At 43.2% G+C, this 71,882-nt stretch overlaps 1 protein-coding gene, 1 non-coding gene and 1 pseudogene across 5 annotated transcripts in view; 1 reads left to right on the forward strand and 2 right to left on the reverse strand.

Annotated features, from left to right (window-relative positions):
* Positions 1–4,451: 4,451 nt before the first annotated feature.
* On the forward strand, positions 4,452–59,054 carry LOC144372543 (secernin-1-like; annotated as a pseudogene). The gene is made up of 7 exons (XR_013432522.1): positions 4,452–4,746; positions 5,522–5,632; positions 36,653–36,855; positions 40,369–40,563; positions 43,794–43,959; positions 53,040–53,219; positions 55,022–59,054. The product of XR_013432522.1 is annotated as a secernin-1-like (transcript).
* LOC120892145 (small nucleolar RNA U13) lies at positions 34,669–34,772 on the reverse strand. Its single transcript, XR_005736799.2, has one exon. It is a non-coding gene; the product is annotated as a small nucleolar RNA U13 (small nucleolar RNA).
* A 3,868-nt stretch (positions 59,055–62,922) lies between the features above and the next one.
* The window catches only part of LOC144372544 (uncharacterized), an 18,520-nt gene continuing 9,560 nt past the window's right edge, over positions 62,923–71,882 (reverse strand). The window contains exons 3-6 of one of the 3 annotated variants that reach the window (XR_013432523.1): positions 70,489–70,560; positions 69,176–69,252; positions 68,381–68,515; positions 62,923–65,026 (exon numbers count right to left, since the gene is read on the reverse strand). Coding sequence is in view for 2 of the 3 variants with exons in the window: in XM_078035874.1 (XP_077892000.1) it covers positions 68,446–68,515; positions 69,176–69,252; positions 70,489–70,560 (219 nt within the window). In the remaining variant the exon portion in view is untranslated. Of the gene's footprint in view, positions 65,027–66,689; positions 68,516–69,175; positions 69,253–70,488; positions 70,561–71,882 lie in introns of those variants that run through there. The other 2 variants (XM_078035875.1, XM_078035874.1) reach the window with 2 other exon arrangements.

Here is a 71,882-nt window from a genome sequence, read left to right on the forward strand (position 1 = left end):
AACTTTGTCCAGACTTGTAATTTTGCTTACACCCTTCTGTCAGAATGACCTTCCTTCCTTCCTTCCTTCCTTCCTTCCTTCCTTCCTTCCTTCCTTCCTTCCTTCCTTTCTTTCTTTTATTCTTCCTTTCTTTTTTTCTTTTCAGAAAGGCTTAATCAAAATTAAATTTAAAAAAAGAGAAATTTTAACTCCCCAAAGGAAGGATTATGAATTAGGCAACTGACAGTGCTAAGAAATATGGGAACCTAGAAGAAACTGACCAGTAAAAAATGGACACGTTACACCAGGGGGCCATGTAACGTCCAGCTTAACTCAGACAAGGTGAAAGGAAACATTCAGAGAAACTGAGGACCCTGCATGGGACTCTTGGTGCTGCTGGGTCCTAGGCCCTATCTGAGCCATCACCACAGGGAAATGTGACAGTACCCTGCCATCTTTGTGGGATGGAAAACATGGTCTCCCAGGAGCCTCTGTGACCTTAGGAAAATGTCTCACCCCACAGACGCTGCTTCCAAATTATTTTTGCGTTTTCCATAACATTTTAATAATTTCCAAATGAATCTGATAAACCTTCTTGAGGTCAACAGTGCTAAGGCATGCCTGTTGAGCAAGTTACGGAGACTTGGAAAAAGAAAAGAAGGAGGTATGGTTTTAGAAGAGCAGAGACTGAGGACAAAAAATAATCCTTTTTATTTTCTTGGGAACTTGTCAAGTTAATAATAAATTATGCACAACAAGTGAGTAATTTATCTGATTCACAGAAATCTCATCAGAGAATGCATAGTGGACATAATAAATTATAAATGTCACCTTAACAAATGACATTTACCATTAGATTCAAAGTAGTATAATTATATGCAATTATTGTTATTACTATGTATGACCACATGACATGGGAGTCAGGAAATCAACTTGTTACTAAGTCCGCTTCTGCTAGTCTCAGATACTTCAAATATAGTTCGGAGAATACTCATGAGTGACATTTATCAGTATGAGGCGCCTGAAGACAGGCTGAGGGAGACGGCTGGCATTAATAAACTGCACAGAAACCTGTAGTAGAAGAGGTGGGAAAATAAGTTCTGAGAATCCAGTGAATAGACATACATTAGAGGATTCTATTTTCCATTTTAAAATTCCTTGCTGTATACAAGGGATGGACAAGAATGTGAATTCATGTTATCATGTGTACTACAGATGTAATTTTGGGGTTTGACTGAGTTTTTGCTCTAGCTTAGGGGTCTAAGGAACACAGGTAAAACGTTGTAATCAGCTACTTGATAATCATTGCTAGCAAGTCTTCATCTTGCTTAGCTGGTAATTCTGCAAAATGAATCATATTTGTAGGTTCTTTTAATTTCTTGAAGGAGAAGCTTTTGTCTTTCACATTTTATAAGTAAAGACTATTTTAAGACATGATTTCAAGAACAGCACTGAATAAATCTGGCACCTAATTTTTTTAAAAATGTGAAATTTAAAGAAGGGTTCTTTTAAAAGAGTATTTAAGAGAGCAACACAGCTGGCTATCCCTATCAATACACTTATCAGGCCAATCAAATCTTTTGCATGGTCTAGGTCTCCCTCAAGACCCATCAACATAACTAACATAATGCATGTGTTTGTGTAGATAAGACTCTTATTAATATTAGCATTAAAATCATTTGGGATGAGTTTGATAGACCTTCCTTGTCTTAGTTCCAGCATCTGCCATGTTTAATAGTGTGTGAGAGGACAGAATTTAAATTTGTGGGAAAATATGAAAGATGGCCAGTGAGAAATTTTTTCCTGAACCTTTCCAGATTCAAAGTAACTAGAATACTGTGGGGGGTGCTATCTGAAAATAAGTAAGTACATATGGCTTGATATGGGAGGTGGTACATTTGCACCTCCAAGCAGTCCTGGGCCTGGCCATAATCAGAGAACTTGGGAGGCCACTGATGCTGCTGGGACTCTGTGTGTCAGCCTAGTGCCTAGCGTGCTGTGGACTGCTGCTGCCAGTCTCCACACACATGAGCCCCACCAGGCTGCTACTTCTGAGACCCACTGGTACATGTGGAAAATCTGATGAGGTTTGTCTGGAATATGTGAAATAGAGATAGTTTTGCCTAGAGCGGAGCGTGAAGCAAGTATGCTGAATGCTTTTGTACAATGTGGCCCAGTCGGAAAGCCTGCTGGGAAGGCTCCTGAAAGCACTCTGTTGTGAGTAAACCTATGGACCTACTAGTTAAACTGCAGGACTAACACAAACCTCTACATTTTCATGCATTTCATTCAAAATCATTGGCACTCTAAAATGAGATTATTTACCTTCAGCAGCTTTAAAGTCTTATAATGACTGAAAACTGAGCTTACAAATAAATTGAAATTTATCTCTGCCAAAAAAAAGAAAATCCATGTACTCTATGAAAAGAGCATAAACTTTATAAAAAACCTAATTTTGAAATGTATAATTGTGCTTTGGGATACTTAAACTTGTGGGGAGAATCTTTTGATGGAACTGCTGCTTCTAATTGGAAAAAAACTATATTTGGGGCTGGGGATGTGGCTTAGTGGTAGGATCAGTGCTAACACACAGGAGGACACAGCTTCCATCCCTAGTACTGCAACAACAACAACAAACTATATTTTGTATACAAATGTGCTAAAATTGAGATGTCAATCTGTGCACTCTACAAATTTGCTTAAGATCATCAAAGCAAACAAATTTAAAATATATGTTGAGCTTCCTCTTGTAAAATATATGTTGACGTGTGTAGCTCTAAGTTTTAAAAAGACAATTTCTAGGGAAAGATTTAAGCTGAACATTTTGTTCTTCTTAGTATAAAGAAACCAGAATGGAGAATATATTAAGCAGAGTTTGCTTTGAACATAGTAGATACCTTCCTACAAACAGATAAAATTTTTGATTTAAGATTCTACAGAGAAGCAGTAATTAAAGGTGTCAGTAACTTCAAATTTATACAGTTGTGAAGATAAATTTCAGGAAATCTTATAAAGAAAATAAGAAAAGCCGTATGAAAAAAAAGGCATTTTCTGGAAAATGCCAGTACCTACTATTGGAGAAAATGATGGCTAAGAAACTGATTAAACAATGTAAATAGTAGCAGGAGTAAGAACTCTGCTCATGCTATTTATAGCATGCAGGTAATTAACAAAAAGAAGTAATATAAAATTTTTACTATTAAAGTTTTTCTATTGAGGAAATTTGCTTTCCTCAATTTTTCAGCAATAAAAAATGAAATAAACTTTATTTATTTATTTTTATTCTTTTTTTAAAAAAAATATTTACTTTTAAGGTGTAGGTGGACACAACACAATGCCTTTATTTTTATGTGATGCTGACAATCGAACCCAGGTACCGCCCATGCTAGGCAGCACTCTACCGCTGAGCCACAATCCCAGTCCCTACTATACTAAATGTATAGGTATCCTATACATTTTTTAGCTGAAAATGGACAGGATACCTTTATTTATTTATTTATTTGTATGTGGTGCTGAGGATTGAACCCAGGGCTTTACACATGCGAGGTGAGTGCTCTACCACTCAGCCACAATCCCAGCCCTGAAATAAAATTTATTTAAAGTAAAAAATTAAAATTCTAGATGGGCTGAAGACTATTAACTGCTTAGATGTAGCTGATGTTAGAATAAACTGTATTCCATGCTGGGGGATAGTTATTAGAAAGGCCCACCAAACCAAGTTTCTGGAATTTCCCCGTCAGGTAGAAACTATTTTAATTATCACACTAGCAAGTGGCTTAATGGAAATGAAATGTGATATGCATGTTTCTCATTTAAAATTTTCAGTAAACATATAAAGTGACAACTGTGAAACTGGAGTCAATCAGTGTTGCATGGCAAACTAAGTCATGATTAAAACTGCTCCATTTATTAAAAATAATAAATGCACCACATTTCCCGCTTTTCCCGCTCCGTCGGTTGACACACACCTATTTTCCCAGCAGATCTAGACCTCTGGAGGGCGCAGGGCGAGCCAACAGCTGGCGCCTCCTCCATGCAGCGAGGTGGCAGATGGCGCTGCAGCAGAGCGTCCAGCGCGGCCGGCAGCGTCCCCCCTCTGCCTCCTCGTGGAGTTCTGGGCTAGGAAAGCATCCCTGGACGCCGGGCTGCGAGCTCAGTGGCCTCAGAGGCGCGCATTGAGGGAGGGACGCGGCCTGCAGGACAAAGGCAGGCTAGCGGCCGAGGGAGGTGGGCATGGGCCGCCAGGGAAGCGGGGAAAGGGCTCAAGGGCGGGGCCCGCGCAGCTCAAGGGGACCTGCCCCGGCGAGCGAAGGGAAAAGGCACAGGAGCGGGGCGCTCGCCAACGAGTGAAGAAGGGCTGACGCCGGGGCGTGGCCTGCTCAGGCGGGTGAGGCCGGTCGGACTTGGGAGGCTGGGCCTCGAGGGCGGGCGGGGCCTGGGCTTGCGAAGAAAGGGCGGGCGGGGCCTAGGGGCGGAGCTTTGGCGGCACAGCGGAGCTTGTGGGTCCCAGCTGCCCTAGACAGTCACTGCCCTGATGGCGGCGGTGGCAGCCGCTAGCAGGTGGGGGTGAGGAGCTGAAGGGCCCGGGCTGCTGGGGCAGTCGGAGCTGGCCGTCGCAGGGAGCCAAGAGGAGGATCTGCAGCTGGGAGCGCACCCCAGCCCGGCAGAGGAGGCGGCTGCAGCCCGATCCGGGAGCGCTGCTTGAGGCGGCTTCTTGCGCAGCCAGTGCCTGAGGCGGAGGCGGCGGCTGCGGCGGCGGGGCCCCAGGTACCAAGGGGCGGCGGTGGCAGGGCTGCGGTGCCCAGGGTCTGTGGCGGCGGGAGCGAGGCCCTCCCTTGGTCGGCAGCACGCGGCTGTGGCAGGGCTGGCGGAGACCCCCCACCCCTCCGCGCCACCTCCGCTCTGGGGCGCCCCGCGCCGCGGGCCAGGAGGGTTGGGGGCGCCGCGCTGGACCCCGGCCCTCACGTGGGCTCCGAGGACCCCGCATCCTCCCGCTGACACACCCCAGGGACGGGGCGGGCGGCGGCAGGCGTGCGGTGCCGCGGGACAGCGGTGCGGGGCGCAGTCTCTGCCAGGTGGCCAGCCGCGGTGGCCCGGGCGCCGGACCCGGACCCTTTTGTCTCCCGGCCTAGCTGGACTCGGGCTGCCCCGCCGGCGCCGCTGTCCCGCGCCCGTGCTCTGGAGGAGTTTGCCTCTGCGTGGAGCGGGAGGTGGCGTCAGACCCTGTCCTGCGTGTCGCTCTTGGTGCGGCACAGGGAAGGAGTCACGCTGTAGTGTGTTTGATTCATCATTAGTGGAAGGGATTGTCCCCTTCCCGTTTCTGTTAACCAGTTCCCATCCCGCCGCAACCCTGGGGTTCTTTTCCTAGATTTTGCAAAATACCAACAAAGAAGTCCAGTCGACAGCCCCTGACTGCCAGGCATGGCGAGCTGAGAGCGCTTCCTTGGAGGGGTTGTTCCACCAGAAGGCCTCAGAGCCTTCTGGCCAAAATGAAGGGTGTCACTCCATCAAGTGCTTCAGGTCTCTTTCTCTCCCTTTCTAGGGTGAAAAGATTTCAAAAATCGATATTAAATTATTAAAATCTGGCTGCTTAGGAATTACAACCATAGAAGAAAATAATGCAAAAGGGAAATAGAATGAGTATCTTTGAGGGGTAAGTGTCCCAACTTATTGAAAGTGTCAGAGATGAGATGTATGGATTTTTGAGATTGATGGGTAAACTGTAAATAAGCTTTTAATATATGGCATTTTGCACTAAGATATTTTTGATTGTTTCATTTTATTTACTTATGGAAATTGTGGATTACCTGGACATCTTAAGACCCAGGAACCCATTTATTAAGAATCTGCTGTCTTGAAAAATGCACTTTATGAATGCTTTGGATTAAGAAGGTGTAAACAGTGGTTTGTCATGTCTGCCACATAAGAGATAATCTGAACCAGTTCCCTTGCAATTGCCCAGATGCAAAAAACTGGCAAGAACTAGTACTTGGAGTGGTCATCCTTCAACAGGAAATACAGAGCTACCTATGTACTATATCATTAATTCTTAACCGCAAATATTGAGAGCAAATGCTGTGTGTTTTTAAGAACAGTTCATAAAAAAATTTCATACAATAGTATCAAGAGTAAAATATAGGGAAAAATAGAAAGAAAAACTGAAGAAAAAGTAAATAGCTAAAAAAGTATCTATTACTAAATCAGATGAGCTGTGTTAGGTTGATTTAGGGAGATCCAGCAGTGAGCAGAGTAGGCAGAGTCCTACCTTCATGGAGCTTGAATTCTTATTTCTGTAGAGCAAGAATAGCTGAGGTAAATAAGACACATTAATTTCTGTTGTTGCTTTTTTGTTGTATTTTTAACTAATTTTGGAGTTTGATGATTTTTCCAATTCTGTTGTTAGTGGAACTAAGTTGAAATAATCACGTTTTTGGACTGGCTTCTTCCATTCCTGCCCCTTCCGCTTCTGTTAGGGCCTTATGTGTCTTGTTGCACGGCCCTTGTCTAGAGTTGGCTTAGAGTGGAGCTCCCTTGGTAACCTGGGACTGCAAGACGCCTTCTAGTATCCAGACCTGGGGAGGGGCTGGAGGGTGCCTGGGCTGGGTCTGGTTGGAGCTCCAGGTGAACCTACTCTGGGGCCTTGAACTCTGGGGTCTTTGTGGGAGGTGTCTGGCACAGAGCTGGAACTCCCGACCCTCACCGTGGTCATGTTAGAGCCTGTGTTCATTTCAGGCCAACATCTGCAGGACCAGGAGTGAGTCTTCTGTGTGTGGCATGGCTTCCTGTGTCGCCCTGTGGAGTAGGAAGAAAGAGTGTCTTCAGGGTACCCCATATGAAGCATAGACAGAATGAAACTGTGATGACAATTTCAGATCAGTTGTATAGGTTTTGAGAGTTCAGCAGGAAACTCAAGTCCATGGTGGAAGGCAGCGTGGCTTGGTAGGACAAGATGGCGAACTGGGAGACCACCCTGACACTTGTTGCTGTGTCAAATAAGAGTCCCTCAATGATGGACTGTTCTTTCCCAGTTTTTTATCTGTTTCTGTAGCATTGATGGTTCTTCACTTTTCTCTCTCTCGACTTCTACCTTGAGTTGTCCTCGTACCCCTTCTGTTAGGCATATGTTGTATCTCGTACCACTTCTGTTAGGCATATGCTTCTTTATGACATCATTTCTGATGAAATTTTTATATGGACCCTCGTGCTTTGGGTGGCACTTTACATACCATAATGCCAGCTGTCCTCTGAGGGAGAGCAGCATAAAATGCTGCTGCCCATCTAGACTGTCGCAGCCTAGCTGAAAGAATGCCCAAACTCTTCATAAGAGAAAACAGAAGTAGTTGATGATTTAGGTCAGTTTTAACTGCAGACTAGGCTGGTATGGTGATTAATTTATTAACCTGCTGTCTGCTGTTGAGCATGAATATAGTTTTAAGTGGCCAGATAGCTGTCTCCTGTCTCAACTGGCTTCTGGAGTTTTGGGCACAGTCAACAAAGGGGCTCAGAGCAGGAGGGCTGCTGCCTTCTTGCCCTCACTTGTGGAGTGTTTTCTCCCCAGAATATTCTCCTTCCGTAATCCGTCTTGTACACCTGGTACCATTTCAGATAGCCATCGCTGTCCATGCTCAAATATTGTCAGATGAAAAGATCACTGAAAAGTATTGGGACTGTCCAAATTTAAAATAAACAAATCAGTGTATTTTCAGAAACAGTTTTTTCAGTCTGAGGCCATTTTCCATGGTGGCCCTCTTGCTTTGGACTTGGAGCTGTGTCGGGTGGACTTCAGCGTGGACTTCCATTCATCTCAAGCCTCCCACCCCTCCTCCACCCTTTCTCTCCAGGCTGGGTGGGTTCCTGGGCCTCACAGAGAAGGCCTCCTGCTTTGTTGTGTGCTCTGGGCCACTTGCTGTGCCTGTTGTCCTGGGCCTCGGCCACCTGTGCTTTGGTGGCTCAACATATCAGCCCTTTCTGCATGTTGGTCTGCTCAAAGCCAGCCAAACTCTCCGTTCTCCTCTGCAGTCTTGTACTTTTATTCACTTTGGATAAGTTGTGTTTTTGCTTGTTTGTATAGGCCAGAGAGAATACAGTGGTACACTACAAATTCAATATATTCTCTGCCCAATTCAGGAAGTTTCACACACATATTCTGATTTTTGTGTGTTCCTGAGACAAAAAATAAAAATGTCCATTTTAACAGTATTGGATTCTTACTCCCCTGAAGTGGGTCAGCTGCTGTTTGTATGGGGGAGGGGGCATGTGCTGCATGCTCTGATCTGAGCCAAGCCCCGTCCCTGCTTTATAAGAGACCATTTCATTTATTTCTGTATGACAGCCTGGCTCTTGGAGACATTTTCAAACACACCAGGCTGCTTCTTCCTTCAGATGGGCAGCAGGAAGGCTTGGGTGTGAACAGGGAGTGCTGTCTCCTCCCTTCCTCCCTGTCTCCTGCTCCTCCTGAACCTCATAGAATCTCCCATTTCCAGCCGGAGGCTTAGCCTGTGGCTGTGCTCAGTGCTCCATCTGCCTTGGCCCAGAGGCTGTGTTTTAAAACTTTTTTTTTTCATTATTTGAGTGTTCTTTCTTTGAAAACCTCCTGCTGACTGTATTCCTTGCTGTCACCTCCGCTAGGTTCTCTCAAGAGTACCCCTGAGAGGTTCATTTGATGTTCTTTCTTTGTGTTTCCCCTACATTATTTTCTTTCATGGCTCCAATGTCCACATTAATACAGCAAACAGATCTGCTCCCAGAGCCTCTATCTGTTCTCAGTAGCATCTCTCTGCACGCACCTGCCCTTTTTAACCCTGGAGTGTTCAGACCTGCTTCTTTTCCAGTATTTCTGTTTATTCATTTCTTAAATCCTCGGTACAGGCCATGTGCAAGATGCATGCTAAGTTAAGCATCAAGGCTGAAGTGGTGCGCCAAGTAAGGCACCGAGTTAAGTGGGAGGAGGTACACTGAACAGAACATCAAAACTGGACACACAAGTTATATTTGGTGTGCACCATGAAGGAGGCCATGGCATGGTGGGAGAGCATGTGATGAGATGCTCCTGCAGTGTCTGGAGTGCTGGGAAAGCTGATGCATAGGAAGTTCTCCATAATGGCTCCATTCTCTGTGTCCTTTCTACTCAAAAGTGACGTGAAGATAGCAGTGCTGGCCTCACCTTGCAGGTCGATGAAGAGTCAGAATCTCTGGTTCCTAATGCAGAATCTGCCTTGTAACTGCACCCTAGTGTCCTTGAGATTGAGAAGCACTGCCCTAGGCTGGATTCTAGCATTTTCTTTGACTCTCTCCTATTATATTACTCCTGTCTAAGATATTTCACCTGTTTCTTGGATTAGTTCTTGAATTTCTTTACTAATTTAGAATTTGTATTCACCTGTTCCTGGTCAGTCTGTTGGATTCCTTTGTGCACAGTTGCCCAATGCCTTCTTCAGGTCCTTCCTCTTGCCTGTGGTAAGCTGCATAACCAATGCAGAGTTCTCTGCTTAGCATTGAAAACTCTTCATGACTCAGTTCTGCCTCCTCTCAGGTGCACAGCATGTTTCTATGACTTCAGCAGAGCATATGTAGCACATTCATTCTTTTAAGAAATATTTTCTAAGCATAGCAAACAGTCATTTTTAGTGATATGGACAAGTAAGCGTATTCTTATTTTTCTTAATGTTAAGTAAGAGTATTATATACTTGGTGAAACTATGAAACTTTTTAAAAGTTTATTTAGCCTCTTACTTTGTTGAATGATTTTGCTATTTTTAATTTTATGAAATACAATTGCTTAATTTTATGAATTAAAATAAGTGAATACTTGTTGTCTTTTCTTACAAATTTCTGGTTGGTTGTGATCATTAGTCTCTATTGATCTTATTGATGTCTTCAGATTTCATCATTTTCTTTTAAATTTCAAACCAATTTCTCTATCCTGTTATCCTAATCTCATAAAGATCCTAAATGTCATTGCCTTTCTAGTGCACCATGTCTTGATTTGACCACACTGACCCTGTGTTGGCTGAGTTACTACCTGTGTTCTTTGTCCCTCTGAGTACCCATGGTCTTCATCATATGGAGAAGTGGGTATCTCCTGCCATGTGATTCTGGCTCAGCCCTGAGGTTTACTGTGGTCAGTGGGACATTAGTAAAAATGACCTCTCAAACAGAGGCTTAAAGTGGGATTTGTCCTCCTGTGTTTCTACCATCATTTGCACAAGAATCTACCCAGGATTGGAGATGGTCCAGAGTGAGGACAGAGGTGAGGAGGGACAGACCCGTCTGCACCTATTGTCCAGGATAGAGCAGATCAAAATACACAGACAGAACAAAGGAGAAATCATTGTTATTTTGAGTTTTGGTATTTTGCTGTACCCTTGTAAGAAAATAGCTAAAACACAGACTGAGAACATAATATTCCAAAGGGTAAGTCATTATTTCTTTGTTAAGAATCTGAGCATCGCTGTTGATTGCTAAGCTGTACTCAGCCCTTTCCTGAGCCCAGGGCTCCTTTGTCCTCCTCCTCCTGCCTGCCCTCCATGGTTGCTCCTCGGCCACTGTTTCTTGCCAGAAGGACCACAGTAGTGGCCTCCTCGCCTGCCTTCCTGATGCTGGGTCCCTCTGTCTTCAGACAGTCCAAGCCTCAGATCATGTTGCTGCCCTGCTGAACCCCCCGAGTTTTTCTTGGTCGGCTCCCTGCCTTCCTGATCCTAGGTCCCTCTGTCTTCAGACAGTCCAAGCCTCAGATCATGTTACTGCCCTGCTGAACCCCCCGAGTTTCTCTTGGTCGGCTCCCTGCCCGCCCTTCAGCCTGCTGTCTCCCTCTTGTGCTCCTGCTCTGTGCTCCTCCCACATGGTCCTGTTACCTTGTGAAGGAGGTGAGACCAGCCAAGAGAGGTCTGGCTGGCTGCCAGCCTGTCATGGCTGGAGTGCCCTCTTCAGGCCTGCCTCTGCCCTCTCCCTCTCCACTGAGCTCTGTGGAGTCTCCCTCTCCAGTCAAAACCACATCTCCCTACTTTGTCTTCTTTCTGAATTGTAGTATCTATCATGATCTGGAGTATTTCTGTGTGCATTCTCTTCTGCCTGTTGGAATGAACAGAGTGAATGCCTGTTTTATTCTCCTGTGTTCTTAGGCCTTAGGGACTCAGTAACTATTGCTTGCATTAATGGATAACTACTTATTTTAATTTAAAACATTGTCATTTTGGTCAGTTGGTAAGTTGTATTGCTTTAACCATGTCAGCCTTTTTCATCCATGGTTGTGTGTGTGTGTGCTTGTGTGTTTGTGTGTGTGTGTGTGTGTATGTGTGCAGAAATTTAAATATACATGAAAGATAGTTATAGGTGAAAGGATCTGTTTTAAACCGGAACTTTTGATTATTTTATTTCTATTTTTCAAATGATGTTGACATTCCCTTTTACTGACTCTTTTTTTAAGGACATTGCATCAGATTATGTCATGTGATGGAGTCTCTGAGGTCACCTTTTACCTGTCCATAAAACTATAATTTCATCTGTGGGGTTCCTATTTCTGAAAGATTATCAGTAAAAATACATATTCATTTGGAAAAAGGGGAAAAACTTTTTAGGTCTACTCTCAGTCAGTGTGTGTGTGAAGTTGCTGAGAGAAATAGACGTCACCCAGTGGACCTAGTGGGATTCACAGGGAAAAGTAATGACACCAAAGGAAATATACAGTTGGAGAAAAGGAATTTGTGGGGCAAGTGATAGATTCCCTACCTGAAAGTGTTTCAGTTATATAGTGAAATAAGTAGAAAAGCAAATACACATACACACCCACTTTTTTCCATATTTGCTTCAAATCTATATTTGATTTTGTTTTAAAGAAAACAATCTACACTTTTAGGAACCCTGTGTGTCCCTCCTAAATCCAGCCAGCCCTAGGTGAGCATCCTGTGAATCTGTTCTTCAGCCACGTGGCTTGAGCACAGAGGAGGTGTGCAGATCGGCTGGTAAGGGTTTGTTCTGTAGCCATGCTTTTGAAGCACCTTCATTCTAGTTACCCTTTAAACTCAAAATTTATTGAGGATCCAAAGAGCTGTTTTTTTATGTAGGTTATATCTATCAGCATTAGCTGTATTTGAAACTTAAATTGATAATTTTATATAATGTTTTAATGTAATGAGAATAATAAAACTATACATGCAAACATAAATAAAATTTTGATGAAAGAATACCTATATTATCCAATGAAGAAATAAGTGGGAATGAAAAACCAAAACCAGCACTTTTAAGTGGCTTTTTCATTCTTTGCAAATGGTTTTAAATATTGGACTTAAAGGACAGCTGCATTTCCAGCTCTGCTTCTACATATGTCCTCTGGAAAACCCTACCTTGACCTTGGGAGAGAGTGACTTTTTTGAAATGATCTGAGGCCTAGGGTCCCCCAGGCCTATCCAGCTTACACTTAGCAAACTGCCCTTGTGTGTGGATGGTGCCGCACCCCTGGTGTCACCCTGCTGCACCTTCTGTGTAACACTGCCCTTTAGGTGTGTCCTGTTACATGTGGCTAATGATTCACATTCACTAGTGTATGGGCAGAATTCTGTTCTGTGAGCCATTACATATTCAGTTCTCTGTTGTCTTGTTGTGACTCATTTGGAAATGTGCGCAGCTGTATAACTTCATGAAGCAGTGCTGTGCTGCTGAAAACATTCTCAAGCATCCTTTTGAACCTGTACTAGGAGTAAAGGAGAGAGAGGTGCTGCAGCCTGCTTGCTGGGGGCCAGGTTGCTGGGCCGTGGGGTGTGCATTTTCATCTTCCACTCTGTGTCATGCCTCCAACTGCCCTTGGAACTTCTGTCCATTTATGGGCTTGTAGTAGTGTGTATTGAATTTTCATTTTTCCACTAGGCCACCAGCTTTTGCTTTGTTGTCAGGTTCTGTGTGTTGTGAATTTCTGTTCTGTCTGTGTTGTAATCAGGATAGTAGTGAATGCATCTAGACTCTCTAATGTCTAATAATTATGTTCTTTAGTTCTGTTATGGAATTTTCATTGCTGATTTTTGTAGCTTCCATTTGTTGTTGGAATTCTCCATCTCTCACCCTTTTATATATATATCTGTTTTCTCCAATATTTTAATCACGGTTATTTTAAACTCTGGGTAATTTTTCAGCCTATATTAATTATCTTTTTTTCTATAGATTACTCATCTCTTATTCTTTGCCTTTTCCTATCTAACAGTATTTTATTTGTATGTCAGATGGTGATAGATGATCACCGTGGCAGAGAAGGCTTTCCCCCTCCCTGCTTGGCCAGGCTGGTGAGGAACTGGTGCAGGTGACAGCAAGCTGGGCTAGGGTCCTTGCTGACCTTGGGAAGGCCTCTGCTTCCTGTCTGTGCTTGGCATAGTTGGGCTGGTCAGCTCTGCTCAGCTCTGAGGGCTTGCTAATTCACTTCCCTGGGAGATGTTAATGTGTGGTGCTTTTGGCCTTGATTCCTTACACATCCTGGAGTTTTGTGTTTAAAGCAAGCATTCTGGCTTAGCAGAATTCTTCTCTCACATGCCTCCAGAGGAGCCCTCAAGGTGGCTTTAGACACACCTGGCCTGGTCTCTCAGGCTTCTAAGCACAGCCCACAGTTTAGCAAAGTCCCTTAGGGAAAATGAACCTTGTTTTCAGGACCCATCACACATGCACTCTGCTCCTTAAAAGGGACACACTGACTCCTACAAACCGTGCTGGCTTTGCTCCCTTGGTAGAGTCCCTTAAGGCAGCCCAGTCACAATTCTTAGTCTGCACCTGTAGAATTAGCACGTGTGCCCAAATCAACAAATGACCCCTGAGAAGAAACCAGTAGTCACTTTGTTCCTCACTTTGAAAGAGCTCCTGCTCTGGAGTTCCAGTTCATCTCATTTTCTTGCTTTAGCAATCCCCTCGTGTTGGTAAAAATACAGTTTTCATTTTTCTCTCTCAGTTGCCAGTTGCTACAGGGGAGGTTGGTGTTGGGGCCTACTGTGCTTCACCCTGCAAAAGGCCCTTGACTTTCCTTGTTTTACTGAATGCAGCAACAAGATGAAACCTGCAACAGCAGTCTTTGTGTATTGAAGGCACATTCTGATAAATCACAGAAGATCATTGCTGACACCTTCTTGCTCTGTCCTCGCAAGGTAGCAAAAGGATGAGCCAGCTTCTGAGATCTCCTTTACAAGGGCACTAATATCCCATTCCTGAGGGCTCTGCCCCTCTATGCACTCACTGCATAGAGGCCACCCCTGACACGTTGGAGGCTAGGATTAAATCTGTGAATCTTGGGAGGAATGCAGGCATTTGGACCATAGCTAGATGGTTGTTTATGTTCAAGTTTTAGGTGTGTTTGAAGGAGAAAATGGATTAGCATATACACCAAATATATTTGATTTATGAGACAAATAGCTTACATCCCTGTAACCATCACATCCAAGGAGAAAGCCACTGATTAAAAACAGCTGCCAGTTATATCACTCCTTAGACATACTTTTCAGGGTTCACATATGATTCCCTGTGTTTATTACTTGAGAATTTTGGTTCTTTATCCACTTTTGGAAGTAGGTCAGCTTGAAATAATACACTGCTTTCAAGTAGATCAGTAATTTTGGTTTGCTATTATTGTATTCAAAATTTTCTCTTCTTCCCCCATTTTATTTCACCAGATGCTCACAGTTTTTCAGAAAAAAACTATTTTTCCTTCTTACTGCACTATTTAGGAGACTTAGGAAGGGTTAAACAATTGCATGACAAATCCAAATCTTTGTATATTTAGAGCAGAATGAGAAATCGCTCCTAAAAACTGTGTTTCAGTAACATTCCATGATTATTGCATCAATATTGCTTTGCTCATAGGCCAGGGAAATAACTGGAATTTTAGCATTCAGGGAGTTAAAGATTGAAGTATTCTTCTCACTTTTAGAATCACTGGAAAGCACAGTGCGTGTGAGTGCGTGCAGGAGACTTGAGGAGTTCTGAGTCCCAAGTGCAGTGCAGTGGGAGAGTTGCTTCCTGTTCAGAGTGTGAGTCCCAGAACCTTTATCTGTTCCTTTCCATCTGACTTATCCTCCTGTCTGAGTCCTGTCTGGTTGCTCCTCCTCACATTCCTATACTGCGTTCTCCCAAGTCCATAACAAAGAGATGCCTTTTGTTGAGTCAGTGCATGTTGGTGCTATTTAATAACAAACATGATTGAAGAGTTTATCTCAGAAAACATGCTGGAGACACACATTTGCTAAGGGTGTGTGATCTTCAGTGAATTCTTTCTATCCTTATTTATTTTTCCTTTCACACTCTCAAAGATCAATGAATTTAATGAAATATAACTTTGCCTCCAGTTGAAAGAGTTCTCTGGTCCTATTATTTGAACAAAAATAGTGGACCTAACAGCATTCGAGGATTGGGGAAGTGTTGGGAGCCTATGGCGGTTAGTTGGAGTAAACCTTCAATTGAACAAGTGTTTAAAGAAGTAATGCTGTTTATTTCAAATAGCTGCAAATATTTTTAGTTTTTTTTGTATTGTCCAACTTTTTTAGAATTTTTAAATCATTTACTTTGTGTTGTTAGGGGACAAACCCAGGGCCTCACATGGTAGGCCAGGGCTGTACTGAGCCACATTTTGTTTAAGTTTTAGTTATCAATATCTATTATTTTTAACTTTTTAGTTGGAAATACATGGTTTGGGGAAATGCTCTTGCTGGCATGAAATAGAACTATTATGAATATTAAAAAAACAGACTTTTCTCAGAAGGTGCACTTCCCTCGACATTACAGTGGGCCAGAGCCAGTGACGGTGAGGTGGTGTGTGGAGGGAGCTTTTCCTTTGAGATTTTTATGGTGACACACTGACGTACTCACCAGGAGCATGACAGCTAAGGAACTGTGTGACCCTTGCGGAATTGGAATACTGGGTTGGTACAGGATTGTTTCTTTAGAGCACCTCTGAAGTCTAAAGAAAATATTGAGTCTCCACTATTCCTCTGAAGTGACCACACTAGGTTTTGCCATATTTGAAAAGTACCCTTTTCCTAATGATGACACATTTTTTGTTTTGTTTGTTTTTGTGTAAGTTTAGCAGGTCCCTGTAGAGCAGTTTAGTTTGTTTCTTCCTAGAACTCAAACCAAAAAGTCACACAGTGGGCCATATTCAGTCCTTGGACACAGTGAAGTGGGGGCAGCAGATGGTAGGAAGGGTTGTGGGTACAAGATACAGAGTGTGCCTAAAAAAGTCTAAGTACGTCAGGAATTTAAGAAAGTAACCAATGTAAGGGAAAAATTTTATGGGAGGTCCTATATTAGAGTTCTCCTGAGAAACCACTAACAAATAGATTTATTATAAGGATTTAGCAGACAGTTATGGAGGGTTAGAAGTTCCAGCTTCTGTCATTAGCAGACTACAGACCTGGAAAACCAACAGATACTTCCAGTCTGAATTCAGAGGCCTGAGAATCCACAGAGCTGGTAGTTGAAGTGTTAGTCTGAAAGTCGGCATTTTCTAAACCCAAGAAGGACTGAGTTTTTTTGAGTCTGAAGACAGGAAAGGCTAGTATCCCATCTCAGGCATCAGGTGGCCACATCAGCTCTCTCTTCTAGGCAGGCCTTCAACTCACCGCACAGGAGGGGAGCAGTCTGCTCACTGGTCCACCGATTCAGAACCACCCTCACTGACATGCCAAGAGCAATGTTTGACCAGTGCCTGAGCACCCCCCTGGCCCAACCAGATTAACACATGAAATTAAGTAAAACAGCTCCCTTAGAGCTGAGTGTGAGCCAGCAATGAACTGTTGAATTTACTTTTAAAGATGTGACACTGGAACGAATGAACACTGTTCTGGATATCAACACTAAAATAAACCTACTTGTTCATTAATTCAGTCAGTAAGTATTTATCGATCCTCACTTTTTGCAGGGTCCTTTGCTAACTGCTAAAAATCTAATGGTCATTGTTATGTAGGTGGCTCCTCCTTCCCCAGTTCCTTGTTCCTTAGTTAATTACAGTTGTGATGGACCTTGATGGCTGTTCTAGCAGTACAGATGTTGACATCCTTTCCTGGTAGCTTTAGAGAAGTATGTCGCAAAGACCTGCCTGGTAAGTGACACCTGGGTTGAGCTCCAGGGAGTGGAGAAGAGGGGTGAACACTGTAGCAGGGAGCAGACAACTGGGCAGGTTCTACATGTCAAGGGCTCTGTGCCCAGAGCCAGGAGCTCTCCAAGGAGGTGAGTGTGCTCACCAAGAGCTGATGGCTGGTCCTGTCCTAGAAGATAGAGATGCAGGGTTTTAACTCAGTGTGTTAGTAGGAGCAGATGGCACCTTCCGTGGAAATGAGCTGGTCTAAGAGCATTGGAACCTCCAGGTACCAACTGGAAAGAAGACATCCCATTAACAAGTTTTTTTTCTAAATGAATTGCTCAGTGGTATACAAATTAAGGATAGCGTCAGTCCCTGAATTCTGACTCAGCTGACTTCTTGCTGCTCCACAGTGAGCTGCAGGTTTTGTTTTTTCAGAGACAGATTAACAGTAGTAATTTATCAGTTTTATTTGCATTCAGTGAAATTGACTCTCTGTGGAATACACTTCTGTAAGTTTGACAGATACACAGTCCTGAATCCTCGCCAGTGATGATACACAGCAGCTGTCACCCCCACATTCCCATTTGCTTCTCTTTTGTAGAACCCTGCTCTCATGTCAACCTTTGTAACCTCTGACCTGTCTTTATAATTTTGTTTGTCTAAGTGTCATACAAATGCAGTCTTACATGCAGTCTTCTGAATCTGGGTCCTTTCATTTACAGAATGCATTTAAGATTAATCCACGTTGTGTGAGGCACTGAATTTTTTCCTTTAATGGCAGAGTGGCCTTCTTTTGTCTGGATACTTAGTTTGTTTGCCCATTCACCAGTAGAAGAAAATCTGGGTTGTTCCCAGTTTGGAGGATTATAAATAAAGATACTATTAACACTTATGTACATTTGTATGTGTGCGTGTGTGTGTGTGTGTGTGTGTGTGTGGCTGCGAGTTTCAGTTAGTAATACCAGGAAGGGGGGATTTTTGGGCCCTGAAAGGTGCATGTTAGGAAGCTCCGACCTCACAAGTGATTGTGCAGGTAGAGGTGACTGTGTGCATGTTCTGTAGTGGCCCAGACCCTTGCTGTTTTCAGGATTCATTCTGTTCAGAGAGTCTATGGTATCTCCTGGTAGTTTTGATTTGAATTTTCCTAATTATAAATTTCCCTAATTAATTAATAATGTTGAACATTTTTATGTTTAAAGATATAACATTGGAATGAATAAGCACTGTTCTGGATATCAAGTATAAAGTAAACCTAATCTGCCTCTGAAAAACCAAACCTTCAGCTCACTGTGTAGCAAAGAGTCAGCCTCCTCAGAACTCAGGGGAGGGACACTGTCCTTAATTTGTGTAGCACTGAGCGTTTTATGACACTCCTGTATCTTTTCTGAAGTGTGTGTTTCAGTCTTCTTCCTATTTAAAAAAATAGTTTTTTATTATTGCTTGAGGGTTCTTCATGTATTCTGAATATAAGTCTTTATTCTGAAATATATTCTGTCAGTCTTTTGTTTGACTTTTTATTCTTGTATCAGTGTCTGAAAGTTAATTTTGATACAGATAAAAGTTTTCAATTTATTTTTCTTTTGTGGATCCTACTTTTTGGTAGGGTCTGAAAACTGTTTTCCTAACTCAAAATCACAAAAAAGATCTTCCTAGGTGCTTTATAGTTCAACACTGAAGCTTGTGATCCATTTTGAGCTTATTTTTGTATGAAGGGTGAGATATGGGTCCAGGTTCATCTTTTTTTTGCATCTGGACATCCAGTTGTTATCATTTGTTCAGCATCATTTGTGGAAAAAACTTCTCCTTATTCAATTGACTCCCTTTGCAGCTTCATATAACATTAGCTTCCTATGTTAATGCTGACCTGTTTCTACAGTCTCTGTGTGTGTCTATAGCAAATACCAGGCTGTCTTGATCACACTAGCTTTATCGTACACCTCAAAAATGGGTAGTATACATTCGTCAACTTTGGTCCTCTTTGGCAATAATTTTTATCATTTTAGATTTTTATGATTGCTTGTTGAAAGCAGAATGTGTTATGGAAACAATCGAGGTAGAAGTAAGTCATTCTTGTACCTGCAGGTGAGCCCCTCATGTTTTCCTGTGGGCATTCAGTGTGGGTAGGAAGGGGGAGGATGGTGATATGAGGCTTGGTATAGTTGCCAGCTGCCCCCTCTGGTGATACCTTGTGCTTGGCGTGGGGTGGATTTCCAGGTGGTTTTACTCCTTCTCTGTCTCCTAGCTGCTCTCAAACACTTCTTTCCTCACACCTCCCCTCAATGGGGTGGGGGAGAGGATGGGGCCTTTCTTTCCCAGTAAGCCAACATTGTACCCTTTGCTCTTGGGGGTGGGTGGTCTTGGGGTCCTGCCCACTCCCTTGCTGTGGCTGCCCCCTATTTGATGGTTCCCTGGGGCAGTAGTGTTTTCTTCCCCCTTCCTCCTTCCCCCTAAAGCTTTTCCATGGGGTGTGGGTGGGTCTGAGGAAGAAACTCATTACCAGAGCTTCCCAGCCAGCACTGTTGCTGTTTAACCAATGAAGACATAGATGAAGCCCGCAGGGTCAGTGGAGAAGGTCAGATGGAGGATCCGAGGCCCCAGGGGCTCCACTCTGCTCTTCCTCCTCAGTCTGCATCTCCTCAGGATCCCTGTGGTCTCTGCCCCAAGGACAAGTGCTGGCTTCTTTGCAGTTGGGTTTTTCTCCCTGGATTTGGGGCTTCATGGTGGCCCTGTGACCACAGCGCTCTGATAGATTCACAAAAGTTTTGAACTTGTGACTTGTCTAGCTTGCTTTGCTGTGAAGCCAGGAGGAATGTCTTTCTAGTTTCCCATACCTGAGGAGGTGACCCAGAGTGTGTGTGGAAACCTGCAGTTCAACAGTGACAGTTTGAACTCCGAGAAGATTATTGACCTGCCAACCTAAATATGTATCATCTATTAGTATATTTCTTATAATTTATTTCCAGCAGCTTTTAAAAAGCTAATTAGCATCTTTTTAAAAGGCAGTAAGTAAATTCATCATATCAAGAAAAAAAGAGCAATGAATGTATTTCCTTTCTGAATCTCCCTCTGTGCTTTCGGCTGCCTCGGTCTGGAGTCGAAAGGCACCTATGGGCTGGTCAGCACTCAGACTCAAGGCAGGGAATATCTAACTCAAACACTTGAAATTGAATGAAAGAAAATATTAAGAATATAAGGCTGAATATTAATGAAACTGAGAAATGAAAGATACTTAATAAGATATATTCAAAGTAATGAGCTTCTTAATAAGATATTTAATAAGATATATACAAATTCATAGGCTCCATTAAAAGATATTTAATAATATATATATTAAGTCAGGCCCATTAATATATTGCTGCTGTTAAATATGTTGATTGATATTTTTGTCTGAGTTTGATAACCTACACTGTTGCATTATTTCAAATGGAATATTATATGTGTACATACAAAGACATATCAACATGTAAAAATCTGTTCTAGACTTTCTAAATTATTCATTATTCATGAATGTGTACTTTGGAGGAGTTTTATAGATTATAAAATATAATTGAATACTTATAAAATATAATAGATTATAAAATATAATTGAATAGTTTTATAGATTATAAAATATAATTGAGTAGAAATGTGAATCTTGTGTTACTTGGTCTAAGTTTTCCCAAATAGATGACTTTGAAATAATGAGAGGGACCTGAACATGGGAATTCGAGTTTACTAAAGTTTTCATCGAAGGCTTTTTTTATTTTTTGGGTACCTGGGATTGAACTTAGGGGCACTGGACCACCGAGCCACACCCCCTGCCCTATGTTGTATTTTTTTAGAGAGAGGTCTCACCAAGTTGAGAAGCGCTTGGCTGTTGCTGAGGCTGGCCCTGAACTCACGATCCTCCTGCCTCAACCTTCTGAGCCGCTGGGACCATAGGTGTGCACCACTGCACCTGGCACTTACCTAATGCTTTAAAATATTAAAGTAGCATCTTCTCTACTCAGTGCTTTTCATTTGTGATGCAAATCTACGGTGTCAATGATTTGTGAAGACCATTTTGAGCGCTGGGAACCTGCCAGTGTACAGCATTGGCTCTCTAGAACCCTCAAAGTCAGGTTCACACTTCATTGAAAAGCTCACGAAGACCAGCATTTACTCTTTTCCACAGTTCTTTCTTCCACACTTTGCTCAAGGGTATTTCTCCAAGCCCATGCAGGTGCTGTTGCCCTAAATAGGTTTTCTTCTCCATTTCTGTGGGCCCCGACCCTTGACCCTTGCTCTTCCCCCCCCCACTCCTGGCTTTGACCTCACCAGCCTCAACCTCCATACCCCATTCCCCTGAACTCATCCCACACCTGTTATATTTGTAATTTGAAACTTACTTAATGTCATTTTTTTTCTTTAAACTATAAGCATCAAAAGAGCACATCTGTAACTCTGGCTACCTGGGGAGCCAAGGTAGGAAGGTCATGAGATCAAGGTTAGAGCTCAGTGGAGAGCACTCTCCTAGCATGCGCAAAGCCCTGGGTTCCATCTCCAGCACCACAAAAAATTTACAAGAGCAGGTCAGGACTGAGGCAGTTTTGCTCTTCAGCACACCCCCAGAGCTTGGCATGGTGCTCACAGTAGGTGCTAAGTCATGATGTTTTGGCAATTTGGGATGGGAGGCACATAACTTCAATACCCTGTGCTCATTGATATGATAAACAGTGATAGAATTGCTAACATAGAAAATTAGATTTGGTCATTTCTTATTGACACATTAGTAAGTGCAATGGAAGAAGACTCACTAATGCCATGACAGCATTTAATAAAGATTTGACCATAGAAAGCGACTGAACCTTGAAGACCAATGAGAAGCAGGTACATGAGAGAAAGGGTGTGCAGACCAGGCACAGGAGGCTGGGGCAGCTGTTTGGTAAGGGTTACCAGGGAAAGCCACGCATGGCTGGAGTCCCTGGGGAAGGGTGAGTGGCACAGTAGAAACTCCCTGGAGGGCCCATAGAGGCAGGTGGGCCACCCTGGTAGCTTGGGGGAGAGAGAGTAGGAGTCTGGACTTGAGTAATGCTATTCCAATGGGGTGATATGGAGTTGGCAGCTCAAACTTTTTCCCCTCTGCTAATCATTAGATTCAATCTAATGGGAGCAACGATGTGCTTTGTGGAAAGGAATATATACATGTATTCATTCATCCTGTCTTTCTCTCTGCCTATCTATCTGTCTATCCATCCATCCATCTATGTATGCATGTCAGCATTGCTGATCCAGGGGTTTTTAGGGGCTCCCCTTGCTCAGGGACAATGGAGATCTGTGATCACTGATAAGTGAAGCACAGGTCCTTGCGGCAAGCCTGTGGAGTCAGTGGATGCTCCCCATCACAGCTGCAGGCCTTGATTGGCAGCAGCCCGCAGTGTGGGCCGTGTTTTGTTTTCTGTCAGCAGTGTATCACAAGTATTTTCCTCAGTGGGCTGAACATACCCTGAGTGGGAGGCTGATAAAAGCAGCCCCATTTTCTTGCATCACCCTGAACTATTTCAAAGGGAAGAGGAGCAGCTGTGACAGTGTTCACAGGAGCCACTGGGGTGGTTTCATCTTTGTAGTCTAACAATAATAGTGCACCCTGGCTTGCATTCCTCAGCTGGAGAAGAGCAGAGGTGCCTAAGCAAAACATGCTTCCTCCTTGACAAGTCTTAAAACTGCATCTGCCATCAAGGAAATGATATCCTTGCCCTGCTGGGGAATTTCTCTTCAAAGTAAGCACGGAGAAGTCATCTTCATAGATTTATTACATGTCTGAATCAATATTTATCACATACAGTTACTTGAACTAATGTGTAACAGCTTGGTATTTACTTAAACAATCCAAAGGGTTTTAATTTCCCGCCTAGCTGCAGGAATATACAAAGAAGTCTTGTACACATGCAGAAGACCATCGTAGTAAGAATACTCTGCTCCACAAGTAGGTCTAAGTATTGTTGTTCCTGTTTTGTGATTTGTGGGTCAAGAGCCATCTTTGTGTATTTCTGAGTGTCCTATGAAAAAGTTATCTTACAAAGGGACTTTGTAATACATGTGACGTGACCAAATATATTAGCAAGATGTATTGGGTTACAAGATATAATTGAGTCTAAAACAATGAATATCTGATGAATGTTATATAGATAAGCATGTCAGTAGATATCATATCTATATCAATGTATATATTTATATATCATAGTATTATAATAATAGATATAGATGTCAATAGATCAATAAGTATATACTATAGAGTAGATCTTGGGACATGGTACTAAAACTTTAGTAGTTTAATGTTGAACACTCTTGAGTTTAAAAATGTGAAAAATTATATTCCTTGATGGTGTGACTATCTGGTGTTCTATTTTATAATATCACCATAGCTCCTTCAACAGCTCAAATTACCTCTTTTCATACAAAACATATAGCAATTAAAAATGCACAAAAATAAAAGTGAATGTGCCATATAACATTATGCACAGTACAATATAGAGCAGGTTCTGCATGAATGAAATCAATCACCATGTGCTTGGATCTAATTAAGTTCGTGTTTCTGAGAACCTTAAACAAAAGGAAGCATTAAGACCATCTCAGAGGTCACAGGAGATCAGAGTCAAATGCCAAATTTGTTTCTAGAGAACAAATGTGTCTGAAAAAGCTATTATAGATGGTAAATTTAAGCAGATGTACATTTTCTTGATCCATAAGAAAATTGTCATTTGTTCACTTAAGTTGACACAGATTTCTACAGAGCGAAGAGTCTTATGAAATAAGAGCTGGTACAGATTGGTATCTTAATCCAGACATTACATAGACAGCTTTGACAGTTTAAATAATAATGACAAAATGAAGGGGTAGATGAAATTTTAATAATAATTATTTTACTAGTATGTCCACTAGCATCTATCTAAATGAGATACATGTACCATTTCAGCTGTGTTTGCAAACATGAGGCTTTCACACAGACACCCAAGATGTTATTTTAACTGCTATTCCTTTCACCAAGGAGAAACAAAATATTTCATCTCCTTATTGCGGCAAAGATTTAAGTGTAACAAGTGAAGCGTAAGCCAGGCACCCTGCAGCTGGGTTGAATCAGGGGTTTTCACACAGGGCTCAGACTGCCTCCTAGGGGATTCTTGCTTGCCTGGGACACTCTTGTGCCCTGCCGTGAGTGACACATACGAGCAGTGCCCCTTGGGCTCCTGAGGTGCCCGTGCCTTCCCCTCCCTGTGGAAGGGCTTGCTGGCTGCTGCAGGGAGCTGCAGGTGGTTTCCTCTGTCCCTTTAGTATTAGTGTCTTTGTACTCACTTAACCTCTAAATACTAAATGAAACTGAAATTATTTAAGTCAGCTAGCAGGAGAGATAAAGCCTACTATTACGAGTGTGTATTTAGGGAAAAAAAAAAGAAATGAAACTTCAATTGACTAATACTAGCCATAAAGAAAATTATGCTTAATTTTAACTGTATTTTTGAACAGTTGAGACTTGTTATTATAGACAAATTGCCTGTTGAACAGTGAGATTGGTGAGTTTCTATTACCATCTATGTTCACATTTTCTGTCCTTGGTGAGGATTGGGTGTGGGGTCATGGGCTTGAGGAGTCATGATTCACAAGAAGAAAGAGGGCAAAGAGAGATGGGAGGGAAGTTCTTGTGCAGTCACTTTCTCCAGAACTTGCATTCCCACACCACAAACCAAAGAAACGTCTTTGGTAATAAAATTTCCTGAAGCACTCTGTCGTATTTTATGTGGCAGAAGCAGCTATGCATCAGTCTTATCATGAGTGCTGATTTGTCCATAGGAAATTTGTGACCAGGGTGAGTAGCCAAATGTCCCGTGGATAATAGAAGCAGCAGCATAAGATCCACTTGGCACCTCCTCAGGTCTGCTCTTGGAAGCAGAGGAGCATACTTACTGACCCCACAGTCCTGGAAGCAAACTCTTTATTCTTCCCATTTCTGAATGAGGAAAGTGAGTCACAGGTGAAGATAATTTGCCCAAAGACATTAAGTCCAAGTATGAAAAATCCTCCTCTACTGTTATTTATTAAATAGCCTTGACTCTGTAGACAATGTTATTTTCCCAGCAAGTGAGTTACCTAGAACAGAAGCCTAAGCTTGCAATGCTGGTTAAAGACCAATTTGGCCCCGCAAAATACCAGGGTCATGCATCCCTGCTAAATAGAATCTTTTTTTACAGGATCTGCTGCTTATATATTCAAATGCAAATGATCTACTTCTCTGTGATATTCTGCTACTCCGTAGATGGCCTGATGGGTAGTGTACGATTTATCAGTCCTAACAATGAAACTGTTTCTTACAATTCTATTGTTTTCTAATTTTCCTTCTATATGGAAAACAAGAACTTTCATGTTGGTATGAATATGGTTTTTTATAAAAGAAGACTGAGTCTTAAACTAGAACAAGGAAACAGGGAAAAGTAACTGTCAGAGGAAAATCGAACTTGATTAAGATTCATACTGAAACATAACTATGTGACACAAGCCCTCAGGGAATGAATGGTGTGTGTGTGTCTTTGTGTCTGTGTGTGTGTGTGTGTGTGTGTGTGTGTGTGTGTGTGTGTGTTTGTGCACACACATGTACATGCACATATGAATGCACGCTGCTTCTTGTTTTTATTTTCTTGTCTGTTTATCTTTCCTTTGCTCATAGGCCCCAGCATGGATCTCTGAGAAGTAGTTCCAAAGTTCACACTCCTAAAGTCTTCCTCTGCAGACTCTCCTTCTGCCTCTCACACTGGGTTCCACACACTCAAATTCCCTAGATGGATTTTCCCTTGGAACATAGAACCCCAAATTCCTAATTTCGCCTCTCTCTCCCTCCTGCCAGACCTTTTCTTTGGTTCCTCTTTGTTAACCTGTTCTGTTAATCATGTCTGACCTTCTGAAACCTCTCGCTCCTCCCTGGTCCTCCCTTTGTAGCCTCAGCTCCAGCCGGGTTCACGTGGCATGTTCACAGTTACTGACTCTGTGTCCTCAGCTGGCCAGTTCACTTCATCTCCCAAATAAGGATGATGACGTCCCCCTCACAGGCTCCTAAGGGGGACAGAATTATGTGGTGACTATAAAATTCTGAGCAGGGAACTTGGCACCTAGGCTGCATGTTAGCTATTCTTTATTATGACCTCCTCAGTGTGACCCCATGGTGAAGTCATTGTTTCTCACATATTTAGAAGATTCATAAACTGCTTCATCAACCAATTGCATCCAAGGACCCCAGTGAACAGGTACTGTCCTCATGGAGCCCACAGCCTGGGAGGACAAGTCAGTCTGCCAAGGGAGAGTCCAGTCACATTTAACTCTAGTTCCTCCCACTGAAGTCACAAAGCTCAAAGTGCCTTGCAGGGTGAGGTGTGGGCTGCAGTTTAATGGGTAAATATACCCATATTCACTGCATACGGATTTTAATTTACTACAGCCGAGACTGTAAACAAATAATTTTGCAAATCCTGGGACAAATATTTAGGGATGTGAGTTCACTTCTGTGTATTGTTTCAAGACTTTTTCACTAAATTCAGCATCCAGCTGGTAACTGGCTGCATGCTCCTTTTCCCCACCTGGGGTGAAGTTCAAGTCAATCAGCCACAATGAATATGGCTCAGATCTCCACTCTCAGTGCTGTGACAGGTGCTGTAGGGAGTCCAAAGGTGTCTCTGTTCTTTGGGATTTGAACACACGGAGTGGTCACACGCATGAAGCAGTGAAAGCAATAAAACACAGGACAGGGCAAGGAAAGGGAGGAGAGCCATCAAAACATGTCAATCTGGGCAGGGTCATCAGAGAAAGAGCCTGGTCAGTCAACAAGGTGGTCAATCGCAGGCCTGCGTGCCCTCAAGAGGCTCTGGAACGTGGGTCTTGTTTTCAGGGATGGAGAGCAGGCAGTAATGCTGAGGAGTCACTGGAGGAAATACTCAAAACCTGCAGGCTCACGGGGGACAGTGACCAATACCGCACAGTGATAGGAACACTATCTTGGCCAACAGGACTGGCGAGGACACAGGGAATCTTAAAATCATGATATTTACAAACCATGGGTTATTAAAAGCCTCAAAGCCACAAGAGAAAATGTCCTCCCCTGTGTTGGTGGCAGGGATTCTGACTCGCATGGCCCTGTCTGGTGCCCTTGCGAGACACCTAGGCATGAGTTGGCTTCAGCAGGAGAGTCAGGACTGCTCTGGGGAGGAAGATGGGCCACGGGGAAAGTGCCCATTTCCTCACCTGCCATTGATGTTCTGATCCTCTGTTCCTCTGGGGTTCTGTTCACTGACGTGCAATCCCAGGCCCATGGGGATATGGTGCAGAGACCCCATGGACAGCAGGGTCTGGGGCAGGACTTGGGCTCAGGTCAGGACTCCACTGTGGAGGTAGACTGTCGCCCTGTGCATCCTGAGTGGGACTTTCTGTCTCTGCCCTGACTGACCACGGGCAGATCTGGATCAAGTCTTCTCACTGAGGAACCTCTGCAGCTTTCCATTCACCCCGCAGTACTGGGCTGTCCTCTCTCACAGGCCCCTTCTGGACACTGTACTGCTCTCTAGATTCACGACCCTGGCAGGACCGCAGAAGTTTCTTCTCACTGGTTTTCCATCACATCTATCAGCTGTCACCGTGTTCACTTATCAGCATTCACAGGCACATGGGCACACACACACACCTGTCATCCCCGGTTCTTGGGAGCCTGAGGCATGAGGATTGAAGCTGGAGTCCAGCCTGGGCAACTCAGTGAGACCCTGTCTCAAAGTGAAACTTAAAAAAGAGAAATAAATTCGATGAAAGAATAAATGGGCACATTATTGTGCCAAGAGTTTGGGGGATTTGGGTGGTTTGATTTTGAGAGGAGAAAAGAACCCTTTTTCACTAAGAGGGATAAAAAAGGTCAAGTTTTCCAAAATGTGCAAGTGGAGAAGCCTTCGGCTCAGGAGCTATGCTGGAGACACACAAGCTTACTGTCCGACCTTTATTGCCTGATGGAATATGACTTGCCGAGAATCGATTGACCTGCATCAATTCTTCTTTGAATGAAGAGTTTGACAAGTGAAGGAACTACCATTGGCAGAGCTCTAGGCTCCAGGGGAGGATCCAGCTGTTGGGATCAGGTGAAAAGGAAAATAGCCATTTGTTATGCAAAGAAAAGACAATTAACTTATCTATGTGTGCCCTTGGATACACAGGAACAAGTGACTTCAGAGGTGTCAGTGACATGTTTTTTTCAGCCATATTCTCAGTTGCAATGGAGCAATACATTAACAAAATTGAGTCCTTCTGTATATTTATGTTATTTCTTAATTTGAGAGAAAGTAGAAGTGTATTCATATTCAGCTGTAAATCTTGTTTTGCAGTGAAACACTAGGAGTGGGATACAAAAAACTTCAGTTGTAGAATAAACACATCACTTTACCTAGTTCAATTGTTTTCCTTTTCATTTTTCCACCTCTATAGCAACATAGCTTATTAAAAAGCAAAATGTTTACCTGACATGCCTATGATCCCAGTGGGTCAGGAGGCTAAGGCAGGAGGATCACAAGTTCAAAGCCAGCCTCAGCATTTAGTAATATTCTGTCTCAAAACAAAAATAAACAAGGGCTGGGGATGTGGCTCAAGTGGTAGCGGGCTCGCCTGGTATGCGTGTGGCCCGGGTTCGATCCTCAGCACCACATACAAACAAAGATGTTGTGTCCGCCGAGAACTAAAAAAAATAAATATTAAACATTCTCTCTCTCTCTCCTCTCTCACTCTCTCTTAAAAAATATAAACAAAAAAGCAAGTAAATAAATAAATAAATAAATGTATGTCAGAGTGATGTTGCTCAGGGGTGGAGCCCTCTTGCCACTCCCCAACCCTCTGCCCCCCAGTTCAATTCCTAGGACGAATGGGAGAAAAAAAAGAAAGAAAAAACACTGTTTGTTTTTACAATGTGGAAAGCTGGGCTATATTCACTTATATTCACTAGCTATTTCATCATGACTGTTTAGTTAGCAGGAATGTGTCATATTGAATTTATGCATTTTCTGTTGGTAGTTTCCAGAAGACTTTAACCATTGCTATTAATTTGATGAATATTCATTTAGGATCTGCTCTGTGTTAGGCTTCTTTCTGGAGATCGGGGATATAATAGTGAGCACAAACCATTGTTATTTCCAGCCTCTCTTAAAACTTGCTTCTTCTTTGGTTACTTTTCTGAATCTTCTTGTTTATTTTTCCCCCACCCCCCACCTTCCCTGTCTTCCCTCCTGGGCTAGATAAGATGCAGGATTTCTCAAAGCCCTCTCCCTGGACTCCCTCTGCCTCACCCTCTCCCCTCCACCACCTCATGGCCCTGCAACATTGCACATTTACATCAGTCCCTCTTCAATCCTCTCCTCTCCTAGGCCTTGTGGTCTGGCCATGCACTGGAAATTCAACTTGGAAATTTAGCTCTCAAAACAAACACACTCGTCTACTGAGATATCCAATGAGTAAAAGGCATTTCAATAAATTATGATGAACTATGATAAGAAAAAGAAACAGAATACTTTAAGAAAACACTGGGCTGGAACCTAAACTGGACTGTGTAAAGGAATCACTATGGAAGTGATGTGAATTTGTGACCTGAAGGTTCATTTAACATTAGTTAGACACAGTTCAGTTGTCTGAAGGCCATGTTCCAAGAAGTATGTGCAAATGCCATGGGGTAGGGAATGTGCATTCTGAGGCATGGAAGAAAGAGCAGTGTGTGGGCTCTGGGAGGAGAGAAGTGAGACAAGACTCTGGAGAATCCACCTGGGTGTGAGAAGGGAGCTTCTGAAGTCGGTCACAAGTGTTGCTTCTTATGCTGAGAAGCCATTTTCAGCAAGCTGTTCACTTTACCGCATCTTTGTCCTCAGCAGCCTTCTACCTAAACAGAGCCAAGGCCAGGTAGAGGCCGGGGCATCATGGCCTTGGCAGTTCAGCACTGAGCTATGGCTCTGGGCAGATGGTTGGCAGCAAGGTTGGAGGTGCATACGTGGCCTTGGGCTGGTAGCAGTGGTGATTCTCAGTTGGACAGAGGTGGGGAGGAGGATGGAGGGGACAAAGATGGTGTCCAGGTTTGTGCCTTAAGCAGCCAAGTGAGTGGCCAGTCAGGGCATTAGAAGAGTGGCCATGCCAGGAGACAAGGGTGGCTTGGGTCTGTTGAGTGCATATTGCTGTGAGACTCTCAGTGGAAACGCCCAGCAGGCAGATGGTTACGGGCTCTGGAGCCAAGAGAGCAGTCTTGCTTTGTGGCTCTGAGTTTAGTATTCATCAAGTAGCCTTGAGTGTAGACATGTCATCCACAGATTAAACATGGTCACCGCAAGCTCAGAACCTGATTCTCTCCTTGGACCCCTTTCTCTTTCTTACTGTTTACATGTCAATTGTCTAGTCTTGTCAGTTTTCTCTCAGTGTTTTTTTCTTTCTTTTATTTAGTTTTTGGGGGTACTGGGGTTGAACTCAGAGGCCCTCCACCACTGAGCCACACCCTGAACTATTTCGTATTTTATTTAGAGACAGGGTCTCACTGAGTTCCTTAGTGCCTTGCCATTGCTGAGACTGGCTTTGAACTCATCATCCTCCAGTCTCAGCCTCCCAAGTTGCTAGGATTAGGATCATAGGCATGTGCCATTGCTCCTGGATCTGTGTTCTTTCTTATTCACGTCACCGTTCCTGGTTCCAGTAGTTTTACTGGGTTCTTGTTACTTTTCACCAGAACTATTGCATACTCGAGGGTGGTGGGACTGGTTTCCAGAAGATTCATCAACTAGTGGAGGGAGCCAGGAAGGCTATGCCCGTTAGCACTGTCATTTGTCTGAGAGTCTTGGCCGTGGGGAAAGAAGGAAGGAACCCCTGGGATTTAGGATACAGAACAGGGAGGTGAAAAATCATATTTGATTAAACTGGTCAGGCAGACATCAGGATTGCCCTTGCATACAGGCAGACCAGGATTTTTTCCTTTTCATCTTAGCTGCTATTATGCACCAAATGACATTTTATTCTACCACTCTGCTCTCCATACCTTCAGCTGGCCATAATAATTCTTTCAAATGAAAATGAAACAACTTAGAACTAGGGATGTGTATTTGACAGACATTTTTCTAAATAGTTCACATGTATAAAACCATTTGATACCTATAAATATTCTGTGAGGCCCCTGTATTATCCCATTTTACAGATGAGGAAATGAGGAACATGGATGGTATGGAGTGTCTTTCCCAACATCACACAATTTATAACCGGTCTGGCTCCAGAGTCTGGACCATCCTCCAGGAAAGTGAGGCCCTGAGCATGTTCTGAGCACCTCTTAGTTGTGCTAAGAACAAGGGCTCCAGGAGAAATGCATCCAAGCAAATATTTAAACATGCAGAGTGCCAATGTCTGGCAGGGGACAAGAGCACACTCGGCAATTTCTTTTAAAACCAGGCCCCCTACATAGCTAAGAAGTCATTCCGTTCTTCAGAGGGGGTTGAGTTCCAGGAGAGATGGCTGACATGGAAGGCACTTTCTCGAGGGAAACACCAGGGTGACCTCTGCCATTGTGTGCCCCGGGCACCTCCACGGTCCCTAAGCTGCATGTGAGGAGCGGCTGCAAAGGCAGCATCCACAAGTTAGGTTGGGTGGTCGTCACCAAGGTCGCCATCATTTCCAATCAGGGGAAACAGCAGGTGAGTGGCGGCCCGCCTGTCTCAGGTAGGTAGAGGGGGGCCTTGGCGGAAACGGCAGTTTCCTACCTGATGGCCTGCAACCCTGAATCTGTCAGTCCGGACTCTCCCCCTTCTGTTTCAGATTTTATGGAACTTTCTAAATAGGCCATTTAGTATTTGTTACTCCTTTGGAAATGAATTTTCTGGAGCCAGTATGAGGTGTTAAGCATTTATAGACAGAAGATTTGGCCAAGAGCATAGAGGGTCTTGAATTGGCCTTTCACTGTACAGAAGAACTTGAACAGACTCAAGTGCAAATCCAGATTGGTAGAGGGGGCTGCGGGTTTGTGGAAGTGAAGTGTATGATGGAGCAAGTCATTTTTTTTTCCAGTATCACTTAGTGATTATTAAGGCTGCTTTTTAATCTGACTCACTCAGATGGAAGTGCCAAAGCATCAGTAGTAAACAATCAGTGTAGTTAAATTACCGAGGCTGGCTTTGAATTTGTGAATCTCTTGCCTCAGCCTCTGGAACTGCTGGGATTATAGACGTGTGCCACTGCACCTAGCAAAGCTTTTAGTTTAATTGTGGGGCATTTGGCCTGCACTATTCCCTTTGGTTTGGTCTGGTCTGGTCTTTGGAGCCTAGTGCAGAAGTGCAGTCCAAAACCATGCGTTTCTATCAGTTTTAAATTCCCAAACCAATGCGGCACTTAACATCCACTTGTGACCTTTCTTAGTTGATTTGGGCTGCTATGATAAAGGTGTCATAGACTAGAGAGATTAAACAACACATGTTTATTTCTCTTCTGGAGGTTGGGAAGTTCAAGATCAGGGTGCCAGCAGATCCAGTGTCTGGTGAGCACCCACTTTCTGGTTTGCAGATACTGCCTGTTCTTTGTGCCCTTACATGACAGACAACAGAAAGAGGACAAGATCTGGTGTCTCTTTCATAAAGACCCTAATATCATCACAAAGGCTCCATCCTCATGACCTAATCACCTTCCAAAGGCACCTCTAAGTACCATCACATTGGGGGTTGGGCTTCAACATACAAATTTTGGGGGCGGGGTGACGTATAAGATCAGTTCACAGCCTTACCTTCCTACATCCAGGCCTCTGGTTGAAGGCTGGGAATTTTTTAGTGTCCAGAAGGCTATTGTTTTAGTCAGATTTTTAGCTGCTGTCACCAAAAGTTCGGACAAGAACAACTAGAGACATAAAAGTTTATTTGGCTCATGGTTTCAGAGGTCTTAGTGCATAAATGGCCAACTCCATTGCCCTGGGCCCAGGTGAAGTAGAGCATCATGGAGAAAGGTGTGATGGGGGAAGCAGCTCAGGACCTGGGCACCAGAAGCAGAGAAAAGCTCCATTTTCCAGGGACAGAATATAAACTCCAAAGGCACACCCCTGGTGACCCACCTTCTCCAGCCACACCCTTTCGGCCTATAGTTACCACCCAGTTAATCCATATCAGAGCATTGATGCACTGAAGGCTCGTGTAACCCAATCATTTCACCTCTAAACTTTCTTGCATTGTCTCACAAGAGCTTTTGGGGGCACACGTCATATCTAAGCCATAACAGCTGTTACCCCAAGGGGACTTACAAACTTGTTGATTATGGGAAGAAGGAAGGTAATTGGCAGAGTCCTCTAAGGCTAAGGGGAGGGGTGTTGACTATTTTCATTTGTTTCCCAGGGGCAGCAATTACATATCCCACAGTAAATCTAGTTATAACTTAGTTTTACCTTATTTGGCATACAAAGGGACAAGGTCCCACTTATCTCTAGAGCCACAGATATTGAAAAGATATGCAGAGTTCTTACAGGGGCTTTAAGTAAATAAAGTGCAGGTGATTCTCTTCCTACATGTGAGATGTATAAATCTTTCAGGTTTGGGTGGGGCTAGCTTGACATCCCTGCGACAAGCCTGTGAACACCAAATAAATATTTTCCCATAAAACTAGGAATTGCATTTAGGAGCAGTTAACTCTCAGGCCCAGAACAACCTAGACAAAGCATAAAGTTTGGAAGGATCTGAGTTACACTGAAAGTAGATCTCAGAATGAGACTACAACTTTAGCTCATTTAATTTTATCCCTTTCCCTATCTTGATCTTACTCAGGTTAACGTGTGGTGGTGGGAGGGAAATGAGGCACGGGGGCCAGAAAAGTGCTGTTCTTATTTGGAACCACATGAATCTACTTCATCTAGGAGGCAAGGCAGTTGAAAACAGCATTAAAATAGGCCTCTGGATACTGGGTGTGTCCCAGGATTACCACAGGCCTGGTATCGGTGGCATTTCCTCCACACTCAGTGACATGGTATTCTCCTGCATCTCTCAGTCTCAGAGGAGAGTACAGAACCCTGATGTTCTTCGCAGCCTTGAACTAAGGAGCTGGTGGTCCTGTCTTCATTCTGTGGTTGGGAGACCAGGCTGGAGATGGTCATGTGGGTTCACGGAGCTACCCATGGTCCTGGTCTGAGGAGGAGAAGAGTGAAACCACAATTATGTCTGTAGCAGGGTGCTGAGGTCCTGCTGTGCATGTAGGGCATCCAAGTCAGGGCGGAGGCAAGTGCACACATTGTGGGTTTCAGTGGAAGTTAAACAGGCTGAATATCCAGAAAACATTAGAGAGATCCCAGCCTCCAAAGATGGGGATACTGAGCTACGTGTTCACCTGTCCCTACATAGATTTGCGTCTGTCAGTTGGGGCCCTGCAAAGGCTCTGGGAGCAGAATCTGCTGGAGTGGGTATAGGAGGCGTTGTAACCAGGGCCCACCATGGACCCTAGGAAGGAGGAAGGAGGCCTTCCAGGTGCAGTTCTGGATGCAGGTCTCACAGCACACTGGTTTGCTCCAGATCCTCAAGATAAAATGAGCTCTCACTCTTGCTGCTCCTTTTTGGAGAAGACAACCTCGACCAAGGAAAAGTCTACTTAATTTCATCTATCTTTCAATAAGCTTGCTCTTTTATTTCTTTTCATGTCAGGTGGGTAATGTGCCAATGTGGTAACAAGGTTTGAGGGAGGTGTCTCCCAGACAACAGTGGGCAAAACCAATCCCCATGCTTGTGAACCACAAAAGGATCAGGATTATTTTTAAAATTTTGTATCACTCTCCTAAGGCGTTGGGGTTCAGCTTTGTAGATCAGAGCTTTGTAACCAAGCCTTCTTAAATGAGCTTAGAATGAGAAATTTCAAATGAATCGGTGCGTAATAAATCGACTATGAAAATAAGCCTGTTACAGAATAAGTCCATAGCTTGTGGCTACATTATCTTTTCTTCTCCATGACAGCACAGTGGAATGCTCCTTTAGAAAGTACTGAATTGGGTGAATTTTAATAGCTACTGCTTCTTGTGTTGAAAATTCACCAAGAACAGGCTTGTACCACCATCTCAGTAGCTTTGCTCTAAGACTCTTGAATTTTTTCCAATAGACTTACAATTTGAATGATCAGATGAATAAATGAACTGAATACGTATGATGTACCATCTTCTTTCATACCAGCCTGAGGAGGGGGGTAGAAATGTTTTCACTTTACCAATAAGAAAATAGAGGTTTGAAAAGAAGACATTACTTAAGATCATACTGCCTGTGAGTAGTTAAACCAGAGTGAGAAGTTAGTTCTTTATTTCTGAATTGCAGATTTCTCTGCCACAGTGTTCTGCCCCCTGAAATCTACTCATCATTTATTTATTCCTAGTCACTATGCCATTCTTTTTTTCCTTTTGCAGTGTTGGGGATTGGACCCCAGGGCCTCATGCACGCCAGGAAAATGCTCTACCACTGAGACATATCCCCAGCCCCAGGCCATATATATTCATGTTCATTATCTCATGAAACTCATATCCATTGTAACCCAATGATAGAGGAACTAATTTCATGGATGTCATAAAACTGAAGTTCAAATGTATTATGTAAACTGCCTATGGTCACACAGAGGGCAATATCTGTACTCTCTTTAAAAGGTTTATTAATTGGAAGGGCCAGGATGGATGTCTCACTTCAGAAGGAAGGTGTGTTATTTTGATAACTGAAGCTATAAGCCACACCAATTGCTGTAGGCTAATAGGTAGGAGGGAAATACGTAGAAAAAAATGGATCATGTCCTCCTAGAAAACCATTTCTAATGAGATCTCTGAGCAAATTATAAACACAGAGGAGAATGATTGGTAATCAAATATTGTTATTACTAATTGTCTTAGACTATCCAGACTGAGATAACTATAAATAGGATGCTGATAAACAACAGAAACTTATTGCTCATACTTTGGGAGCTGGGAAGTCCAAGGTCAAGGTGCCAACGTTTGGTGTCTGGTGTGAACGCATATCTGACTCACAGGTGGTGCCTTCTTGCTGTGTCCTCACATGGTAGATGGGGCAAGGCAGCTCTCGAGGCCTCCTTCATACAAAAACTAATCCCATCATAAGGTTCCTCTATTATTAGTCATTTCCCAAAGGCCCCCTTGCCTAGTGTCATTATATTGGGTGATAGGGTTTCATCATATGAAGTTTGAAGGGACACAATATGTAGCAATAACCAAAACACCTGTGTAGAATGATGGCGAGCAAAGCTGGGCTGGGCAGAGATTTCCTTTTGTCTAGGTAGGAGTCAGGAGGAAGCACAGGGCTTGCTGAGGGCTAGAGCTGAGCCAGACAGATTCATGGGAGACGGAGTCAGCACAGAGAAAGAGGGGGCTGACCTTCCTTTCCAGGGGAAAAAGCTGCTGGTTCCTGATTCTGTCTGTGCAAAAGGGGGATAATTTTTTCACTTGTAATTTAATGTGTGATAGAGGTATTTTGAGTTGAAAGTATCGTTGATTGGTTTGCATGTTGGTCTGCAAATTGAACATCATACATGCATTGGAGTGCTTCAGGCCTGGGCCTTGTCTTGGTCTTTGGTTGCTATGACAGTAATCATGTGGGTTGAAATGACTGAGGAACACTTCTTGTTTCCTGACTTTAGGCTTGGTTTAGAAAAAGGGACAACAGCTAAAAAAGCCTTAGATGTCATCGTCTCCTTGTTGGAAGAACATGGACAGGGTGGGAATTATTACGAAGATGAAAACTCCTGCCATAGCTTCCAAAGTGCATATCTGCTTGTGGATCGAGACGAGGCCTGGGTGCTTGAGACCGTAGAGAAGTACTGGGCTGCTGAGAAAATCACAGGTGAGTGGTCTTGAGCATGTGAAAGACTGAGATGGATGTTGGCTGGACCCACAGCACCAGATCCAGAGAAATCATGCTATCGTGCAGCCTCTGTCTGTGCTGGCTCTTCATGCCTAAACACACTGTTCACTTCTGGGCATCTGTTTCTGGAAATGCACCTGGGGTTTTCTGAATCTTGGGTGAAGGGGTGCTGGCCCTTGGGAAGCATATTCCTAACATTTCCTATTTTCTGTTTGCTTTCCAGGCAGAACCCAATTCTGACTACAGGCTGCTGCATGACTCAAACTGTTACTCTGTTGACCAAGATGGTCATTGAGAAATCCCTTCAATGGGAAACTGTCCTGAGTTCGAATCAGCTACCGTGACCTGTAGCTGTTTGTGGTTGGAATGGTCCTCTAAAAGAAGGAGTTTGTGTCTGTGTGAGGATTATTCAGTGCTACTCTAGACCAATCAGGCCATTTCTCTGTGAGGCAATGTTCCTAGAAGGACATAGAACTTGGTGATCCTCATGGAAGGAATTAGTGCTCATAAAATTGCTGCTCTATGGCTCTGGCTCCTAAGACAGCACAGGGAAGGAAACATTAGAGGTGGGAGTGGTGACCTTGAATCAGTACCTCAGCACTTTCATATTCTAAATGGGATTGGATCCCAGAATGGGTTAAAAGGCTCCCAAGAGTTCTAAGGATTGGCCAGTGACATATTCTTACATTCTTTAGGACAGAATGATAAATGCATAGCAATGCACTGCCACTCTTCCCTCCTGTATCCACAAAGACATGGCCAGTAGATTCCTGCATACTTCTTATTGAGCCTATAGTTGACCTATGTATTTTTTTCAACCTAATTTACCAATGAATCAGAAATGATGTTGAGATGAAACCTGTTTGCCACACTTGCCTTAGGGGTGACTGGCGCCAGATCTGACCTGAGTTAGAAGCAGATCTGGTTCAGTCATTGGAAGTCATACTTGTTTCCTGTGCACAAAGTCCAGTAATCAGGGCTTCTCTGGATGTTGGGCACATTGAACCCCATACACAGTTAGTGGCCCATGGAGGCAGAGAAATCTGGATAGTGGTTTCCTGGTCAAAATGTGTGAAGGCAGTGTCTGCCTGGCTAAGGGAGTGGTGTTTTCTCATTCTCATAAGACTATTGAATGGGCTAGAGGGTCCCTCAACAACCACAGTAATTTCTCTACCCCTCTCTACCTAGCATGTAACCAGCAGGGCCTGTACCCACTTTGCCCAACTCTTTCAGAATTTATAGGACAAGGGCAACCTGTGTGGCCCATCAGGTCTCCATCTCTCCCACAGTGCAGGAACCTCATGCTCCTTTCTTTAATGTTTTTAGTTATAGATGGACACAATACCTTTATTTTGTTTATTTAGTTTTTTTTTTATGTGATGTTGGGAATTGAACCCAGTGTCTCATACACACTAAGCAAACTGTCTACCACTGAGCCACAACCCCAGCCCTCAAACTCCTTTCCTAAGAGGAAGTGTTGTGGATAGACACAATACCTTTATTTTATTTATTTTTATGTGGTGCCGAGGATCAAACCCAGGTCCTTGCACATGCTAGGTGAGCGCTCTACCGCTGAGCCACAACCCAGCCCCTGAAGTCTTCCTGTTGAATGGTTCCACTGAAAAGGCTAGTGGGCCATGCTTCAAAGCCATCATATTACTTTTAAGTAGAATCAAAGACGTTTTGATCTATAACTTCATTTCAAAAGCTGAGCCCCTTCAAAATATAGCTTAAAAAATCCATATTCACAAAATGAATGTTGTCTTTCACTAAACATTCAAATTAAAAAAAAAACACACAATCATTTCTTGGGCTTATCGATTTCTTGTCCTGTGATCCCAGCAGTAGTGTGATTGATACTAGTAGGTCAGTACTCCAAATGATGATTCCTAAAAGCAAATGTCGACAATAATTCAGCCCTCTAGGAAAGTAACATCTATGGAGCTCTTTATGAGAACTTAAAAAAAAAAAAACTTAGTGTAAATGATATCAAAATCACCAGTTTAGGCTAAAACAATATTTAAAAATTTTTAAATAGTTTATAATTTGACTCCTGTGGTACGCTCTGAAAAAAATGAATGGAAAAATACCAGTGCCCATCATCCAGGAGTGCTTATTTTGGAAGTGTAAATCAGTGAAGCAAAACATCCTGGGTGCACTTAGCCCAGCACTGAGCCTGCCTCTAGGGACTGGGTTTTAGGAAGTAATGGCTCTATAGCAGCTTATAGTTTAGACTGACTTGCTTTCTCCCACTTTATTGTTCAAGAATTTGGAAGCTTAGCATGTTCCTTGGGAGCAACAATTGTGAATGGGCCTTGTGCACTAGCCCTGATAGCTTGATATTTGCACTCTGAACACCGTCTCAAGCTTAAAGGCCAAGTTGCTCTCCATGTGTTTGAAGCTCAGCCTGCAAATACAGAAATGGAGGAAACAGGGCTGGAATTATAGCTCAGTGGCAGAGCACTTGCCTAGCATGTAGAGGCACTGGGCTCAATTCTCAGCACCACATATAAATAAATAAATAAAAGTATTGTGTCCATATTCAACTGAAAAAAAAAAGAAATTGAAGAAACAGAGCAAGGCTGTCAGCTGAGAGGAATTCTCACCTAATCCTCATTCATTAAGGGAGAGTGTACTCAGAAGGCATTCCTTTCTGAGTTCATTTAGCTATACATATATTTATAAGGAAAATATTTCCATATATTTTTCACACATATATCTAGACACACATATATTTATAAGTACATTCTCCCCACTTTTTTGTGTACCAGGGATTGACCCCAGTCCTTTATTAAATTTTTTAAAATTTTGAGACAGTGTCTCACTAGATTGCTTATAGTCTCACTCAATTGCTGAGGCTGGCTTTGAACCTGAGATCTTCCTGCCTCAGCCTCCTGAGCTGCTGGGATTAAAGGCATGTGCCACTGTGTCAGGCCATTCCTTGTTCTGAAATGATTCATTATCATTGCCACGTGTTTTTCTAAATGTTGAAAAAATGTTGAACAAAGAAGTATCTTATTTGCATTATAGATTGTGTGTGTGTGTGTGTGTGTGTGTGTGTGTGTGTATTTGGGTGAGTCGGGGTGGTATAAAGTGGGCTTCTAGGTGAAAAAGAGTCAGACTGGGGAGGAGGGACCTGTGGTTGCTACAGAGCATTTCTGTGGAGGAATTTCTAAATCTTTTCAGCGCTACCTCTTCCAAAGGACATTTCACTTCTCTTGTAGGTAATGCACACTTGGGGTTATTTAGAATGAAGGGCCTTGTGTATTTCATTTTGATTGTGAATTTAAGAGAAATAAAGTTATTTCACATTTAAAATGTGATGATGCCAATCAATATTGGTGGAACTAGAAAGGGGACCAAGATTGTGTTTCTTGCTTCAAAATTTGAATTCCTTCCTTCCTATAAAGTCAGTGTTCCAAGGAAGTATTTCCCATGAATTTCCATTTCCTGATTAAGTTTTCCTAAGTGTACTTGCTTTGTACTCTGCAGAGGGAGTAAAGTGCATCTGCAATCAGCTTTCCCTCACTACAAAGATGGACGCGGAGCACCCTGAACTCAGGACTTATGCTCAGAGTCAACGCTGGTGGATGGGAGAGGATGAGTTCAATTTTTTCCAGATTTTTTCTCCAGCTGATGACTACTCAGACAACTTTGAAGGCAAAGACAGCTTAGAAAAGCAAGAAGGTGAGTTTGGCTGTCCTTTAGGATTCTCCTTCTCACACTTTGCTTGTAGCTTTTGCAGAGCACTGGTCTGGATTTGGAAGGATAAAGAGGAGGGGTAGAGAATGGACTATGACATAAAGACTCACTTTTAGCAAAATTCCCTGGTATCCAGGCAAGGAGACAACTTGTACTTATTTTTACACAGTATTTTCTTACCCATGGAGGTCCCTTGTTTTTACTGATGTTATTTTTTCTTTGAACATTGATGTTATCATGTGTCCTTTGTGATACTTATTGCAAATAAGTATACTCCTTATAGCTCAGTTACATATTTGGCTTATTTTCTCCTTATAGTTTCCTCTTTTCCACTTGTCTGCTGGGCCTTGAGGGCGGGGGTGTTATCTTTCATTCGTCTTAAGATTCTCTTGTGATGCTTGCACAGTCCTTTGTTCCATGAAACTTTGTTGAGTAGAAGTGTCTTGAATTCTCTTCATCAACCCTCTCTCTGCCACCCAGTTACTGACTTAATCAGAATCCATATTTAGGTAAGTGTGTTGATTAGATTGTTTACCATGTTTTGTGCCAGAGAGGGAACTTTTCCAAAACACCCACACTGGTCACATTTTATCTTCGCTAGTTGTATATGTATTTTGTAAGTCGAACTTTTTTTGAACTCAGGGGCATTCAATCACTGAGCCACATCCACAGCCCTATTTTGTATTTTATTTAGAGACAGGATCTGAGTTGCTTAGCACCTGGCTTCTTTTTTTTAATATTTATTTTTTTAGTTGTAAGTTGGACACAATCTTTATTTATTTATTTTTATGTGGTGCTGACAATTGAACCCAGGGCCTTGCACATGGTGGGCAAGTGCTCTACTGCTGAGCCACAACCCCAGCCCTAATGCCTCACTTTTTTGCTGAGGTTGGCTTTGAACTCATAATCCTCTTGCCTCAGCCTCCTGAGCTGCTGGAATTATAAGCATGGTATAAATTAAACTTTTGATCCATTAAAACTGGAGTCAGCAAATTACATCCTGTAGCAGCTGCCCATTTTATAAATAAAATTTAATTAAAACAGACACACTCTGTTGGTTATCTATTTGTCACTGTGACAAAATACCTGAGATAAACAACTTATAAGGAGGAAAGATATATTTTGGCTTCCAGTTTCAGAGGTTTCAGTCCATGGTCGGTTGGCTTCATTGCTTTTGGGTGTGTGATATGGTAGCACATCAACAGGAGAGCACATGGCAAAGACATAGCTCACTTCATGGCAGCTAGGAAATGCTTTTTTAGGAAGGGTGACAGGGAGGGGCCAGGGTCTCAATATCCTCTTCAAGGGCACGCCCTCAAGGATCTAACTTCCTTCTACTAAGCCCCACCTCCTAAAGGTCCACCACCTCCCAGTAGCACTGCAGGGGGGAAACCAAGCTGTCAACACAAGGGCCTTTCAGGATGTTCAGAATCCAAGCTGTAGCACTCACCTGGTATTTATGTGTTGTTTATTCTGCCTTCATGCTGCACTGGTGAATTTGAGCCATTGCAACAGGGAAGTTAAAATGAGACCATATGGTCCATAGGCCTAAAATAATCTCTACCTGGTCCTTTAAGAAAAAAGTTTCTTTTTATCTCATCTAGAAGAATACTTTAGGGTTTTTGCTGTGAAACTTACGTCATATATTCTAGATAGGAAGGTAAGAAAGTATTCATTTTAAAATGAGAATTTGAAAAAGAACTTCTAAAGATGTTTAATGAAATCAAAACTAGCTTGATGAAAGTTGTTCAGTAGTTCGTAGCATAACAGTATCCTTAAATCTGATGAAACTTCTGGTTATAGGAAACCTCTAGGTTATAGGAAATGCACAGGAGAGAGGAACATCTTCAGTTCCACCAGGGGGATGCCACGTGCAAGTCCAGCTTGTGTGAAACTCTACAGGAAGAATGACCTGATTTCTATGACAAATAAGGTGCAAGAAGACAAATCAAGAGGCAGAGATTAAAATATTCAAGAGATATTGCCCATCTGTTGGATTCTGATTTAAATCCTATACCAAGACTGGAGATGTAGTATAGCGGTAGTGCCCATGCTGAGCATTCCTTTTTCAGGGCCCCCAGGTTCCATCTCCAGCCCTGCAATCCCCCACAACAAACAAATGAAAAACTCCAAATCAATACCTAATTTTTGAGAAAGTAAGAAAGTTTGAACACTGGATAGTTAAAAAAAAAATCAAAGACATTTTAAATAGTTTTAGTTGTGACTTGTTATAGAGATTTATAAAGAGGATATGCATTGTGCTAGCAAATTCTCTCCCTATGTGATGTTTTGATTCTGTCTTTGTGAACACAGACTGAAATAGCCTTTTAATGAATTACAACCAGAGAGGAGCCTATAGATGTGGGATCCCATACAAATATTTTTTTGGTTTTGTACCGGGGATAGAACCCAGGAGTGCTTAACCACTAAGCCACATCCCCAGCACCATTCTTCTATTTTATGTAGAGACAGGGTCTTGCTAAGTTGCTTAGGGCCTTGCTAAGTAGCTATGTCTGGCTTTGAACACATGATCCTCCTGTCTCAGCCTCCTGAGCTGCTGGGATTATTGGCATGTGCCACCTCATCTGGCTCAAGGATTTGTTTATTCATTCATCTGAATTCAGAGACAATAATCTTATAGCCTCCAAATATTATAAATGCCTCTCTGTGTGTATATTTCTGACTGTAGGGAGATCATTCTCCAAATTTAGTAATGATCCCAAACAGCCCTAGCTTGGGGATCTGTTTACAGACTGCATACACTTCCTAATGGATATATATTGAGTATTGTACTAGTTGAGGTATAGCTAAGTGCTATAACAGAGAGACTCCAAATTAATATGGCTTGAAGAGCACAGAAGTTCTTCCTTTCCCATGAGATAGTCCAGATGTATATGGATTGTCTAGGGATGGACCTCCATTTTTGGTCTGATGGTTGGCATCTCCCAGCAAACAGGAAGGGAGAAAAATGAAAGGCAAGGAAGTGGATGTGACCAGAAAGTTGCACACACCATTTTACTGATCTCCCATTGGTCAGAATTGACCACATGGCCAGACTTAGTCACAAAGAAAGCTGGGACATGTATTCTGTCACTGAGGGTTATGATCCCAGGTATAATTTCATGGGCTTATTAATGTAAAAAATAAAGGAGTGAATGGGTTTTGGTTAACAACGTGCCACAGTTACATCTCTCCGATATCCATCTCTCTTTCAGAAAGCATCACTGTACAGACAATGATTGACGTCTTACGGGACAAAGCAAGAGGAGTCTGCATAGACTCTGAATCTTTCCTCACCACAGCCAGTATAGTGTCTGTCCTGCCTCAGAACAGAAGCTTGCCATGCATTCACTACTTCATTGGGACCCCAGATCCTTCCAGGTTTGTTCAAGATACAGTCACAGAGAGAAAGCATGTGTATGCCTTGGAAGCTCATCATTGTGTTCATGCTGGCCGTGTCCTCCCCATGGGTAGCTAAGTCACAGTTTTCAGTCTGTTTCAATGTGGGCTGCATAGCACAGGAGCTTTGATTAAGTGGAGTGCTTGGCATAGTCACATGGTGGTTATTACGGTTGCAGAATTGTGTTTTAAATTCATCAAATAGTTACTGAGCATGTGTAATGGGCCAAACATTGTGCTATTTTGATACAGGGTTACAGAGATGAACAAAAGACAGGGTGTGTGTTGGGGGAGGGGGAGATGTGCCCAAGATTTATCAAAAGAACCAGTTCCTATGCATTATTGGACAATATGATCCAGAGGCAATACAGATTGAAGCCGCTTTCATTAAGATGTTGTGTTTTAGGGAAGAACTTTTTTCCCCAAATACTTTAACAAAAAACAGCATTGCACAGTGGCTAAGAACATAGCCTCTGAATAACTGGTCAGGATTTGGAATCCCACTTCTGTAAGCTCCCGTTCCTATAACTGTGTAGTGGGAATAATACCAGCCCCTACCTTTACATGCTTGTTAGGAGGATCACATGAGATGATCCAGGTAAGTACGTGGTAGGCTTAACTATTATGACTAATTAATTAATGATTATTAATTTTTTTGTGGTGCTGGGGATAGAGCCCAGAGCCTTGAGCATGAGGCAAGCACCGTACCCACCGAGCTAAATCCCCAGCCCTTAATTATTATTAATGAGGGCTCTCTCTGACCTACTAAGCAGACAGTTACCCCATCTCCTTTAATGTTCAGCTGTGTATACCACAGGTGACATCATCAGTGGCTTAGAGACGACCACTCAATGCCTTCATTCACTATTACAATAACTACATTCACTATTACAATAGCTTGGGGGGGAGTTTTTGGGCCAAGATGCCTTGACCCAAACCTTTTATATCAGAATCTTCAGGTGGACCTTGAATCTGTCAGGTACATCTGATCCTCAGTATGAAAAGCCCTAAAAGACTGCCTACATCAATTGGTTCTCAGGTGTTTTTCAGGTGTTCCACTGACCACAAACCATTATGATTTTTGAATATCAGTTGTTAAACCTTTGAATTCACTACGAAAGAATCTGCAGCTGTTAAATTTTATTCCTTTAGATGCTGAAAATATTTATTCTCCTCTCGATTCAGGAATATGAGACAAGGATTGTTTTTATCAAAGGACTCTTTTTTTCCCCCTTCCTTCTGTCTTTCTCTGTCTTAGATGACTCAGGGGGAAAGCCAAGCACTTCTGACCTGATGGCCTCATTTTTAAAACTATTGCCAATATCAGTAGAACTTTCTAACACCATATGAAACTATTGAATTTAGTGTAAACTATTCCTTTTCTTTTTAATCTTTATTTTATTTATTTATTTTTATGTGGTGCTGAGGATCAAATCCAGGGCCTCATACATGCTAGGCAAGCACTCTATCACTGAGCCACAACCCCCGCCCAACTATTTTTAACTTTTCATTCACTCAACAAAAACTTACTGCATACCAAATATTGTGCTTGTTCAGTACTAGGGGTGAGGTGTGTGTACAAGAAAGAGGTGGCAAAGATGTAGTGGTACAGGGAAGAACTTTGCAGAGGAGAGGTGAGCACGGTGGGAGAAGTGAGGGTTTATTAGGTACAAAAAGCAGTAATGGCACTCTAGGTAGAAGAACTGCGTGTACAGAGGCACAGAGGCATGAAGTGGGGCACACAGGTTGATGGGCAAGTTTCCTCTTGTAGATGAGTCTAGGGATCAGGTTTCTATCTCTTCCTCCTCCCACCCTCCATAAACAAGCCCAGCCACCCTCACAGGGTCCCTAAAGGCCAGCTTCAACCACTCTGTGGTGTTCTGGGTTCTCCTTCTTTTTGATTCCAGCTGTTTTTTCTTGGGTTGATCTCTCAGTTTTGAACACTTGGTTCCATGGGCCCACCTTCCACCTACAACTTGGTCCCAGATTTAGGGCTTCTACCACGCTCCCTGCTGATGGACTGTGACTTGTTTTCTCCCCTATCACTGATGTCTTGGAGGACTCTGCTGGTCTGTGGGGTACACAGGGCATTTACGTTCTATTTTGAAGCATATGAAATGTTATGCTAAGATATTTGGACATTATTCTTTAGGAAACAGGAGTGGGTTGAACTGAACCAACTCTCTTGTTGAAGTCTCAGATACTTGCTTTAACTCTCCTTAGTTGTGTTGTCAGGAAATGAGTAGAAAGGAATTCTGTTTCCCAGCGAATTCTGTTTCTTAACATAAATTTCAGGGCTTAATCTAATTACAGAAATGGGTTGAGAAATAGCCTTCTGATATTTAAAATGGAAAATTTCAAGTAATTCAAAAAGGAAATTATTCATTGTTAAATTAATTGAAAAGACCTTGTAGAAGATTAAGGCCCTTCCAGAAGACATTCATTTTTATCTTCCCTGGTTAAATGGGCTGTGTCTCTTACCGTGACTGTAGAACTGTCGTAGGTTATTTTGTTTCTTATTCAACATTTAGATGTTTCACTGTAATTGGGCATGCTCAACATTGTGCATTTTGTCAGCAGGAAGCATAATTACTTACCCTCAGTTTTTTGGGTAGTAACACTGAGGAGGTCTTAGCTGACTCCTGCTAGTGCTAAAAATGTTAGACATTTTGGGGAGATAGTGTCAAAGTATCTTTTGCGGGTAGGATACTGGGGATTGATCTCAGGGGCGCTTGACCACTGAGCCACATCCCTAGCCCTATTTTGTTTTTATTTATAGACAGGGTCTCATTGAGTTGCTTAGAGCCTGGCCATTGCTGAGGTTGACTTTGAACTTGCCATCCTCCTGCCTCAGCCTCCTGAGCAGAGCTGCTGGGATAACAGGCATGTGACACTGTGCCTGAACTCTCCTTCTTTCTTATCATATACCAATTACCTTGCAAGTTTGAGAGTTGGAAAGAGATAAAAAAAAAAACTCAGAGTTTGAATGATTGAGGGACAGGAAAAGTCATTTAATTAGCTTTGTGGAGAAGGCAAATTCCATCATATTCATATTCCCTTGGGTCAGCTTGTGCCTTGATCACTGATGCAGTGATATTGATAGACTTCAGTGTACTGGTTCTGACCTTTGGAAGCCATTTTAATGAAAGCTAGTAGTCGTCAAAGCTTCTTGATAGGAAGAACTGATAGAGAAAGAATACTTGGAGAGGTGTCTTGCCATTTTGAGACAGGGTAAGATGTAGAGTCTTAGAGAGTGCTCAAGGTAAGGAGAGCTGATCAGGGGTCTCTCTGCCTAACTCCATGTTCTGTGATGCCACTATTGTCTTGAAAAGGGCCATAGAGGGAGTATTTATACCAAAGAATTCTGCAAATACCATAAATTTGGGCTTATTATTTTTAAAGATGTAGTTATCAGACCAGTATAGCACCGAGAGGATCTCATATACTAACCATTAAAGATAGAGCATTAGTAAAACAAAAGGGTTAGAGAAGGTAATTTAAGAACCCTGGGTCATGGTGGGTGTCTCTCCTCCCTCTTTTTCTTTCTGAGCTTTCTTTGTTTCATTGTCTTCTCCCAATGCACTACCATTGAGAGGCTAAATTAGATTGGTTAAGACTGTGTCATTTGGATCTTTCAAATCTCAGCTGTGGGGGTTACCTTGTTGTTCTTGGAAACCCAGGCGTCCAAGGTCAGCCTTGGCAGCCACATCAGTCCTGCCTGCAGATATACAGAGCTGAAAGCCCAAGGCAAATGGCTCCCTCCCCTCCTTTCATTTTGAACTCTTCCCATACTGCTTCTCTCCACCCTACACTTTGGACTTTCCAAACCTCCCAAGCTTCTGGATCCAAATCTCCATCCCCAAGGTCATCTTATGCTCCAAAATATTCTCTAAAATTCTCTTCACTGACTGGTTTTGCTCTCAGCCAGGTATGACCCTGACAATATGATTCAGGTGACATTGTCACACTAGAGCTAGAATGGCCCATAGATGAACCACTCAGAAGGACACCTGCCTTTTGAGGGAAACCAGTTATTATAAATGCCTTTCAGATTGGTTCACAGTGTAGCAGATTTATCTGAGCAGGGGCTTATGTTTTTCTTTCAGGGACTAATGAACCTCAGTGGATTTGCAGGGATTCTGGGTTACAAGACCAGCCTGGTTTCATTGCTGGGGAATGTCCACATCTTCAGCAAGAACAGAGCCACATTTGTGGCTGGAAATTTGTGGCTGGAATGGTTGACTGGCTTCAGATAATAAAATTCCAAGTCCCAGAAAACAAAAAGTCCTTATTTTTTGCAGTTTCACAATGTATATGAAAAATACCAACAGGATACAAGGTTGGGAAGTAGTGGGGAAAATAGACTTTGGATGTATAAGGTCTGAGTTTAGTTGTAGGTCCACTGTTGGTTAGGAATGTGACTTTGGACAAAGCACTAGGATTCTGTGAGCCTCAGTCATCTCACCTGTAAAATGGGACAGAAGTTTTGCCCTGTGTATTCACTGCTGCCTCCCTAACATCTGTTGGGCACTGCATCAGACCCAACATGTATTTGCTGAATGAATGACAAATGAACATGAGAAGAGCAGAGCCCGGAGGTGCAAATACAAACACTAAAATTTGTGCTAGGCTGTAAAACTTTATAGAGATTTTCATGATTATTTTTTTGTTCTTCCAAATGAGAAAACAAATTATGGGAAAAAAGATTTCTTTTTTTTTTTAAACATTGGTTTGGTGCATCCACCAGAAGGTTCTGGAAAGAAAAATGGGCAGATAAGGCGAAGGTGCCACCAGTGGAACTGTTTCGTGGCTATGTTCAAAGTGTCATTCAAGGCTAAACTTCCTGCACGTCTCTGAGTCAGATCTTGGAAGACCAAGCTGTGCCATGTGTCATGAGGCTGTGTGCCTCAGACCTTAGACCTGTCTCGTTGAGAGCTGAAGGTGACAAGGATATGGCTCCCTGTAGTCTTGTTCATGGTCTTCTTGGCTTCAGTGTTTCTCAGTAGAGTCTTTTTATTTTATTTGTTTATTTTTATGTGGTGTTGAGGGTCAAACCCAGTGCCTTATGTATGCTAGGCAAGTGCTCTACTACTGAGCTACAGCCCAGCCCCCTCAGTAGAGTCTCTTAAAGTATTCTTCTGGCTCTGTGATGCCCTTGGCCATTGGAAGCACTTCCTCCCTTTGTACATAGCATCTTATATTCATGTCATACTGTGGAGCAGCTGAATGACCACAGTGAGTTCTGTCTAGGTGACCTTTCTGAAGGTCATCCTCAGAATCCAGCCCTGGACTGTCTGGAGCCTCTCTGCTATGTGGCTGTCTGGAGCCTCTCTGCTATGTCCCACTTAGAGCCAACTATAGGACACACTCTGGGTCACTCCACATACACGATGAAGTGAGCCTCTTCCTGGAAAGGTGGTGGAGAGGAGTGGTCACCACCCAGTTTCAGCTTTGACACTAGTTAGATATGTGACCTTGATCAAGTCATTTAATATTTCTGGGCTATGAGTTGCCATACATTTCTTCAAGTGGTATTGAAGAGGCTGCCATCTGAGGTTCAAATATGGGAACATGCCAGGGGAGCTCCTTATCCATTTGGATTTTTAAAAAATTTTATTAATGGTGTCTTTTTTATATAACTTTATTTTACTTGTTTATTTTTTTTATTCAATGCTGAGGATAAAACCCAGTGCCTGGGTGCTAGGCATGTGTTCTACCACTGAGCCGCACCCCCAGCCCTCACAGTATTTGGAGCCACCGAGTTAGCTAGGTTCCCCTTTTTGGGATATAGTACATAGGTACAAATGATCAAACCTGAATTATAGATAATTTCCAAATTCTAATTTAAATTAATATTAATATTATTGCAGTGTATTATCAAAAATTATTATATTCCTTATTCTATAAATAATTTTATTTTAAAATTTTTATTATTTATATAATTTATTGAATCTCAAAAATTCTTCCTTTAAACACCTTGACAAATTTATGCTTTGTGTTTTTAGCAGTCAAGGATGCTGACTTCCTCACAGAGTATGGAAAGAAGTTTTTGGAACTCTTAGGCTGCTTAAAATATTATGGGCACCTGCTCATATTTTTATTTTTAAGATCAAACAAATAGATGGGAGGTCTGAACATACAGTACCTCTTATTTTAGAAAAGCTCCTAGACGCTGTCATGAGTTAAACTAATCTCCATATTCCAGTGAGCTTCGACTGGGTTTGAAGTTATATCAAACAGAGCATTCTTTACTACCAGTGTCCTGTATATTGGGTGCAGAAGACTGTGACTGTGGGTTGAAGTGGAGTTACAAGTTCACAGGTCTTAGGACAAAGACATAGAATTGGCAAGATAGCTTTAGAAGCTGGAAGAGACCATTTTAATCCAGGTGAGCCCAAGAAAGAGAAAACATCAGCCCCCAGTTGGTCAGAGGCAGAGAGAGTACTCATGCCCCTATTCCCAGTCCCAGTCTGTTCTTTGTCTCACGTGTCAAAAGGCAACTCAGCCCAGTAGGTGCTGCCAAGATGTCTCTTTCCAGCCCCTCTGGCAGGCAAGGTTCTCCCTTGGAGTCAGTGTATCAGAAGAGACACCTGGTGAGCAAGACACTTAGATTCTAGAAATATAAAGGCAGGTTTCCAATAAGGAGGTTACTCCACTCCAGCTTTAAGTGCTAGAGAACAAAGGTGCTGTGTGGGCCTGTAAGAAGTAGCAGGTGAACATCATCGAGGCCTGGGGCTGGGAGACAGGTCTCCTCTCCAAGGGCCCCCCCTTGTAGCCAGGGTGCAGTGGGCTCTGCTGGAGCCTGCAATTCCCTGGGCTGCTAGTGCTGGGGCCGGCACCAGTCCCACTACAGAGCCTCACATCATGGGGAGCCATGCTGTCACTGCTCTACCCAATGCAGAGCCCTATGACTGAGTAGGTGTGGACTCAGGAGTGGGCTTGGGCCCTCTAGGCCCCTGTCAGCAGAGGGTCTCTATGTTAGTCACGGAGCCTGCCGGCCATTGTGTGGCAACTCCTGTATGATGTACACTGGCTTTTGGAAACACTCTTGGCAGGGCTGGGCTCACTGGCAGAGTGTGTGTCTAGTGAGCATGAGGCCCTAGGTTCAGTCCCCAGCACTGGGAAAAAATCAGGAACCCCTCAGAACACCCCTGGTGATATCTGGTCCTGCAGGATCTGATAGGACTCTTGCTGGTTGGGATGTAGTTGTGTCATTGGAGACCAGAGGGACCCAGAGACAGCTCTGTATGCTGTTCTGTGCTGAGCACACTCTTTTTCTCTCACTTCCCAGGTAATCAGAATTGGTTTTGACAGTTTGAAGTTTTGTATTAATTCATTTTTCATATCCAACAGTCAGTAGAAGGGAAAAGGAACAATCATTTCCAAGAGGCTGTAGGGGGTGGAAGTGTGTCTTCCCTCTGTGTAAGTAGCTTCCCTATGTCTTGGGCGACTTCCTTTGATGGTAGCTAAGGAGGGATATGCCTTGATTCCACCCAGGTTGGCCCACCTTGTGTTCCCCAGCAGTAGGGCAGAGGAGGGGACCATTCTCCCATATGAATGATATGTATCACCTGCAGAGGACAGCAGAGTCCCCAACAGGCATCCTTAATTAGTACCACTCACTCCATCACCATGGGGTGCAAATTCTCATTGCCTTTGACATGTAGGTTAAATTAGATGCTGTGAACAGTGTCAGTGCTCTCTCAACCCCTTTCCTATGATCACCTCAGGAAACTATCAGAGAGGTTATTTCCCACTACTGTTCTCTATGACTGTGCTTCTCAGACCCAGATGTTATGAATCCCCCGGGATCTTGTTAAAATGCAGATTCTGCTTCAGTGGGACAAGACAGAGCAGGGATGCTGATGCTGTAAGTCCAAAGACACAGCTAGGGGAGCAAGGGTGACTGATCACCAGTCCTTTTCAGATCATGGTGCACATGAATGTATTTTCAGGGCACAATGGCAAGGTTGCTCTGGCTGCCTCACATCTTAACACCTCTGGGCTGAAAAAGTCAGCATCCAAGCTCACTTCTAACCCAATGGAGTCTCCTTGGAGTGAAACAGGGTACACCCATGGAAGGGCAAAGTAAAGTCCAAATCTGATAAATTGAAAACACATGAGATGTGCACGTGGCTCACGCCCTCCTATCTTTACTGCAGGTGCTGCCCCATGGCTTGGCTAACATCAGACCGCAGGTCCAGCAGTGCCCATACCTACCAGGAGTGCCCCTCTGCCCAGCAGTGTTTTCTCCGGGTGAAGGGAGAATAAGTGTCCTTCCCAGTGTTCATCAGCTGTGACACTGACCTGGAATGCCAGGCCACAGCTTTTGACATGCATGGCTCTCTTGGTGTATGTGTGTGTGTGTGTGTATGTGTGTGTATGTGTGGTTGTGTATGTGTGTGTGTGTGTGTGTGTGTGTGTGTGAGATGATGTGTGCAAGCCACGCACAAAGATATTCACACATGCCTGCCTGCCAGACATCAGTCCTGCCAGAAGAGCTGGATCAAAGAATAAAGGGGCATCAGGCCCCTCACTCTGCCTAGCACCTGCTTTCACACAGCCAGATTTCTGCTTCTCTGCAGGTGTCCCCTCTGGGATCTCTGGGAATTTCTGCTTCATCTATCTTAATCAGTACCCTCCTTGAGGCTGTTAGAGATCTTACAAAGATTTTCCAATGAGAATCTTAAAACCAAAAGACCCTTCCTTTCCAGGAGAGAAAGGGGTAGACCTTTCATCTCAAAATTGACCATCCATTCCATCCTTTTCCCAAAACACTATGTGTCTTTTTGCCTCACTTTATACAACTTAAAAGAGTTCTCTCGGATGCTCTTTCCAGGACAGAAATAATCTGTTTCAGTGTCTCCTCACTGTAAATAGAAGAATTTGTAGCTTGTAAATGGCTGTTGGTTTTATTAAAATAGCTACTAAATCATGCAGTGTGTTTCTCTTGGCACGAACCCACCTGCCACGAGTTGGCACTGAAAATGATTGCTGAATAAAGAGACAGTCTCTGGGTGTCCTCGTGCCCTATGCTCAGTCTGACTGTCCTTTCTTTCTAGGTTCATATGCAGGCCTTTCATCTTTGTTGATGAAGTAAAACTCGTTCCCAAAGCAAGTCTCCCTGTTTTGGGGACGATGACCCTGCTAAAAAGGAGCCTCGGTTCCAGGAGAAACCAGACCGCCGGCATGAGCTGTACAAGGCCCACAACTGGGCACGTGCTGTCATCGAGAGTGACCAGGTGAGCCTGGATAAGGGTTCAGGGAGAGTAATGAGGTCCCTGAGGAAGGAGTCAGGGAGTCTGTTAGCCTCCTCTACTCTTGGCCAGTCTCCTCCCGGGCAGCCAGGTTCTACAGGCCTTCCTAGAATGCGGGTGCTCGTTTTCCTACCCAATCTCCTGAAACCAAGTAAAACAAAGCCTTTGCTTCTCATGTTCTGGAACTCAGTGGGCCAAGCTCTCTCTTATTTACTGTTGACTTAGGAGGAATAGAGATGTGCAGTTCTAGAAGGGAGACCTGCTTCTGTGCTTTCTTAAAATTCTTTGCAACCTTTTAGGGCTAAGAAGCTATACTTGATTGGCAGAGCTTTATTTAAAGATGCAATCATATGCCATTTCCAAAAAGTAATTCTCCAAAAATGCTCTGGAGACGGATGGTGGTGGTGGTTGCACAACCACCATGTACCAAATTCTATGTTAAGCATATTTTCCCATACTACCGATATCATTTAGAAAAAGATTCTCATATTCCCAGTTTTTCTCTTTCTTTCTTTCTTTCTTTCTTTCTTTCTTTCTTTCTTTCTTTCTTTCTTTCTTTCTTTCTTTCTTTCTTTCTTTCTTCCTTCCTTCCTTCCTTCCTTCCTTCCTTCCTTTCTTTCTTTCTTTCTTTCTTTTTTTTTCTTTTAGAAAAAGATTCTCACATTCCCAGTTTTTCTTTTCTTTTTTGTACGAGGGATTGAACCCAGGGGCACTTAACCACTGAACCACATACCCAGTCCCCCCTTCCCTTTTTAAATTTAGAGTCAGGGTCTCACTGAGTTGCTTAAGGGTTCACTAATTTGCTGAGGCTGTCTTTGAACCTATGATCCTCCTGATGCAGCCTCCCAAGCCGCTGGGATTACAGGCACATGTGTTTCACCATGCCTGGCTAAGTTCACATTTATTTTTAAGAGTGAGTACTTTTTCAAAGTCAAACTGCTTCTATTATCAAAGCTTGTTTAATAAAGTTTCTGACAGGACTTATTTTCTAGGTGTATGACAGAAAGCCCCAGGTAGACTCAAAATGTCACCTACTAGTGTCTGGTTTTGTGGGTATCAAGCAATGAGAATGTAGGGCAGAAAGAGCCCATGGGATCGCTGGGTTTTGAAATTTAGAAATGACTCTTGGGTTGAATCAGGAAGTAGTGGATGAGTAAGGAGAGTGGCTTCTCAGTTCTGGGACTAATTGGGTAAATGAAAGCCTTCAGTGTCACCCACTGTAAATGAGCGAGTACTTCTTGGAGGAAGAGCTCTTACCATCTCCTAAAAAGAGTGCTCAGGAGATAAATATTCATTGATCATTCAGCAAACATCTTTGCAGTATACCTACTATGTCCCAGCCATTGGGTGGCACCATTGCAGTACATTGTTACAGTACACCTACTATGTCCCAGCCATTGGGTGGCAGTTGGGCACAAGTTGCCCAAGTGTTGACGTAGGGAAGGACCCGCTTGAGGGAAGAGTCACTGTACAATGGGGGAAAGTATCATGAGATGGAGGAGTGCAGGTAATTCAATCTGGCTGAAGACGAGGAAGAGATAAGGTAAGAGGTCAGGCCCACAAGACCTTGCTTCTCATCAGGGCCTTCCCTGAATGCCGCTCAGGAGTCTGGATTTTATCCTGAAGCAGCCACATTCTAGAATGGTCCTCGTGGTAGTTGTTTGGGAACAGACCAGAGTGGGTGGATGGGACTGTGAGCAGGAAGCCAGTAGAACTCCCGAGGCTCAGTGTCCACAGCCACAATCCCACTGTTCTGCTGACTGTGCAAAGGCCATGTCTTTCCTCAGGAGCAGGGCCGAGTGCTGAAGAAGATCATGATGGAGCTGGAAAAGCAAGGCCTGGAAGCCATGGAAGAAATTTTGAGCAGCTCTGAGCCCCCAGACCCCGCCCAGGTGGGGGACCTTTTCTATGACTGTGTTGACACGAAGATTAAGTTCTTTAAGTGAAGTGAGCATTCCCTTTCCCCTTCTTATTTAAAACTTCCCACCTGACTAAATGACCAGCAAAACAAACACTCTCCTGTTTGAGTAAAATGAGAAAAGTTATCAGGTGGTCTCCTTTTCTGAAGCCAGATCCAACTGTTACCTTGTGTCTCTAAATGTCCCTTTCTCAGCCGTGTAGGTCCCCTTCCTTTGCAATGTAACACGTATCCTTCTGCCTCTTGCGTTCAGTTGTGTGACAGATTGTGGATCTGAAGCTGCTATTCTTGTATTTCAGTGACAATGGACACATTAGACTCTGGCAGGACTAGAGTTCATGGAGGCTTGAAAGACAGGCTCTGCCATGTTGAGTTGGTGGGAAAAGCAAGCTCTTTTGAGGTCTTAGTCTTTCAGTACCCATTTCTTCCAGGTTAACAAAAGGTGTTTGTTGGCTCACACAGGCTCCTGTGTGTGTGGAGGGAAGGGGGCACCTCCCCAGTTGCTCTTCACCTGGGCTCATGCCTGTGGGCACTGCAGTTTCCACAGGTGTTCCCTGGGTAACTAAGCCAATGGGAGGGAATAAAGGGGCTTCTCAGCTGCCCCAGCTGTGTCCTGGTGTCCATGATCTCCAAGGAACTTATTTCCATGTGCTGTACTCGTGTGTGGTGGACCCAACCCTGCTTCATATGCAGGAGAGCTGGGCAGCACTGTTAGCCAGAACCTATACACCTTAGAGATTCAGGGAGCCGTGCCAGTGACCTCCCAGGATCACCAAGTGGGTCTCCCAAAAGACATGCTGCTATCTCTACAGAGCAGTGCACCTACCAAGTAGATGGGGCCTTGGGTAGGGATGACTCCTGGTCTAGTGACCAGCATCTAATCTAGGATTCATTCAGTGGCCCTGCAGCATAGTCCCACCCCATGCAACTGTGACTCTCAGCTAATGAGGGAAAGAAAAGGAAAAAAAAATCTTGACTGTTTAGATTGCAGTTGAAGTTGCTGGGATTTGAGCAGTTGCTACTTTATCTCAGCAGAGAGACACCAGCTGAGCTGATCTGCTTCCAATATCATATCCACATAAAGGATTTGACCCACTAGTAGAGCATAGAAAAGTAGGCAAGGAAGACCAGGTGGGCTCCATACTGGGCATTCAGAGGGCAAGAAGGTGACAGACAGATACAAGAGGACATCTCTGTGGGGTCACAGTCCAACTCCACCCCTCCTACACAGCCTGTCAGAACCCACACATGGGTGTCTGAAGCAACTGACCACCTGGATCTTCCCCCTTAGTCCTCATGCCCTACAGCTGCTTCCAGACTGGTAGTGGAAGTGGGCGGGAAGTGGTGGGGCTTGCTTTCATTTATGGAACTCTCTCCCAACTCCCACAATGACAAAGTGGCAGAGATGACTGATAGGAGTGTCTGTTAATAGAGCAGCTAGCGGGAGAGTGCTCTTTGGGTCTAATGATGCTTCACCATCCTTGACATGATTCTAGCAAAAGGAAATATTGGATCAGTAGACTTGGAAATGGCACAGGGGTAGTCATTCCTCAGCACCTATGTCATAGCCCATGAGGGCTGAAAGTGACACAGCCGCTCATTATGTGGGTGGAATACCAAGGATCAGAGATTTTTTAACGTTTTTCTTTTCTTTTTTTTTTTCTGTTATTGTTCTGGGGATGAAACCCACAGTCTTGAGTATGCGAGGCAAGCACTCTCAAATGCTCTCTTCCACTGAGCCTTGTCCCCAGCCTCAGAAATTTTATGGGAATGAATATTTTCTTTCTACAACTCTCTTTCAAGAGTGTATGTATAGATTTGCCATGAACTTTCTATTCAGCAGTTTTGTAAATTCTGTATGTAAAATCACTAAGTACAGATTGGAAGACTATTTCAGCTGACAAAGTTTATGGCAGCCAGTAGTGGCAGCCTGTAGTGTAGATTTGACCTGAGCTTTCACTGCTGATGAGTTGAGGGTCTCCTCTTAGATGAAGTGGCCATTCTAAAAGTGTCTATAGTTGCTAAGATGGAAAAGGATGAAGTTTGAGAATGATGTAGGTACTTACCTTCCAAAGTCTACCTGAGGAGTGGTTATTTGAAATTAGGTGTTGCAGAAATCCTGTCTTTCAATGCATGGTCTCACCTGCACAGGTTAGGAAGCATTTTATCAGACCTGACCTGTCTGAGATAGTCAGGGTAATACAAGATTTGATCAGAAGTCTAGTGCAAATAAATCACACCAAGGCCTGCTTTTATTCCTATGGCCCAAATCACAGATGACTGTTGTCTTTACCCAGCCAGTTGTGCAGTGGGAAACACAATGGCTACTTCTGTTTGTGGACATTGCAGGCAGGAAAGGGCCAACTGTACATCAATCACAGCTGTAATGTTGATGTCTTACCACTAAAGGGTGTGCCTGCCCTCTGTGTGGGCCTAGTGCCTCCCAGCAGGCAATGGAGATGGGGGGTCTGTGTACAGTCAAACCTGAATAGCAGTGCTCAGGTTTCTTTGTGCATTTGGGAAGGGTGGGGAAAGACTACAGAGAGCAAGCAGTATGCTGATGTGGCTGTACTCACGTTTAGTGACAACAGTCAGAAATATGTTGTTGAATTTTGAGTAGGCTGTTTGTAGGGGGAATGTTTGCTTTTAAATGCTCCTAACAGATTTTTACTTTGGAAGAATGCTTATTACATGGATAATTTCTTTTCCAGGGATTGCTTTTCTGAAGGCTGTATAGGGAAAATGATTATTCAAGATGAAACGTGAAACTAATGTTTAAAGGTCACCATGTGTAAATAGCTTCCTAAATGCCATTTGTATATCTATTAAGAAGGTAGGGTGCCAGTGCATGCTTTGTGCAGAAAGAAGTCATGGCCATAAAGGACAGAATCTCTCCCCCACCTCCCCTGTAACCTATCATAAGCTAGTTAGTCTTGTCTATTAGGTGGGATTTACCATAAGTGAAGACGACCCTCAGATCAAGGGCATACACTCCAGCGAAAGTAAGTTAGCAAAGCAGAAATAATAGTGCTTTCATTTTTGGAGGTGGCTTGAACCTTATGTAGAATAAGGACATAATCAAAATTATGGAGATTCATTAGTGCCCTGTAATGTAAGACCTGATGTTATTATTAGGAGCTACCCTACAAGCTAACAGAGCAGGTATATGCCTCTTAGATCTTAGCAACAAATTTCCTTTAATATTGGATGAATCGTTAAATCTAAAAAGTAATTGTTGACTAAGCAAATGACTATGCATCCTAACAGATGTCATCTCACCTCCATACAGGTGACACATAGCTCTGGCTGATAGCAGGGAAGACAGGTGGGACCCTGTGTCTGTCATGAGGTCTCTAATTGCATTTCTGATTGGAGACTCACCCATCCTTTATTGGAGATGTCTTCAACTGAGCTCTTAGCTTTAGGAAGCACAGGGAGAAGAAAGCGAGGGGACCCACCTCACTGGGCATGCTCTCTGGGAGGGGGGGGAGTGGCAGGTTACACGCCTGGCAGTCCCAGTTCTACCGTATGCTTCCTGTAGCTGTGGCATTTCATTCCACACAGTCTTAAGTCCCCGCTGCCCTCCTTAGGTTTTTGTCAAAATGTGCTTTATCTGATTGACACCATACATCTTGAAATGTCACATGCAGAATTCTTGTGGGAACCAATATATATATGTTTGCAATCATGTTGTGAGAGTTTAAATGTATTAGCTGGAAAATGCTACTGGCAGCGAATTATAAAAAAGAAAGTCTTCGTTTCCTGCAGTGGGAACTGACCATGTAGTCTTAACAGTCTTTTGTACAACTATCTACAAACCAGGTGATGTCCCTTTATCCAGTGCTTGCCCTTGGGATTGTCTCTAAATGCATCAAGCATACAATAAAAAATACTGAAGTTAATGTCCAGTGGCCTCTTCTGTCTTGTGTTTCATGAAAGAATGCTGGCATCAGTCAGCACACAGGAAATGTGTGGAAGGGGATGTGTATTCTGCTGGAAATCTTCAGAAAAAAAATTAACTCAAAAATTTCCTGCATTAGGTACCATTCTTTGGGTAAATTTATTCTTTAAAAGTAAACACAAAACTACAATGAGAAATCGAGTCACATCCACCAGGATTGCAACTTAAAACAAAAAGTAGCCACTGAAATCCTTGTAGACTACTGATGGGAATGTAAGATGGCACATCCATTGTGCAAAATAGTATGGAGGTTGCTAAAAAAAATGTTTTAAAAAAGGGCTACCATGTGACCCAGTGATTCCTCTTCTAAGTATCTTTACAAAAGACTGGAAAGTAGGGCCCAAAAGATATATTTGTACTTACAGGTTCATAGTAGCATTATTTACAATAGCCAAAATGTGTAGACAAGTATCCGTAGATGTATGGATGGATAAACAAAATATAGTATAAGCATACTGTCAGGAAGCCGCTCTGGAAAGGAGCTAGGTACACATCTTTAAGTCCTGAGTGAGGAGGTACTGAACAGGTATTGCACTGCAATGTGTTTGGACACTACCTCCACTGATAAGAGAGGCGCAGCTCCAGGAGTGGGTGTCACCCAATGAGGTTGGATCACACCCCACTTGTTTCTTGTAACCTTACCCTTGCCTCATTTGAGTGGTTTCTCCCCAATAAAACCCAAGTTCCAGGAGTGCTCCTCCTCTTTCTTGTCTACCTTGCCCCTCCTGTAGGAGCTGTGGTTGAGGAGCAGTCATTGAACCCAAAAAAGTACTTTCTGTGTCTGTGTCTTTATTTAGTCAGACAAAATTCACCTGGAGTGATACTGACCGGTTTAGCCATGTTCCATGACACCATAAAATAGAATAGTCTTCAGCTTTTAAAAAGAGAAGGAAATTCTGACCCATGCCACCACATGTATGAACATTCAGGATGTTATGCTGAGTAAAATAAACAAGTTACAGGAGGAAGTGTACAATTCCATTCATGTGAAGTATCCAGAGTTGTCAAATCTAGGAGAAGAAAGAGGAAGAGTGGTTGCCATGGGTTGGGAGGAGGGAGAAATAGAGGATTGTAATTTGATGGGTACAAAGCTGAAGTTCTACAAGATGAAGAGTTCTGAAGTTGGGTGGTAGTGGTGGCTGCTTAACAGTGAAGATGCCCTTCAGTTACACTGGACAATAAAAACAATCAAGATGGCAAATTTTATGTTGTGTATTTACCACATTTTTTTAAAGAAAAAAAAAAGAACTAGAATTGGAAGTCTAGAGTCTAGATCATCAGAATGGCTGATGCTATCTATGCTGAGTCTCCTCCTTCTAAAGGTTTAGCAGCTCCATGACACAAGGATGTCTCTTAAGAAAAAAAGTTTTCTCTGCTCTTATGGCATGCAAAATTAATTGTCTGGTTCAGGAAATAGAACTAAGCCACCTGCAACAAGTGACCCGAGTCAACATCAGATTAGACGATTGCTCCATTGACATAAGGAATTGCTACTTTAAATATTATTCTCACCTATTTCTTTTTCATTAAAGTAACACACTCCTGAAAAGCTCCAAGAGTAGGTATGAGTTTGTAGGATTGCTATAACAAAATACCACAGACTGGATGGTATAAGCAGGAGAAATTTATTGTTCCGTGGCTTTGGAGCCTAGATGTGATGTACAAGATCATAGTGTCTGTGGGGTTGGTTCCATCTGAGGCTGTGAGAGGCAATCTGTTCCATGTCTCCTGACTAGCTTCTGGTGCTTTGCTGGAAATCTTTAGCATCATCCCAACCTTTGCTTTCCTCTTATACCACATTATCACCGTGTGTATGGCAATACCCAATTTTCCTTTTTTATAAGAAAACCAGCCCTATTGAACATAGGGCCCACTTCAGTATGACTTCATTTAAAACAATTATATATTCAGTGATCCTCTTTCCAAATAAGGTACCATCCTGAGATATACTGGAGCTAAGGACTTCTATATATGAATTTTGTGGGGACATAATTCAACCCATGACAGAATGGGTTCATGAAGGATGCCAACGCTTTTGGGGCATAGTCTGAGATTCTGGAACTCCTAGAAATTCTGGAAGAAAATCTGGAACTTCTGGAAGAGCTTCTGGAATCTACAGTTCTTCTCATGAAGTTGTTCCTCTCACCTCTCCCATTCTTAATTTCCTAAGGGGTGCCTCAGTGTAAAGGTCCTTCAATGTATAGCTCAGCTCCTTTACCACCTGCCTGGACTTTAGAATTCATCACCTACTTTGTATATTATCCTGGGCCCTTGCTCTTTTTCCCCACTCAGACTGGCCTTTCTTGGTCACCAAAGAGCTTATTGGTACCTCCATCAATATGGCAGCAGGAAAAAAAAAAGTCAGCTCCTTAACTCATTAGGATGCAAAGCATGTAGTAGCTAGCTTTCAAATTAGTTTCTAGATGAGATTTATTTTTGAAACATCTATGAATTTTAATTACCCCTCCTGCTTTGTTATCCCACAGCAAAGCTAGTGAAGCGTGGTCCCAGCAGCTCAGCCAGCGACTAAAGGGAGCAACTGGGATGCAGCCAGCAGAGCCCTGTTTGTGAATGAGCAAGAAATACGCGAACTGGTGGCTCCTCAGAGGGAGGGGTGTGCCCTTGCCTGACTGAAGTGACCAAAGGGTCAGGGCCTGCTCATGTGATTTTATCTCTATATGCCCAGGTACACATCCATGTAATGCAACTAAAGCACAGGCCAAGTAATTTACTTTCCAAAACTCATATGAGATGATAGAGACTCAAATCTGTGTGTATTTTCTAAGCTCTCATCCTGAGCTAGCAGATAAGCCAAATCTCCTCCAGAGCAGGCTTCAGAGTCTACCTAAAACAGTATTAATGGAGTCGGAGATGGTTTTGCTTCACCCAGGAGGCTCTTTGGAGAGGTTTGCTGAATTAAGGAAGTGGGGGTCAAAGTGCATTTTAGGCTGAAAGGTTTTTTTCCATTTTAATACAATTTAGCAGAATTTATGAACAATACACTCTGCCCATTCTATATAAATAAAACTAAATAAATATAGTTACCTACTTTATTATTATTATTATTAGGTACTGGGGATTTAACCCAGGAGCACTTGACCACTGAGCTACATCCCCAGCCTTTTTATTTTTTAATTTTGAGACAGGGTCTTGCTGAGTTGCTTAAGCCTCACTAAGTTGCTGAGGCTGGCCTTGAACTTGGGATCCTTCTGCCTCAGCCTCCCCAGTTGCTGAGATTACAGGTATGTATCACCACACTTTGCTAATTTTAGCTACTTTTAAGTACCCCCCAACCCCTAGGCTTGGTTGAACCAAACACTCAGTAAATTAGCTCAAAGAAGAAAGGCTCTGTTTCCATCATTGTATGTTATAGCAAGCACGAGGTCCATGTAAACATCCATTTTGTTGCGGCCTTCTCAGAAGCCCTTCCATCCTTAAACTTCTAACCCTTGGCTTTCCCCGGGCACAGTGGTGCATGCCTATAATCCCAGTGACTTGAGAGGTTGGGGTAGGAGGTTTGCAAGTCAAAGCCAGCCTCAGCAAAAGCTAAGCAACTCAGTGAGGCCCTGTCTCTAAATAAAATATAAAATAGGACTGGGGATGTGGCTCAGTGGTTGACTGCTCCTGAGTTCAATCCCTGGTGCCCCCTCCCCAAAATGTTTGGCCTTGGTACTCAAATTTGATCATTATACATCGTACATATCAAAATATCACACAGTATCTCATAAATATGATACCATTAAAAAATTGGCTTAGATCAGTACTGGTGACCATAGATGGGTTTTTAACAGGAAATGACCTCAGAAGCATTTCCACTTATTAAAGTTAGTTTATTAGGTACAAAGAAATGAATCTGCAGAGGAAGGCATCAATAAATATAAAATACAGGTGAAACAGGGGGAGAGTTACAGACAACAGGGTCAGTGAGGATGTGGGAGGTGGCAGGAATGCCTCTCTGATGAGTCCATGGTTAAGGGGCTCAGCCTGTACACTGCCTGAGCTTGGAGGGTGCACGTTCAGTGACAGGTCTGGAGGACACACGTGATGCCGGATTCCTGAGGTTGCTACCTATTTGCCATTTTTTGGTTTCTGCTCCTACCTTCCCTCTGTTCTTGAATGGTTTTATTATAAATTTTCTATCCCAGCAGAACTTCTGAATGCCTCACCAGGGCCGGCAGTCCACTCCAAAGTGGAACTGCCAGTGTCTAGGGCATTCTCCATTATTCAAATTAAAGCTCTTGTAAATATTTTATGCAACCAGAAGGAAGGCAGAGTGGATACTGTCCCCCACATGAAATCCTGGACTTCTTGGAAAACTTCCAGAACCAATATAATAAATCAATAATGCAAAAGGCCTGCGAAAGCTTCTTTCCCACTGATTTTAGCTATTACGATTTGGCCTGTGTCGTGCCCCAGAGATGCATACTTGATGCTGACTCAGTTTCTCTTCTCCCATCTGGAATAAGAAAGCACACACTGATGCAGCACACCAGCTTGATCGGCTCCAGACCACAGTGAGGGGTCTGCAGTCACCTTGGGCAATCCCGGCTCAATGTTGCTCACTGTCCCGCATCCTCAAGGTTTGAGGACATGAGTGGGTTGTTCCAAAGCAAACTTTTCTGCTATCCTCCTCTTCTCCCTCTTTGATTTCCTCAGGGATCTCAAGTCTGTTTCCTCCTAATCTCTCTCCTTTATCCATATCAGCATTCCCTGTCCACTTCCATGCCCTTGCTGGCTCAAGGAAAAGGTAAGGGACATCTCCAGCCCAGCTGGACTCTGCATAATCAGGGAGATGAATGTGCACCTGCCCCCAGGTGCTCATTACAGGCGAAGGGGAAGCTGTGGGCCTGTGACATCTTCCCTCAGCTGGGAAGGGGGCTGAGTGTGGCCTATGGTTGGTTTCCAGATTCTCAGGGTGGGCTGTGGCTAGATAGTTGAGACATATATTTCTTCAGACATTTTGTTTTACACATTTCTCATATTTTCCATGGAAATCTTTGCAACCTCTTTGGGAGATTGGGAGACTTCTGGGATAGGATTAGCAGTTCATGATAATCAGAACCAGCATATGTTTTTTTCCTAAAAGAAAAAATAAATACCAAAATCTCATAAAGGTGACTTCACCTGGACTACCAGGATGGAGCTGGGAACTTAGAGGGGCAGGAGGGAAGTGACGGAGACATGGGCACTAGGAGCACTGTAAACAGTAAGAGCATTGGCTACTTGTAGGATAATTCAACTGATAATTCAAGGGCCCTGTAGAAGGCACTGGAGGGGCTGAGCCCACTCCTGCCTTTACACTGCAGTATATTTACATTAAGCAGCAAAAAGACATCCCTGTACTGCAAAATGGAAGTGAGACGTGACATCTCACTCCCCAGAGGCTGCGCAGCACTGTCCGGGTATGGGCACACACTACTTCCTCTGAGATGCATAGTTTATAAGGCATTATTTGGTTTGATTTTGCAGTTGGTGCAATGAGAATATAAAGTCATGCCAATAAGAAGCTTTTGTGACTGCTTAGGACTTTGGGACCACCTACAAACTAAGGACGCTCTAAAAATGGTTAAGAATCTAGGAAGGGCCAGCTGCAAGCATATTTACAGTCACAGGATAGACATAATGGAGTGGGGCAGGGCTCTGTCTGTACAGACAAATGCCAAGATACATTTTAAGTAATGGAGAAATAGTGGTTGTCTTTAAAAATATTACTGAAATAACTCAAAGTGGACTAAAATGTTGCTTTAAAGCCCATGCAAACCACGTATTTACAATAAATAAGTGCTCCTTTCAGAGCCTGTATGTCGACTGAATTCAGCTTGAGTATGGTGGGGCCTGACATGTTCATCCTGTGACATGGAACCCCTGGTCTTGGCTTCATCCATCTTCTCACAGGAGTGTCTTTAGAGATAACTGCGGAAACATGACAGAAGATTACCAGGTGGGGTTAGAAAACTCACTGCGCCCAAGGGTGGTAAACACAGCTTTTCCTCATTCACACAGTACCACCAAGGCTGGGAAGATGGTCCCATCATGTGTAAGGAGAGGTTTTTTTAACCCAAGGGGTCATGGTGGCAAACGAGATGGGGCATGAAGTTGATGTGTGGCAACCTAAAATTCTGACTTATGAACATTTAGAAGAGACCAAGAACCAGCAGTTGACTGTACAGGAAGTTCATGAAAAGCCAAGAACATGCTGGAGATGCCAGGTCAGGGCAAGGGAAAATTGGGAAAGGAAGTCAGACCCTCAGACTTCCGGCCCAGCATCCATGAAGGAGAGAGTACTCCCCGGGCACTGTGTGCTGGCTAGAGCCCACTGGTTTCTCTGGGCGATGCTTTGTGTCTCACTGCAGTGAAAATGATTGAAGATGATCTCCAGAGATCTCAGTGGGATTTCCAATGAGACTTTTAATCCATCCTTGACTGGACTGTCATGGGCAGAGACAAAAGGCATCAGTCTGGGGTGATTTAGGTTTGTGCCTGTCATGAGACTGGAGACCAGATACTGCATAATGTCCCACCTAGCCTTGCCCCGTTGATGGTGAGGAAGGCTCTTCTCAGTGATATATAGTGTTAGGAGCACCAGAGGAAGGTCAGAAGGTCTGGGCATGTAACCTTCGACAAACCTAATAGCCTCTGGAGCCTAGTTTTCTCTTTTGTGTAAATGACATTGGCGCTGGGAGTGTAGCTCAGTGGTCAGGCACTTGCTTAGCCTATATGAGTCCTTGGGTTTAATCCCCAGTACTGAAAAATAAAATGGCATTAAAAGTTTCTTCCCAGTTTGATCACAGAGTGATTTAAAGGATCAAATGAGATAACATGTACAAACCAACTAAAAACTGTAAAGAGCCATATAAATATATGAGACTATAGTTATGATGATGATTATATTTTGCTGATCACAAGAGCAATACATTCCTTGTAGAAATTATAGAAGTAAACTAGGAATAAAGTAAAAAGCAGTGATCATCTTCTATGGGCAATGTCTACACTGGACCATTTTGCAGGGCTGCATGGAATGTGCAGGAAGGTGATCCGAGACGAAAGGCATGAGATTCCTGAAAGCCAGAGACATGAGGCAGGTGAGGGAGAACAGACTCCCTCAGCTTTTGTTATATGTGAATGTCTTAATTTCTTCCTCATTTCTAAAGGACAGTTTTGCCAAATATAGGATTCTAGGTTGACAGGTTTTTTTTTCTTTTTAATACTTTCAATATATTAGCTTACTTGTCCTCTCCAAAGTTCTGATGAGAAATCTGCCAATAACCTTCCTGAGGATAGCTGGTATGTGACAAATCGATTCTCTTGTTGCTTTTGAGATACTCGTTCTTCAGAAGTTTTGTTACAGAGTGCCTTGATGTTAGTCTCTTTATGTTTATCTTCTTGGAGTTTAGTGAGCTTTTTGAATGTTTTTATTCATGCCTCTAATCAAATTTGTGATGTTTCTTCAAACATTCTTTCTGTGCCCCTCTTGTCTCCCTGAAAACACCTGATGGTGTCCCATAGCTCTGACAGGCTCTGTTCACTTTTAATGTTTTTTCCTTCTGGTCTTCAGACTTAATAATTTTGACTCTCCTTTCTTCTAGTTCACTGATTCTGTTTTTCTGCTGCCTTAAGTCTGCCTTTTATTTTCTCTAGTGAATTTTTCATTTCAGTTGTATTTTTTCAACATTAGAATTTCTGTTTTCTTTCTCTTTACTGATATTTACATTTTGTTCATACATCATTTGCTTGAATTTATCCACATCTTCCTTTACATTTTTGAGCAACTTTAAGACAGTTGCCTTTTGGGCTGGGGCTGGAGTTCAGGGTAGGGCACTTGCCTAGTATGTGTGAGGCCCTGGGTTCGATACTCAGCACCATATAAAAATAAAATAAAGGTATTGTGTCCATCTACTATTTTTAAAAAAGCCAGTTGCCATTTATTTATTTATTTACTTACTTTCTGTAGGGGGGATTGAATCTAGGGGCGTTTTACCACTGAGCTACATCCCTAAAACTTTTTTAATTTTTTTTTTTTGAGACAGGTTCTCACTAAGCTGCTAGAGCATCACTAAGTTGCTGAGGCTGGCTTCGAACTTGCTATCCTTTCATCTTAGCCCCCCAAATTGTTGGGATTACAGGTACGTGCCACCATGCCCAGCATGAACATTTTTAAGACTGCTGTTTTAAACTCTTTGTCTAATAGATCTGCCATCAACCTTTTTTCAAAGATACTTTTGTTGTTGTTGTTGTTGAATGGTCTTCAATTTTCTACTTCTTTATGTAATTTTTGATTTTCTTTTTTGTTGTTGGGAATGATATCTGAATCAAACAATGCCATAACACTAGAAAGCAGATCCTCTTTCTTCCTCAGAATTTGCTAAAAGTATTTATTATCATTTTAATTTTATTCTATTCTATTTTTCTTATTTTTTGTATGTTATCTCTATGCCAAGAATCAGCTTGAGGTGTAAATTTAAGGTCTTCTCAGGTCTTTCTGGAGCCTATGTCTTTTCTCTTGAACATACGTGATTACTTCCTAATTTCCCCTACATATGAAGTTGCTTTCAAACACCTTGGTCTTTAACGTTTGGATTCCAAAAGTAGAAACAGTAAAATGAAGGGAAGAAAAAAAAATTCTCCTGGGGGTTGCTTCAACCAGAAGGAGAGAGATCTGCAATGGTGGGAAGAGGTGCAGGGGGGATGCCACCTCTTTACCTGCACCCACGTTTTTGGAAGCAGCAGTGGGCAATCAAAGCCCAGATCCCCAATGTGTGGAGAATGGGGATATTTTTTTCCCTTTGCCCTTCTTGGCTCCCCCAAACTGTGTGCAAGTTACTCCAAGAACACATGCATAGCTGCCTGCCATGGGGCTGGTTGGGGGGATGCTCAGCAGCTACTGGTACAAGCTGAAAGTGCCTAAAATCAATTCTGATTTATTCTCCAAGCATCCCCTGGATCTTACAAGACTTCAATGGACCCCAGAGTTCTACACAGAGTTCCATACAAAATCCAACAGATGGGTTTTGCCAGTGCAATTGTTGTTCAGGTGGGGAGACAGATTCCTGGTGTGTCTTATCCTATCATCCTCTCAGAATCCCCTCCACCTAGTAACAATTCTGTGCATATTCTTCCTCTCTTCTTTATTTTTTATGTGCATATGCTTCTTTAATTACAGCTGTATACCTGTTTTGAACCTATGATCATCTGAGAATGGATATTGCTATTCCTGGGTTAGCTGAGGTTAGAGAAGGGAAATGCTTGTTTGCCAGAGGAAGTACCTACCGCCTGTCCCAGGGACTACCCTGGCTTTTGGGAATCGAGGCCCTTCCTTCTTAGGTCACTTTCCTTCACATTCCATCCCGCTGTGGGATGGCCTGGTGTACCAGCAAGCCAGCCTGTTGTCTGTCACACAGAACCCTGAAACAGGACGAGGCCAGAGTAGGACTGTACATGTTTTCAAAGAAACAAAGGACTTTTAAACCTGAGACTTCATTTTGTACAGTGAGAGATGTCACCTCTGCCCAGGTTAGAAGACACTTCTAAGTTGCATGGGGTGCGAGCAAGGGCATTTCTTCCAAGACTGTCTTAGCACAAAAGCACCCGTGTGGTCTCCCCCTTGGCCTTGTCAATTTCCTATAGCCAAAGGACTTGGCTTGTGAGTCAGTCTGGCCAAAATCAATTATAATATCGATGGAGGAAAAAGCTCTAAGGGTACCAAAAGGAGCCATGTATTCTATAGGTGAGAGAGAACACTGAAATAGATTTTATAAATGCTACAGGGTTTTTCTCACAGGTTTCTCAAACTATGCTACTCAGGGAAGAATGGGCAGGGACTGGGGTGATGACAGCAGAATGAGTCCAAAGGGGGTTCTGAGTGGCTCAACTTGCTTCTGCATTTGGTAGTGATTCTGGGGGCCCCTTCCATGCTTCAGCTCTTGAATTCTAAGTGTTCCTTTCTGGCTTGAAACAAAGCCACGCCAAAATGGCTTTCCACGAAGAAAACGAGTGTGAGGAAGGCTGCCCAGCTGTTGAGCCTTTCCGTGCTCCCTAGGAGAATCTTCTTGAGGGCTATATTACCTGAGCATTTCTGCCTTTGATGTCATCTGGGCTCTGTCCAGCTGCCTCTGTCTGGAGCCAGGGACCAGGTGTGCGGCCTGAGAGAAACAAGGAAGATCTCATCATTGATTGGACTGGGGAAGGTTGGGCCCACTCCACCAAGAAACCCGCTCAGCCAGCACTTTCACACCACAAAGGAACCCAGGGCAAGCTGAGCCTGGAAACCTAAGACCACTGGGCTCCTGGCCCTGGACTGTGCTTCCGCCCCACCCTTAAAGCCACAGACCACAGACACAGGGTCGTCATGTCCATGCTGCAAGGACAGCACCTTGTGAGGCCCATCATCTTTAAGCTTGTTAGCACTTCCTGACTCATGGCTCACCACAACCTTTCACTACACTCATCTACAGTGTACCAGTCACCATGCCAGGATCAGTTAGACCCATGTCCCAAACTCCCCAGGACAGTCCAGGTTGCTGTGCTACTTAAAAAACAGCGTGAAATGAAGAATCAATGATCAAGAATTATTTATAATATTGAAAAACTGATAATAACCTGTGTTCAACCAAAGGTTCTAGGTAATCTAGGGTTCAGTATCATATAATGGTGTATGAAGCAGCTGTCTTTTTAAAAAGTCTTGATTTGGAGGAACTAAATTGTTTAAAATAGAACAGTCTTGATTATTTTTAAAATTCACTAAAAACACAGTTAATAATTGGAAATGTTTCTTCTTGAGTAGAATTATGATTTTTTAAAATTCCTGTGAATAAATACTTCTGAATTTTCTACCATGAGCATATATAAACCATTGGGACAATTTTGTATGGTACAGTTTTAAAAATGAACTATCACTCAGAAGGGTCTCTGAAACTTAACAAAACATTAATAAATGGGCACTGTAACTTTCATTAAAACATTTTTTTAAATTAATGAGTGCACTGGGTTTAGAATAAATATATTTTGGAGCAAATGATGTAGGGAATCTAGGATTTTTGAGACAGTTTGAGTAAAAGTAAAAAGGTACTGACAGCCCCTGATCTGATTCTCTATGAGAAGACAGCCTTGGGAATGACTATTTTTAATTTTCAGAAACTCCTGTCCACTACAGAAAAATCTTCTAGGTCTGGGTTTCACAATCCAGGCTTTATTAACATTTTGGGCTCTATGATTCTTTGTGGTGAGGCCATCCTCTGTGATGTAGGGCATTTAACAGCAGAACTGGTCTCTCTGTTACTAGGTGCCAGTCACACTTCTGCCCCAGGCCCATGCCCAATTGTTAACTCAAACCCGGACTCTAGACATGATTGACTGGTCCCTGGGGGCCAACATCTCACCATTTGAAGACCATTAGGTAATAAAACAGGCTTCCTCAGGTAAACAGCTCTCCCTAGTTTTGTTACAGATGCCTGGAAACAAGAGCAGAGAGGTTAAAGGATAATCAGTGAGTTCTCCATAAAATAGAAAGAACAACTCTGGCCTTAGTGCAAAGAGAAATTTCACTGGTGCCAGAAGTGAGTAGTCAGGACATCGACAGGGTTAGAGAGAGTGCTTTGGATTTAAAAATGGCTTTGAAGGGATTTCCCCTTATAAAATGTCATTAGAACCTTCTGGAATTCATCAAATGGGGCCATTCTGCAGAAACTGTCTATCACACCAGCTATTCCCCATGGAAAGGTATTTCATATTCATCCAAACTACAGTTTTCAAACTTTTGGTACTGGAGCTCAGAGTAAGAAATCCTTTTACATCTCTTCCCCATCTCCATCCAGCCCCTACTGCACTGGCAGAGCCCACAGAGTGAATGCTGCTGCCTTTGCTGCGATCTCCTGCAAACTGAGGGCTCTGCTTTCCTGCTAATGCAGCTGTGGCCCTGAGGAACATTTGAACAGCAGTCCTGGTGCACACTTCTCTGCATTATGAGATTGAAAGAGGAATGTCTGTGCCGGGGCTGACAGAGCAGGACCCAGGGCCAAGCTGGCTTTCAGCCTTGTTTTTCTTCATGAGCAAACCAAGCTTGCCTTGTATCTTTCTCCAGCCATAGCCACATTTTCATATTAGGAAAAAAGAAAATCCATTCTGTAGCTAAGTGACATGAGGATAAATATGTAGGACTTGGAGAGTGTCCAGAAAGGATTTAGAAATTTGGCTGGCCATTAAGGCAGGGCCTCCTGGAGATTCTTCTACCAGCCTTGGATTGCAATTCCTGGGAGCTGGAAGGTGGGCTTGGGAAAGGCAGACTCGTGTGAAGAGCAGACCTAACCATCAGTGCAGGGCCAACGGTCTGCCTAACTTCAGTCCACCATGGCAGGAAAGTGAGGAGGCAATGGGCCGAGACGCAAGGATCACTCTGGATGTGGAACAGAGACCTGAACTAGCCCTGACCAGGGCAGCAGAGGCAGGCCACTGTACTCTGCCTTGGTTTCTCCAGCTGTATATGAAGCCATATGACCCACAAAGGGCCTTCTCGTAATCTCTAAGTGAAGGAAATGACAGGTTCCATTGGATCTAAACCTTCCATCTGTTTTTTCTCTCCTTTCCCACTGTCACTGCCATCATAGAACTGGTGGGCACAGAAGACTCATCATCCCTTTGAGCATATCTCATCTGGACTAAGCCCAAGCTAAGAGAGGTCACCCTACACGCCATATGCCTCCCTTCTTGCACAGGTACATGGACCTATGGGTAGGCTAATCTTCTTCTTTCTCCCCAAAATTTGCAATCTAAAAGT

This window comes from Ictidomys tridecemlineatus, unplaced genomic scaffold, assembly GCF_052094955.1.
Source record: "Ictidomys tridecemlineatus isolate mIctTri1 unplaced genomic scaffold, mIctTri1.hap1 Scaffold_1227, whole genome shotgun sequence".
In the NCBI taxonomy this organism is placed as follows: domain Eukaryota; kingdom Metazoa; phylum Chordata; class Mammalia; order Rodentia; family Sciuridae; genus Ictidomys; species Ictidomys tridecemlineatus.